General features: G+C 39.6%; 5 protein-coding genes across 10 annotated transcripts; 3 read left to right on the top strand and 2 right to left on the bottom strand.

Annotated features, from left to right (window-relative positions):
- The first annotated feature begins 3014 nt into the window (after nucleotides 1–3014).
- On the top strand, nucleotides 3015–11903 carry sirt6 (sirtuin 6). 5 transcript variants are annotated; one of them, XM_062987942.1, is made up of 8 exons: nucleotides 3015–3150; nucleotides 3955–4082; nucleotides 7109–7291; nucleotides 7944–8003; nucleotides 8599–8694; nucleotides 8790–8870; nucleotides 9881–10004; nucleotides 10516–11903. In XM_062987942.1, the coding sequence occupies exons 1-8, from the start codon at nucleotides 3085–3087 to the stop codon at nucleotides 10906–10908; spliced, it is 1131 nt and encodes a 376-aa protein (XP_062844012.1). In that variant the 5' UTR covers nucleotides 3015–3084; the 3' UTR covers nucleotides 10909–11903. The 5 variants fall into 5 exon arrangements, with proteins under 5 accessions (XP_062844012.1, XP_062844014.1, XP_062844013.1 ...); XM_062987944.1 differs by having other exon boundaries at nucleotides 10500–10837; XM_062987947.1 differs by lacking the exon at nucleotides 3015–3150 and adding an exon at nucleotides 6861–6978 and having other exon boundaries at nucleotides 4026–4082.
- A 12604-nt stretch (nucleotides 11904–24507) lies between these two features.
- rxfp3.2a (relaxin family peptide receptor 3.2a) lies at nucleotides 24508–25719 on the bottom strand. Its single transcript, XM_062987921.1, has one exon. The coding sequence runs from the start codon at nucleotides 25717–25719 to the stop codon at nucleotides 24508–24510; it is 1212 nt and encodes a 403-aa protein (XP_062843991.1).
- A 3673-nt stretch (nucleotides 25720–29392) lies between these two features.
- Nucleotides 29393–40753, bottom strand: creb3l3b (cAMP responsive element binding protein 3-like 3b). The gene is made up of 10 exons (XM_062988049.1): nucleotides 40733–40753; nucleotides 39535–39651; nucleotides 39011–39311; nucleotides 38217–38350; nucleotides 37903–38013; nucleotides 35876–35982; nucleotides 34307–34375; nucleotides 33487–33571; nucleotides 31649–31745; nucleotides 29393–29841 (listed from the first exon to the last, which is right to left on the bottom strand). Exons 1-10 carry the CDS (start codon nucleotides 40751–40753, stop codon nucleotides 29624–29626), a joined length of 1260 nt encoding a protein of 419 aa, XP_062844119.1. The 3' UTR covers nucleotides 29393–29623.
- Nucleotides 40754–43011: 2258 nt separating this feature from the next.
- ralbp1 (ralA binding protein 1) lies at nucleotides 43012–53256 on the top strand. Of its 2 annotated transcripts, XM_062987627.1 has the most exons (10): nucleotides 43012–43100; nucleotides 45271–45579; nucleotides 46157–46594; nucleotides 46849–47198; nucleotides 47688–47849; nucleotides 48176–48307; nucleotides 48420–48530; nucleotides 48744–48865; nucleotides 49270–49390; nucleotides 50175–53256. In XM_062987627.1, exons 2-10 carry the CDS (start codon nucleotides 45330–45332, stop codon nucleotides 50487–50489), a joined length of 2001 nt encoding a protein of 666 aa, XP_062843697.1. In that variant the 5' UTR covers nucleotides 43012–43100; nucleotides 45271–45329; the 3' UTR covers nucleotides 50490–53256. The 2 variants fall into 2 exon arrangements, with proteins under 2 accessions (XP_062843697.1, XP_062843698.1); XM_062987628.1 differs by lacking the exons at nucleotides 43012–43100; nucleotides 45271–45579 and adding an exon at nucleotides 45598–45927.
- A 1631-nt stretch (nucleotides 53257–54887) lies between these two features.
- On the top strand, nucleotides 54888–66196 carry rab31 (RAB31, member RAS oncogene family). The gene is made up of 7 exons (XM_062987813.1): nucleotides 54888–55084; nucleotides 56535–56614; nucleotides 58616–58697; nucleotides 60642–60713; nucleotides 60858–60964; nucleotides 61659–61768; nucleotides 62577–66196. The coding sequence occupies exons 1-7, from the start codon at nucleotides 55049–55051 to the stop codon at nucleotides 62672–62674; spliced, it is 585 nt and encodes a 194-aa protein (XP_062843883.1). The 5' UTR covers nucleotides 54888–55048; the 3' UTR covers nucleotides 62675–66196.
- Nucleotides 66197–71519: the final 5323 nt, after the last annotated feature.

Genomic DNA, 71519 nt, shown 5'->3' on the forward strand with positions numbered 1-71519 from the left:
GTAATCGAACCTTTTGTATTAATTATAAGACAGTTCAGTTAAAATTAAAGGCACCTTTGGAAATTCCATGTTTTGTTATGCAACAACAAATTAAAGCATCTGCTTTGGCAACCAGCTGCCTCACTTTTCTGAGTGTTCTCAACTTCAGGTATTCATACTTATTTTCTTTAGTTTCCCTGTAAGTTCACTTAAAAAATATTTTAAGTTAAATCAACCTTTTTTTTCCAAGTACAATCAAATAGTAATTGTAATTTTGTCCAACTTTAAATAGTGATTTGAGTGAACTAAAAATCTAACTTAGCAAAGCAAGTTGCACAACTGCTTGGGCTCCTGAAGTTGAGAAAACTCAAAAAGATGAGGCAGCCAGTTGCCTTACATTTTCAAGTCAGCTTAAGCTTTAGATTTTTAAGGTTGACTCAACATTTTACTTTACTGAACTGTGTTTTTTTTTTTTTACTAAAACTGTTACTAAATGTTTTTTACAGGCAAAAGTTTTTTACATAACTGAACTGGCAGTTGGTAGCTCAGTGGTTAAGGTACTGGTCTAGTATTCGGTGGGATGCTGATTCAAGCACCACCACCAAGTTGCCACTGTTGGGGCCCTGAGCAAGGCTTTTAAACCTCAATTGCTTGTATTGTATTCAGCCATAATTGTAAGTCTATTTGAGTAAAAACATCTGCAAAATGACAAAAATGTAAATTAATATGTTATGCTCTTAACAAGTAGCTATAAAATAAATTTAAGACAATTTAAGAAAATTGTATTAAAATGTTTATTTGACTTAAGCCATAAACCTGTGCCACTCCAGCAAAAGTATAATTAGCATCAATAAACAAACTAGTTTTCCAGGTAAGCACAGTCAGGATACAAACACGGGAATGGCCAGGAGCGCCCTTGGTAATGACACAATCTGTAATGTTTCAGTAGTACTTCTGGACTGGGACTGCATTGCATATTAATCTGCAATAAAAAACACAAACAATTAATATATTTACATTTAAACAATATAACTATTTAGCTCTCGTTATAATAATCAATTAAGACATGCACAGTAAATCAGCTAAAGTTGAAGTTTGTAAGCAAAATTCCAATAAACTGACAATAAGCATATTAATGTTTAAAAGTCTGCAACTATAGCTAACTATGAATACCATGAATAAAGCCCTACCTAATTTACAGCCGTGTAAATCACATCAAATGAGCCGCTTACCTACAATAATACTGCATCATAGCATCAAGCTAACACATTTAGCCCCAGGCCATTCAAACAAATGGGCATCATAACCCGCTAGCATGTCAGCTAACATCGCTCTCTGTGTACCAAAAATGGTTAAATTGTCACCAACAAGCCCAAATTTGCAAATAGATTACACTCGTACACCTTTATATAAATTAAAAAACTCGCACTCGTCTGCCATACAATATTTGAAATCTTTGGTTGAGAAAATACGTGAAACTAAAATGCTAGTAATTCCCCTTGTTATTCAGTCAGTTTATTGTTTATGCATTTGTTACGTTTTAAACATAACTTGTATTATATTGAATAGCTGAATACCTACCTCAGGGAAGGTCAGGGCAAAATCCAAAACTTCAGCGTCCTCAGCGTCGTCCTCGTCCGTTACAACTCAACTCGGAGAAGTGCGCATGCGCAGTGACAGAACGTAGAGCTGCTGGTGCTTTTCTCTTCTTAGCTTCGTTCAGACAACTCAGATATTTTAGTTGGCTCAACATAATGCATTGAAAAAGCTTACAATTTTGAATTTGTCTAAAATAATGTCTTTTTAGGTTGCCCAAACTCAAAAATTTGAACAAATGTAACAAACTTATTTTTTTTGTTGAACTGACTTATTATATTCTAGATTCTCTGATTATAGTCTAGATTGAAAATAGAAATATTACAATATAAAAAGTCTTAATTTAAAAATGATACATCAGAAAGGCCTTTATTTAGAAATGCCGCATCAAAATTGCTTGATATTAACTGAGTGACATCTGCAGATGGTGTACTATCATTATGAAGTGGAATGGTTTTGTGGAAACTAGAAAATTCCTTTTTATAACAATCTTGATTCAAAAATAATGGAAATTTGACAATATAAAGGCCTTAATTTAAAAATGACACATCAGAATTGCTTGATATTAACTGAGTGACATCTACAGATGGTGTACTATCATAATGAAGTGTATTTGTTGTGTGGAAACTAACAGCTAACACTAGTGACTAAGCTAACAAGTACCAGTGATGTTGATTTAAGATATTAACTCACAGAATGTAAGTTTTAAAACATTTCTTCTCCAGTAATAATTTTGTTTAAGTTATTTTTTGTAAGACAGAAGAGTACAGTGAAATGTGGAAATGTTAATTTGTTATTGTACTATTGTATATGATTGTATGAAAAACCTCTTACTGAAAATAAATTTAAGTTATTTAATAATTTTGTGTTTTTTGTTTCTTTTACAAAAAGCCAGAAACGTGCAATGAGAGGGATAAATGGTGTTTTGTTATTATATAATTGGTTCTGAACAAAAACATCAGACTTCGTTCATTATAATAATAAAAGTACTTTTTATTTGCCTAAGAAGTTTGTAACTTTGTTAACATAAACATGATTAACTAATTAACAGTAGAAAGTAAAAATTACAAAATAATTTAGTTGTTAAAGTATATCAATAATATTTATTTAAATCATGACAGTGCTCATTCCTACATACAAGTAAATTAACTGCTGTTAGTAAGTAAAAACTATCGGTATTGATTTCGGATCGATACCAAATTTTGCACACCACTGTTATCTTATTAGAAACCCAAAATATGGTCACCCTAATAATAATAATAACAATAGTAATGATAATTATGATGATAATAGTTAATAAAGTAAAATGATCTATGAGCGTCGCTAAGTGACGTTTTACGTTGCTGTGCACAGTAGTACGCAAACTCTGTATGACGTAGAACAGAGAACCAACACAACAACCCGGACTGGTGCATGAGAAAGCTCGTTGTGATTTACATTAACGCTCATTTTTCTTTACATTTACATGTATTAATCACAGTGGGAACTTGGAGTTTAAAACGCTTTAACATGTCCGTGAACTATGCTTCTGGATTATCTCCTTACGCGGATAAAGGCGTCTGTGGACTTCCCGAGGTAATGTTTCCCTTGTTGTTAGCTAGCTTTCATCGGACGCGTACCAAATGACGTGGCTTTGTTGATGTAGTGCACTGAGTAGGGGGTAGAAATGTGCAATACACACCGCAGATAGTGCACATGTGTAGGGAATAAGTAGGAATTTGGATTGCAGCCTCATAGTATCTCACTCTTTTAGCAGATAACCGGTTTTGTCTAATTACTACTAGTTTTCTATCGGTAATTGTCAACATTTTTGACAGTATATGAGTACAGAATATTAATTTTCCCTGTAATGTAATATTTACTTATTAGTATTTAATACATGTAAATAAAACGACGTTATTTTGCCTCTGTATTTCTCTTTTCATAGTGGTAGTTTGCAGAAATAGCTAGCTTTAGAACTATGCACAGCCTCACAGCAAGAAGGTCTTGGGTTCGATCCCCAGGTGGGACGGTCCGGGTCCTTTCTGTGTGGAGTTTGCATGTTCTTCCCATGTCTCCAAGAGGCATTCTTGTAAGATGCTCATACTAGATCTCTCGATCTAAAAGAACAGTGGCTCTATGCCAAGGTTCATCCTGATTTCTGAAGTCCTCAGCCCTTGTCACAAATAGTAAGTCCAGTAACACTGCCACTTGCAGAACTGCTATGTGAATCTCAGCAGTGATAGGCGGAATAGTTTGTTTTAATGTTAATCTAGGTGATAAACAGAAATAAAATCATAGGCTACTTTGCTGTATAATTGGCACCTTTTAGAACAGTAATGTAATTGCAAAAGTTTTTAATTGTCTAATTATCTCCTTAATGCTACTCGTCTCTTTCAGGTCTTCGACAAGCCAGAAGAGTTGCGAGATAAAGTGGAGACACTGGCCCAGCTGATCAGAGATTCACAGTACATGGTGGTGCACTCAGGTGCAGGAATCAGCACTTCTGTAGGCATTCCAGACTTCAGGTAACAGCTAAGCTACAATGTTCCCTTCTTTTTTTGAATCAAACCAAGGTGATGCAGAAAGGTCCTAATGTGGGTGCAAATATGACCAATTTCTTTTTACTAATAAGCAAGGGGCAAGCCGTAGCCTAGTGGTTAAGGTACTGGACTAGTAATCAGAAGGATGCTGGTTCAAGCCCCACCACTGCCAGGTTGCTGCTGTTGGGCCCTTGAGCAAGGCCCTTAACCATCAATTGTTCAGACTGTATTCTGTGACTGTAATGTAAGTCGCTTTGGATAAAAGTGTCTGCTAAATGCCAAAAATGTAAACAATTATCATTCAATGGTTAACGGTTAATCTCATCAGCAAAAACCATAAAGGAACTCTTTACCAAGACAAAAGCAACAACACTCCTAAAATTCCTGTCATTAACAAAACCGAAGCAACACATATAAATAAACATACAAAGACAACAGACATAACTTCTCTAAGTCATATAAAAAATAAGTAAATAAAAGACAGATCACAACCTGTCCTGCCATGAACATGGCCCAAAGGGCAGACATGGCGTTAAAAACTAAACACTAACTAACTATGATGTTAGGGAGGTGAGATTGAGACGGTTTGGGCATGTGGGCCTTATTTCTGTTGGTTGGTTAAACTTCTAATAATCAACACATTCTTGATTGTGGAAGCTTTAATTATTGTAGCAGTGATGATGATAATGTAATTAAATAGAGAACAAACAGCAAAACATTCCAAAATTTATGATGCAGGTTTTTATGGTCTGTTTTCCACCCTTCTATACATGTAGAAGTAGAACAGATGCTGAGCTTAACTGTGTGTATTAAAGAACTAAATATGTTTAGCCCCAAGTACCTCGCTAAGAACTTTGGCAGATAATGTAATGCCATTGATAACTCAGTAGATGGAACTAGAGAGCTTGGCATCACCAACCCATGAATATAGTAATTAGAATGGGTGTCCCAATACTTTTGCCCATATGGTGTACAGTATATCTAAATTGAAGGAAATGCATGTGTGTTTGAGGGGGACAGATGTGTACAGATGTACATTAAATCATCTATTTGTATTTTTCCTTGACTGCTCCTGTATGTAGGGGTCACCACGGTGCATCATTCTGGTCCTTATACCTGAGTGGGCACAGTTTTTATTTTTTAAATGTGAGAGGTCCTTCCTGATCCAGGCTTAAATCACAGTTCTAGCTTTAGCGTCAGAGTCTTGTTTTAGTGCTCAATCCAGGCCTCGATGCCCTCTGAATGTGTGAAAGTAGATGAAAATCGGCTTGTATAAGCCTTGTTTGTGTGGAGCAACCAGGAACAGAGGCGTGTGTCTAAAACTAGTAATGGGAAGAGTGGCTGTTTATACAGCCTTCAGTGCTCTATTGTGCAAAGCTGTCAAGCACAGGAGCGATCTTGAAGTGACGTGGGACTGACAGATAAAACACACACACACACACACACACGTACACACACCTGCCAGATCTACACACACGATCCTGCTGCAGCCTGGAAAACAAATGGAAAACAAACACAGCAGATACATAGAGCTCAATAGCAAACTGTAAATAAACATGCACCCAGCTAGATAAAAGGATTCTAAAAAAGCTCCCAAACACACACTGAGAAAAACGTATGTGGACTCTTTTATAACTAGCTGTTCCAGCTATTCCAGCTGCCTCCATACACTAAATCATGCATACAGAAAAACACACGTGGAAAAACACTGGATATAGAATGGGTCATTTGTAGGGCTCTACTAAATTCACTTCGATATCTTGATATTTCGACTAACCGATTGCTAACTGAATTGAAAAATGTTAAATCGCTAAACACATTTACATTTTCAGCATTTAGCAGACACTTTTATTCAAAGCGACTTACAGTACAGTGACAGTATATTGTCTAAGCAATTGAGGGTTAAGGGCTCAGCAGATCCAGGGTTCGAATCTCCAGTGGTATTGTCTGCCGGTCAGTAGTCTAAATACAGACATAATTGGCTGTGCCTACGTGGGGTTGGCGTCCTGTTCGGGGTGTGTTACTGCATTGCAATTCCAGAGAAAATGAACCCACCGTGACCTTGATTACAATAAGGAGGTGGATGGCCGAAGCCCTGTAATGGATTGGTGCCCTGTCCAGGGTATTCCTGCCTTGCGCCCAGCCTTTCACAGTGGAACTGGACCCGCTGCATCACTGTCCAGGATAAAACGATTAATGAAAACACACCTTAAATTTTGAATTTCACAGCAAATTGCATATGCATTAATGACGAAAAGGCCTAATAATTATATAACTCTGGTTTTTCTTTTCGTATATTTCTATCTTTGTTCCTTCCTGCACCAATCTTTCACTCAGCTCAGTCGTTTGACCTAATAACCCTCCTTTATTCACTCTGAGCTGCTCAGATCAAAAAGCCCTCCTGCACTGGTGGCATTTCAGACACAAGAATGATCAAGAGGGGCGCTTGAAAAGAAGAAGCATCTATAAAAAACATCTCTGTTCCTCTCAGTTCTCGCTGCCAAACCTGTCATTGGGGACAAGACTTCTCTTGCTGCCTCCCAACTGGAAATGCATGACCTGGATTTGTACATTTACTAGTTCTGTAGTTGAACCCTTTTAAAAGAAAAAAACAAAACTGTGTCAAACATATCGCCATAAAAAAGACACAAGGAGGTCAGTAAGTTTAAACAGTATTAAAAAACAACAACACTGCTACACCGTATACACATATACCAGAGCAACACAGTCTTTCAAGTCATTACCATGTTACTGTTATTGCAGTGCTTAGAATGGACCTTCACCCAAACATCGTCTGGGGCATTATCATAGGAAATTAAGTGTACAGAGCCAAGGATGAGCTACAGTCTGTAATTGTATACCCACAAAGTGCATCTATGTGGTAGGAGTAGCTTATAAAATAATAAATAAATAAACATGCATGTATGGTGCATGCTCATATAAGGACCTGTGAGGCACACTGACCTATGCATGCGGTGTGTGTGTGTGTGTGTGTGTTTGTGTTCCTGCAGGGGTCCTAAAGGAGTGTGGACGATGGAGGAGAAGGGGGAGTCTCCGCAGTTTGACACCACTTTCGAGGAGGCGAAGCCTAGTCTGACCCACATGGCGCTGCTTCAGTTGCAGAGAGCCGGCTACCTCAAATACCTCATCAGCCAGAACGTAGACGGCCTTCATGTGCGCTCCGGCTTCCCCAGGTAAACATCAACGGCCTTTACAGAAATGAGCTAATCAATCATTTTTGTTTCCTATGAATTACTATGCTGTCTTTTTTCACAAATATTGAAACCCCTGGAAAACATAAAGTTGTAAAGAAGAGGCTTTGATCTGGCAACTCTTGGTTAGGGCGCTCTGTTTGCTCAGCAGGATCCAGGGTTTAAATTCTCAACAGTATTGGCAGCCGGTTGGGCGTCTATATACAGACATGATTGGCGTCCTGTCCCGGGTGTGTTACTGCATTGTGATTCCAAGAAAACTAAAACCACTGCGATCTTGATTATAATAAAGCTGTGGATGGCTGAAGCCCTGTGATGGATTAGTCCCCTGTCCAGGGTATTCCTGCCTTGCTCCCAGCAAATGGTTGATGATCACTGTAACACAGCATGGTCAGTACTTCAGCGTGCTAGAACGAATCCCAGATTCCATTTATAGGCTGACCAGAGATCAGTACCTGAAAGCTCATTCAGCCATATAGGTTTGGGTGTGGAACAAATGTCATGCTGGTTAGTATTATGTGAATATAAAGTATTATTTAGTATTTATATATTAATACAGTTTGGAGTGCTGTATCTGCTTCAGATTGGCACATGCACAGTCAAATCCTGTGTTTTCTCACCCTTCTCTTTTTAGGGATCGTTTATCTGAGCTTCATGGAAACATGTTTGTAGAAGAATGTGAGAAATGTGGCAAGTATGTGTCTTTATATTATCTATATTTCATATGTTTTTCTTTGTCTTTCACCTTCAGTGTCCTTCACTTTAAGAGTCTCTTTCTGCAGACGCTTTTTTCGTGATGTGTAATGTCTCTTTGCATGTCTGTCCTTGTACTGATGTCTCTAACTCTCCCCTGCTAAGTCCGTATGAATTCATGTACGTCTTTGCTAGCTTTTCCTCGGAAGCTGACAGTTGCAGGCCTTGTGCTCGAGGCCGCCAGATAGATTGCCGGGTGTGGGGGTCTGTTAAATTTTGCGTACTATGCATACTATTAAATTAAGCCGTACTATGGATTAGTACCTTGTGGAAGTGTATCCCTGCCTCATGCTGGACCCACTATGACCCTGACCATGATAAAGCACTGGTGAAAATGAAATATTATGTTTGGTTCTTTTATGTAGAATTTTATTGCATTAAATGGCTAAAAAAAATCTTTGGACAGCTGACCATTTCTCTGTAAAGGTTTTCCACCATGTCTTTGGGAATTTGTGCTTATTCAGTCAAGTATTCTTGAGTCCAGGCAAAGTTATGCTGGAACAGAAAGGAGCATTCTTACATTTGTTGTTGTACAGGCAGTACGTGCGTGAGAAAGTCATCGGGGTCATGGGTCTCAAACCCACCGGCCGTTATTGTGAAGAGACCCGTTCCAGAGGACTCCGGGCCTGCAGGTTAGTACGTTCTTACCTGCAGTATGTCTGTGTTCATGTGGGTCTGTGTGTCGGGTGATAACATGCGTCTGATTGGTGTGTTTGCTGCTTTACAGGGGGAAGCTGATCAGCACGATCCTGGACTGGGAGGACTCGCTGCCGGACCGTGACCTGAACCGGGCCAACGAGGCCAGCAGGTAGATTTGTGAGAGTGGGTGTGTGTGTGTTTAATTTTGCATACTGAACTTGGAGTCTTTCTACCGAGTCGTTTGTCATTTTGGGATCTTAGGGATTGCTTGCTATGTAACCACACCCTGATGAGGGGTCCGTCTACTCACAAATTCTGGCTGCTCCTCTGAAAACATAAGGAACTTGATATATAAGTGATATTCATGCCTATAAATGCTTTGAACTGAGAGCTACAAGTATGTGGACTGTTTTCCCGAATGTGTGTGTAATGTTTACAACAGAACGGCGCTGTTTCAGCTACTGAGACAGAGGGCTGCGTTTCAAACCGCACACTATTTACTACACATATGAATCCAAATATTAACCACACTATTGATGTCAAGGTAATTTAGCTAAACATTTACAGTAGTACATTTACAGTAGTACATTTACAGCGTGGTATTTGGAACACAGCAGCTCATCAGATTTTTGTCCAGCCTAATACAATTTAAGGGAAAATGCTGTTTAATTTACCCCTCATACACTATATGGACAAAAGTATTGGGACACCCCCTTCTGATTTTTGAATTAACGTATTTCAGGTGTAATAGATCAAATATGTACGGGAAGTTATGCTTCTAACAGGGCATTTGTGGCCCTGTGCACAAAGAAAGCTCTATAAAGACATGTAGTCTGCACAGAGCCCTGATCTCAGTTCCACTGAACAGCTTTGGAATGAAGTGGAACATCAGCTGAGACTTTCTTGACTTAACATCACCGCCCAGCTATACATATACTATTTTGACTGAATGTGCACACATTTCCACAGACGTACTTCAAAGCCTCGTGAGTCTTTGACTTGTGACTTCAAAGTCTTTGTGACCTGGTAGAGTCTGATTTGTAGGAAAGTGCGTATGTCGTTCTCAAGAGCTTTATTCTAAGCCAGACAGGTCCGTGAAGCGGTATAATCCAGTGATGCCAATGCATTTTTGATCAGTGCAATATGTGTGTGTGTGTGTGTGTGTGCGTGTGCGTGCAGACGAGCCGACCTGGCTCTTACTTTGGGTACGTCTCTGCAAATTAAGCCCAGCGGGGATCTGCCTCTTCTGACCAAACGTACCGGAGGCAAAGTGGTTATAGTCAACCTGCAGTCGACAAAACATGTGAGTTAACACACACACACTTTTATGAAAATGTATGATTAGAATACACCATAGAATTACCAACTCGACTGGTTTGAAGAAGTTTATCAACACGATTACAGCAGTATCACAGCAAAAGGACAAAGCGTTCTCTTTTTATTATGTATTTATACTGTTCTATTCATCTAGGCTTTAGAAGTGCTTCTTCTTCTAGCTGCCAGAATTGGTTATTAGCAGGTTCAGCTCTTTTGCAGTTGGGAGTGTGAGCACATTCCATTCCACATCCACAACATCTGCTTACTCACACTCAGAACAATGCCAGTGATTATCCACTAAGTTACACTAAATATATTCAATAATATGACTATGGGGATTTAGTACATAAGCATTAATTTTCCACCACAACACGCACACACAATGCTGCCATGTAACAGTTGGAAAGATGTCAGTCCACAGCAGGATATAAAACTGATTCATATAATTTTGTTTCTTGTACACTTGTGACGTTACCTGTAGCATTTCATTGTTTCAGGACAAACACGCCCACCTGCGAATCCATGGTTATGTGGACGAGGTCATGAAGCAGCTGATGAAACTCCTGGGCCTGGAGATCCCAGACTGGACCGGGCCGACGCTGTGCGAGCTCTCCGGGGGCGACGCCGACATCCTGCCCTTCGGCGCCTGGAAAAAGGAAGTAAAGATCGAGCTGAAGATCGAGGAGAAGAAAGAACCTGGGCTGAAGAGAAAAACAGCGAAGAAAGAGGATGACGTAAAGAATACGGACCGAGTCAAAACAGAGCAAAAAGAAGAAAATGAAACGACGGACGTTTGTAAGCAGGAGCCTTTAAATGACGTTGCCAATGGTGAAGATGCACAAAAATTATGTGGCGTTAAAAAACCTCGGATTGAGACGTCGTCTCTGTAGAGCCGCCAGGTTTCATGACTGGCAGAGAAAAGACCAGCAATACAAACTCAGGCAGACAAATCCTACAGTACTGTACTTTTCATAAGCAGCCAGTGTGTGGACTTTCGTCCTCAAGTGTGTGTTAATTGTGCAGACAGATTAGTTGTTTTTTATTTGGAGTACAGATCTGAGACACTGAAGCATCAGTCGCTTCTCACTGATCATACGATCAGCTGTGAGTCTAGGTGCCAAGCGTCCGTTTTCAGCTTGAGCTTACAGGCGAGTTGTGTCATTTTTATACTCATGAGAGCGTTCTATGATCCCTAATGCAATATGGATAGGGTGCTGTCAACCCCCCGAATTAAGCAAGTGGATATGAATTCTCATTGGCGTCAAACATTCAGACCTGTACCATTCTTACAGTGTATGCCAGAGCATTTCTCAACTCAATGTTTTTTGTCACCCATCTATAGACAAGGGGGGCAAATAATTTTGAAAAGCAACTTTCATTCACATTGACCAAACAACAAACATTTTTACTTCAAATTTTTATAACAAACAGTCCATACTGGTAGAGCCCTATACATTTTATTTTTCTCAAATTTTGCACAATTACCTTCGGACATTTGGATATTTTGTACTCTTTGTTTACACTAATTTACTTAGGTTAAACCATAAGCAACAGCTATTTCGTCTGATTGCTACGTTTCTTCATCCTGCCCAAAACCACATGTAAACAAGCCACAGATCTGAAGTCATAAGAACTGATTTGAGTTACCACGGTAAGCATTAATAATAAGATACATCAGAAGCTTGTCGAGTCAAGCATGATGGGCTTAGATTTTGTTTTATTTCAGCCCTTCACTTATTTCAGTTGTCCCGCTAAGCCAGACTGTATAGGACAAATAAACACTATATAGTATTTTCCATTTATGATCCCATCACTTTATATTCTACTGTTTTGTACTAACCCGTGCTTGGTAATAAAGAAGGTGAGTGAGTGGTGCTGGAGTGAGGTCAATGTGTCTCATTAAAATCTACAAAACCACAACAATTGAATTTAATCTGGACACCTGACCGTGAGCTTGTTGGACATTCTATTCCAAAAGCATGTCCATCAAAATTATTTAGCTCAGCCTCTATTCCAAAGGGTCTTTCCAAAAGGTTCGCAGACGTTGGAACTGGGCATTGGAGCGATGGAAGGAGGTCGAATAGATGAATCCTGTTTTCTACAAGACAATTTGGACCAGAGGAAGAGATGCTCGCTTGTTTGATGGGCAGAACCTTGCAATGTTCTGATGAACAATTAAAGCTTTCTGACCTTCAAGGTGCTCGTACATGTAGAGTACATAATATACCCAAAAGTCTGATTGACTAGTTGTTTAGACACAGCCATTGCTGATTGATTTTAAAAATCAATTATTTAAAACAAGTGCGACGCTTTTTATGCTGTGCCAGGAGTTTGGGATGGACCATTTAGTAGTTCAGTATGACTGTGTGCAAAGCTAGGTCTATTCAGACTTTAATCTGACCAGTTTGCTCTTGTGGAACTGCAGTGGCCTGCACAAAGCCCTGACCCCAACCCCAATCAACATCTTTGGAACGAAATTGGAATGCTGATGCAAGCCACGACACAAATCCTGTATTATGGAAACCAGTTTCCATCTGACAAGATCATGTTCAGGTGTCCACACTTTTGGCCATACATTTTAATAAATGGCAAAATGTGACAAAAGTAGGCAGTGCTGCATTACTCATTGTGGTCACACATCAGGCTGGGCAGGGCAAGGGTGGCACAAGTAGCAGCGTAGCAGATGTCGGGGTCGGGCATGTGCAGCTAGCAGAGCGTGATTGCTTTGCAGAGGGCGTGATCACTCCCATGTGATGTACATCACAAGTACAACTTTGGTCAGGCAGAGCACTTTCACAACGATGAAGATGAAAGTTCCACTTTTCCAGATCTCTTTCAAAGGCCTGACTCTGTGACCAAAAATATGTGGACAGCTGACCGTGGGCATTAATATGAACATGGCCCGTTTGCAGCTACAACAGCTGCTACTTTACCACCTCTACTCAGAATTTCAGACTGTCTATGTTGGATTTGTGGCCACTAGTCAAAATAACACTTCAGTCAATAATATGGGATTGGTCAGTGATACCGGATATGAAAGGCCTGGCACACAGTTGACATTCCAGTTCATCCCTAAGGTGTTTAAGGAGATGTTCCAGAGCTCTGTGCAGGTCACTCGTGTTCCTCTGTGCTACACTCATCAAACTATATTGAGGCATCTAATTCACTTAGTAGATGTTAATTCAAGTTCCTCAACCTAAACCTAAACCATAATTAAATAATGAATAACTTGCATTGAATATGAAGCTGATCAAGACTGTAGATGAAGATTTTTACACTGTCCTACACATAATGTCCTTATTTAAAGTCACATTCTAGTATCAGCATCTCTTTTAGGTCCCCCCCTTCCAAGACGATAACTTAAGATTATTTGGCATTCTGCGAAGTGCTTCTGTAACAGAACAGACGAAAATTTGCATGCCTTGTTCTGTCTTTAGGGAGAACAATTCATCATCATCATTAAATAATGATTAAAGCCAGTGAACACAAAGCCAATCACATTCTGCCTTGTTCAGCTCCTGCCCCTCCGCTCACAGCACTTCTCCTCAGTTACTAATAATGTCAGTGTGTACATTATCAGCATCACAAAATCTATTAAAACTTTGATACAAAAAACACAAACCTTTAGATTCAGCTTTTTTATGCTAGAAGTTGTTTTGAAATGTAAAATGTTAGATTTGCTCCTTAGCATTGGCTTTTCATGCCCTTCTTACTCTGTAAGACAATAAAAATGTGTCTTCTGAGACAGTCTAAGCAATTGAGGGTTAAGGGCCTTGCTCAAGGCAGTTGTTGCCTAGCGGTTAAGGTACTTGACTAGTAATCAGAAGGTTCAAGCCCCACCACTACCAGGTTGCTGCTGTTGTGCCCCTGAGCAAGGCCCTTAACCATCAGTTGCTCAGACTGTATAATCTCCCAGTACTGTAAGTCGCTTTGGATAAAGGCGTCTGTTAAATGCCAAAAATGTAAATGTAAATATTACGGTTGTGTTTATTACCACTGTATTCATTACAGTTACTCTAGCAGACCAGTGACTGGAGGTGAGAATTAAACCCAGGCCTCCAGGTCCCATGTTGCTGTGTAACACCCACTCCTCCAGCTGCTCCACTGCCATGTCCAATAGTATATGCTCAACTGTTTCTGGTTGGTTACAATGTCTACGCATTCTAGTTGGGTGCCCGCTCTCCCTACATTGGTCGACGTCTGCTCCCTTAATACTCTGTGGTATTAGACAAGACCAACTACAGGTAACTCAACATTTCCACAAGTTCACCATTATCAATCTTACATTCGTCTAGGTTAAACTATCACTTTACATAATTATATTAATAAATAAACTTTATATTAATTATTTACTTTAAGACAATATCACAATCATATAAGAACACCATACAATCCCCAACTTACAATCAACCACACTCACACGGACACGTTTTTAAAACAGAACATTCCCAAAACGGTGCAGACCAAGGACTCCAAGTACCATCAACCCTCAGTGCTCGGGTCCTTTGACTCTCAGCACACCTGCCTGCATGCCTGATGAACACCTGTAAGTACAAATACTCAAATCACACTTCATTTTTATAGAAGTTCACACAGCTAACAAGGTGGTATATGCAATCATCACACTATTCGGACACCCTAAATAATGTTGGATAATCACAGTTTTATTGTTTAACAAGCTACTGATTCTGGTGTTTGTGCACTGCAGCAGTCAAGCAATAGTGTAGCGGTTAAAAAACAAAGATTCATTCATTATCTGTGTCTGTTTTCCTGACTTGTACATGTTTATACATGTTATTAATGATGGAGAGATGATGATAAATGCTGCTCATGATGCTTCGCTCTGATTGACTCTCTATTGAAAGAAAGTTTTCTAGTTACTGTCCAACCTTTGCCTTACGTCGCTTTAATTGCACTTCAGACTATAATGATTTTTTGACAGCCCACCACTCTTGATTGATTGGGTTCATTTAAAGACACCCAAAATCCAGTTTGATGACTGTCATTATTTTTAAATTGAAAACCAAATTGGTTCAACAAAAATAGCACTAGCGCTTAGAAAAGGCTACTAAAGTGAGTACACTTTTACCTTTGGTGATGGAAATCCATTCTCTCATTTATCTTCAGTAACCTCTTTGAGCTCTTTAGGTTTGTGGGGGTCTGGAGTATGCTGGAAACACTGTGCATGAGGCCACAGAAGAAGAGCTGCAGTCCATTCAATGTTTGCAGCTAAAAATGGCTAAAAATATTGTCATTAAATGATCAATCTTAAGTGCTATGTCAGAGATGCATCATTATCCATGAGAAAAGTGTTGTAGATTAAACTTCAGTGTTAGAGAGAAGTTTTTAGTCGTTGGATGTGTCCTTTGCTTACTTTTTTGTGCTGAACGCAGCGGTTGTGTGGGCAAAACTTACAGGGATCCAACATGGATAAGATGCTAAGATGCTTTTTCTGTTCTTTCCACTGACCTATTTGAGCTGCTGCAATACCGATCATCTCAGCTGGGTAGAAAAGTTTATACCAGCGGTAGCTCGGCTCTTGTACCGTGGAGGATGGAGATGTGTGAGCATTTTGAGCTTTATGTGAAGCAGCGGGGGAAATTCTTTGATCCTGAGCATGAAATTCGTTTGCTGGAGAAGAGCTGACCTACACAGAAGGGGTTTGACTCTGGACCCACGTGGTCCGTTTGATGTGGGTCTACATAAGCAAAATGGAAATCTGTTTTGGTCGACAAAGAAGAGGTAGATACAGCGACATTTCTTACAAGTGCACTTGTTCTGCATGTCTTTTACTTTAAAGGTGCAGTTTCAGTATAAAAAAAAGGCTCGTCATTGTTGGTTCCTAATTTTCCAGCTTTGTAAATAAAACATAGCTTTGATAAATTAATATGAAAGTCTTGAAGGGAACCAGATGTGACTCCAGCTTTTTATTATAGGAGGAGCCATAAGAGATCACATTCCTCTTTAGGAGCCAGCACCTCATTCACCTATATGTTAGCTTTGCTAAGGGGCAGTTGTAGCCTAGTGGTTAAGGTCAGTGGTCCAACAGTGGCTTGAACCAACTTTTGGACCCATAAGACTCTTTGTTTTAAATTTAGACTGCAACATTAGTCACAATTTTAAGGCGCAGTTACTTCTGTGAGTATAAATCAAGGTTGGTATTAATCAAATCTGTATGCATCTGTTTGAAATGTAGTAAACACTGAACATTTACATCTTATTATTTAAACAGGCACAATCATTCATGGTCAATGCATATTTCACATGCGCAAACTGTAAAGATGAATGTGGAAAGATGCAGCAAAGGATTGGAATTCAAATGTAATACTTTGTCATAAGGCCAAGCAAGGACTTTGTCTGATTCAGTCTGGTGGTGCCGGGTCGTTATGTATACTAAAGCCCACAGATGGATTCAACGTGTTAGTCAAATTTATCATTTCAATATTCGCCTCAAAGTAAAAAGGACCGGGGACTGATTTCAAGGTGGAGCAGTTTGGATTCTTTTTGTGTGGAGTTAGCATAGTCTTCCTGTGTCTGCGTGGGTTTCTTACGGGTACTCCGGTTTTCTACAATCCACAGACATGCAGTCAGGCCAATTTGAGCTACTAAAACACACGTAACTCCACCCTGTATAGCAGGGGGCTCAAACTTATTTTTACCAAGGGCCACATCTGCATTATGGTGGCCCTCAAAGGGACGATTGTAACGTATCCTGCTGTGATTGCAGTCGGCCTTTTAAGTCTTGGCCAATTCGTTGTTTTTTCTTGGAGGCTAAATTCTGTGTTTGGTGTCAAAATGCCAAATTTATTCTGTATATTTATAATGTATATCTACATTTATATTGTACTCCTTTACCACAGACACGGCCTCATAACACAAGAGACGTACCGTTTTTTCTTCTTGAAGCTAGAGTTCAAGAATATTCACTTTCCCATCTTTCATTAAATTCTCTTCATTTTTCTATTCTTGTACATTTTGCGATTATTTGTAAATATTTCTCAATATCACTTGTTGGAAAATCGCCTCAGTTAAATGCTGATGTGGAAACACTGCCAATCAAATGTCTTTTAAGCTCTCGTGGGCCACAGAAAATGATTTGGCCCATGGGCCTTGCATTTGACACATGTGCTGTATAGAATTAAATGCATTAAGAATCATTAAATAATCCCATCATGGAATGTGAGGCTTCTATGTAAATAATACATCTTAATAAAGCATTATGAAGCATTGTGAATAAAACATCTTAAATAGTCTGTTCTTTTACAGCTTTCAGTGCTTTCATTTCAGGGCTACAAGCTTTATTCAATCAATTATACATCAGATTACATCACCTACGTCAAACTCCTTTTTTATTCCTTTTATTTTACATTCTGAGGTTCTACCAGTTGCCTGCTAAAAAATGTCAACCTTTTTTTTTTTTTTTTAAATAAATATATGTGTATACATCCTTCTGATTACACATTTTAACAATCATCCTCTTATATATAGCACCCATCCTCACAACTGTTTCCAGCACCTTCTTTCATCTCTACATTCATATACGCACATACAATTCCATTCATACTTCCTCAGACGTTCTCATTTCTTCATCTTCTTCCTCATCTCCCCCCTGAGCCACTCAGCGGGGTATTTTTCCCTTGAAACATTGCTATCCTGGGTTTCTTCCAACCGTGCAGTCAAAGGATAAAAGCAAATGTTTTTTTCATTTGTTCCCTGGTCTTAAAAATTACGAGACCAATTTACCAGAGTCGTTATCTCAAATCTTTCATCAAACCTTTAAAAATCTCATTATGGAGATCTGGGCATTTTAAATAAAAAGATGCATCCAATAATAACTGATTGTACACTGTGCTTCTAGATATATAACAACATTTCTTATGTCCTATTAACTACTACTGTCATGTCCGGTAGGTAAACAGCAGACATGACCTACTTACACCTCACTTCAATACCAAACACTGACCCTGATAATTCAACTGCTTTTCTGCTTCTGAAAAGAAACCAGAAAACCTAGTTTTTACTTTCTTTTTATTTGTGCACCTTGCACTTTTTTTTTTAACACTGAATAAGTATAGATATAAACCTTTAGAAAGGAGATGTACGCCATTGGGAAAATTGTGCCTGTTTTACACAATAAGATGCAAATTTTCAATGCTTTGTGGAAAAGTTGAAATGTGTTATTATTAATTCTTTTATTTACAATTATCAGTAATAATTAATGACATTGTTAAAGTTATGAATGTTTGTCATTCTTAGTAGTTTGGCTACTATGCCTGATACGCTGATTAAACAGCTCTGACCTGCCAAGACATGGACTCCACAAGACTTTTAAAGGATTATTGTGGAATTTCTTACAAGGACATCATCAGAAGGTTTTACAACTTCAGTATGCTGTGAGGTTGATCTGGTGCATCTCTTATACTTTCTTCCATGCTCAGATGTCCAGTTTTGATGCCTGCGTGCCCAGTGTAGATGCTTTCAGTGGTGGAAATTGTGGCTGAGCTACTAAAACGTTTGAGAACCGTGCTATAGACCAAACATTGATTGTTTGAAAATACTGATAATTAAATAAACTTCTACATGAACAGGTAGTGGGTAGCATTTTTGCCTCACAGCAAGAAGGTCCTGGGTTTGATTCCCATGTGGAGCGGTTCAGGTCCTTTCTGTGTGGAGTTTGCATGTTCTCCCCGAGTCCTCCAGGAGCTTCGGTTTCCTCCCACAGTCCAAAGGCATGCAGTGAGGTGAACTGGAGATACAAAATTGTCCATGACTGTGTTTGACATTAAACTTGAACTGATGAATCTTGTGTAATGAGTAACTACCTGTCCTGTCATGAATGTAACCAAAGGGTGTAAAACATGATGTTTAAATCCTTATAAATAAATGTATGTGAATGGCCCCTTGTGGAGGCTTTATGTTACATCTTGTAAATCACAGTGGGACCAAATTGTACGGAGAGAAAAAGATGCAAAATGTACAAAAGTATAAAAAACCCTGCAATAGAGAATAAAATCCATGCTTAATCTCACCTGTCCTTAACAAGAATGATAACATTTATTTGAGAGGTGGGGTCCACATTTCAAAACATATAAATAATATTTTATTCGGAAGGATTTATTGTAAGAACATTTATGAATGATGCATAATATTATAATACTGTTTTAACGTACATTTCTAACCATGTAAAACCATTTAAACATTTACATCTTGCCTGTGGAAGCTAAAGACCATAAAATACTCAATACTCAATAACCAGTCAATAAATATATTTCACAGGGTAAAAATGCAGTAAAAAAAAAACATGCAGTTTAAAACCAAACACGTTTGAAGTTTGACCCAGATTTTGTTCCTCACTTTACTCTCGTTTAGCCTAGATTTTTCTTTCTAAAGATGAATTCCTTGAATTTGTAAAGTATTTGGCTGTTCCTGCCCTTTCGTTTATTGCATTAGCATTTAATATCCCAACCAGGTGGCATTTAATGAGACCGCAAACAGGGGACAAAATAGGTCAAATGGTCTGTTATTGCAATCAGTACCAGCGAGTGTGAGTAGGATAGAATATCAACAAACACTTCAACAATTCCGTCACTTACTGGGAAATGTAGAATAACCAGTCCCATGAGATATATACATTTTGTTAATTGGAGACTGAGTAAATAAAGGACAGTTGATGCTGGATTACTGTTTTTGCTAAACACATGTGGCAGTTTCTTTTCTTTTGTACCTTTGGTACTGTTTGCTTTACACGTGGGGAAATTATTTGTAGACATAATAACCCTATTATTTGTAGACATGACAAGAGCTGATATTCACTGTTCATTACTCACTTTCACCAGTATTACAGTAATTTAAGAGCTAACAGACATTGTATGTGGCTGGTGGATTGAGTACCTGGGCTGGTGAAGCTGCACCCAATCACCCAGTTTTCAAGTCTGTCCTTCTGTTTACCAGCAATTTCTATCATCCAGTCCCACTTCAGGGTCCCTCTGGAGTCCCACATTGTTTACTTGTCAAGTTTTATTATTTTTGTCACGTAATTACTATTATTCTCCTTTCTTTTGTTTCCTGGTTAAGTCTCCTGCAGTTGGGTTTATCACTCATTATCTGGGGTACAGGGTCACAGCTGGTGCCTCTCGGTAACGAGACACTCACCACCCCATGACACCCACCACCCTTTTCTCTATAATTGGGACACCAGAGTGATGACACAGTAAGGAAAAACAATATCATTATCTTAAATAATAGGGATCGAGGCTTTTTCTCTGTGCAGATGTTCTGGAAATGTCTGGCTTTCTGAGGTCTGTGAGAAGTGAGCGTTTCAGACAGTCATCCTGATTCTTTTCTAGCAACATACTGTGCTTTTTTTTTATTTATATCTTTAACTTTGCTTGTTACCTTGAATTTATTTTTGTGTACAAGGAGTTATGACTTCAGTTCCATATCTCTCTTTTTTTCCTTAAACAATTCACTCTAGCTTAAGTTAAGAAGCAAATGGTGACACGAGAAGTGAGAGGTCCACTGATCAGCCATAACATTAAAACCACCTCCTTGTTTCTACACTCACTGTCCATTTTATAAGCTCCACCTACCATATAGAAGCACTTTGTAGTTCTACAATTACTGACTGTAGTCCATCTATTTCTCTACATGCTTTTTTAGCCTGCTTTCACCGTGTTCTTCAATGGTCAGGATCCCCACAGGACCACCACAGAGCAGGTATTATTTAGGTGGTGGTATGTTGTGCTGCTGGAGTTTTTAAATACTGTGTCCACTCACTGTCCACTCTATTAGACACTCCTACCTAGTTCGTCCACCTTGTAGATGTAAAGTCAGAGACGATCAATCATCTATGGCTGCTGTTTGAGTTGGTCATCTTCTAGACCTTCATCAGTGGTCACAGGACGCTGCCCATGGGGCGTTGTTGTCTGGATATATTTTTGGTTGGTGGACTGTTCCATCAGCGCTGCTGTGTCTGATCCACTCATACCAGCACATCACACACTAACACACCACCACCATGTCAGTGTCACTGCAGTGCTGAGAATGATCCACCCCCCAAATAATACCTACTCTGTAGTGGTCCTGTGGGGGTTCTGACCATTAAAGAACAGCAAGAAAGGGGGCTAACAAAGTATGCAGAGAAACAGATGGACTACAGTCAGTAATTGTAGAACTACAAAGTGCTTCTATATAGTAAGTGGAGCTGATAAAATGGACAGAGAGTGTAGAAGCAATGTTCACCATTATTGAGCATTAGAATACTTTCTGTATACTTCTTCCTAAAATGAATTTTGATTTAGAATGCCCATTACTGAACAGTTGCCTGCTTATAAAAACAACTAATTAAATGTTTGACGTTTTGCCCTTTTTCCTGCGGGACTGTAAAAATCCAGACAGTATTTTGGTCTTCTGAAGCGAGTCCTGATGACAGGAGGACAGGATCATCATGACAATAGGATGGTAATAAGGCAGATGATTCACTATCGGGTTGATATTTGAGCTCAGTACAGACTCTCCTTCTTTCTTACGAATCGTTATTAGTGGCCAGTCGGCGGAAAGGTCAAAGCTCGGCACGTCTGATAAAGTGTGCTCGGTAATTACTGTTGTATTTTAAAATGTGCTTTTATCTTTAAGCTCTGAGAGTCACGGTGGCAGTGTGTAAGCCACCGAAGTAAATTGCATGTTTTGTAAGGCTGGGAAATTGCTCGTAAGAAAAGCGTGTGTTAACATTTAACCGCCGGCGTGTAAATATGTTAGATGTGCAGATAATCAGAATGGGAGCGCTGTGTTATGGGGAGGTGAGGTGAAGCCCATCTGCAGGATACTTAACCAAGGTAAAACAATACTGTGACTAAGGAGACGTGAATAAAGGAAATATAGTAACTTTTGTCAGAGTTCACCAAACTTCATGTGATCAGCAGGAAAAGGGCAGATGATCGCTCCTCCAGAATCATCCAGAAGGTAAGAACAGACAGGGATAAATCATAAACTGAATGCAGGAGAATTTGCTTGCCACCTACTCCAGCTACTCAATCCACCAGCAGGGGACAACCTCAGCTCTGGGGGAAAAAAACAAATACAGGAAACTCAATAAAGCCAACAGCGGTCATTCACAAAAGGCTAAGACTGCCACGCCCCTTCTGGACATCACTTGCTCTCAGGTGGTTCCTTTGTTACAGTTGTAAGGCAGCTCCCATCCAGGGATTTAGACTTTGTCAAAAGCATTTATATATTAATATATTCATAATTATAAACATTTATTTAGAAAATAATATTTTATTATTATTAGTTTAAAAATTAATTCAGTTTGGGGACCTTACCATGTTATGACGTCTCTATACGCATAAACGTAGGTCATTATTGTTGTTATTAGAATAATTATTATTAATAATAATCATAATAATTATAATGAAATTATAATCAATAATAGTAATAATAGTAACATTAATATCAATAATAATATTAATACTACTACCACCACTACTACTTCTAATTATATTTTTATTTTTAATAATAATAATAATAACAATAATAATAACATCAATATAATTATTAATTAATATAATATGATTAATACTACTAGTATTACTATTACTACTACTACTACTAATAATAATAATAATAATAACAATAATAATAATAACAAATCAATAATAATAATAATAATAGGAATTTCTTAATAACTGTCTCACCCTGTTTAGGGTCTTGGTGAGCATTGAACTATATGTGTTTTCCAGACTATTTTTATTTATTATTGCTTTTATCTGCTCTAGCATTAGAAAGACAAATCAGTCAGACAGTGTGCATGTATTTCAAAAATAGTTTTACTTACATTTCCAAAAAAGTATGTTATTTTGTACATTTCTCTGCTAATACATGAACCATCAACAACCCGACCGAACAAGGATCAGAGTAACACTTAAAATGAATAGACATGATATTATTATATCATATAGTATTTATATTGCATGGACACAGGCAGCGCCTATAACACAGCAAACACATATTTCTTATTCATGCCAACACTTAAAGTAATGGTTCATATGCAAGCTAATTCTCTTGACTGAAATGTTCATTCAGCAGAACTAATTTGATTTCATTTCATACAAGCAAGCATTACATGTCCTATAACCTGTGTGTGTCTGTATTTGGATTATTTACTTTAAACTCACATTGGAGGTGAGTGCATGGATAAGTAGACACCATAGTGAATGGATACCCTGGGTTGGGCCAAATCCAACAAACCATCTTCTTGATATGGCATGAGGCACAGTTATGCTGAAACTATCACTCATTATCAAACCACCTAAACATGCACACGTGTACAGACGGTTATAGTAGGCAGGGATGGAATCAGGATCTCTGAGGCTGTACAGCATCAACATTACCCGCTCCACCATCATGTCACTGACACAAAGTTGTGAATTAGAATCTCATCTGTCGTCAGGCATTTTTATTTTCATCTGATTCTGTGTGTGAGAGCTCATGTATGGGAAATGGATATACAATTTTATTGTAAGTATCAAATCGATAATATTGAATCAGCTGAATGAATGTCCTTTCTTTTCTACCACGTCCTTAAACTATTGTTTGTCCGTTTATAAATAACTGGGCTTATGAATGTGTTAGAAAAGTCTGAAGCTCTCAAGTAAACACAGTCCAAAATGAAACTGCTATCTTAAATCAATACACCTGATGGAAAGAAAACAGGGTTGCCAGATTTTATCTGAGGCTAAACTACACACAATGGAAGATGCCTTGAATGCATTACCATTAAAATAATATATCACTTTGCTGTTAGGTTACCACAATCAGCACAATAGTGATTAACAAACAGAACATTGTTCAATAATAAAACAAGTTGTAGCAATTATTATTGCATGTAGTTAATTCGTTTAATGAATTAGAGCACTCTGGGTTAGATATAAATTGTGGGAACATTTTACATTTAAAATCAATCAATCAATCCTAAAAAACTGTGCTTGGACTGCCTGGTAATACAGGATATTTTAATCTCAACTGGGGGTCATTAAAAAGTATGCAGCTGATCCACTAACCTTTTCTTGGAGGCTGAAAGAAACACACATAAATATTTGAAGAACATAAAATCTCTACAGGCAAAAACTCATGCTTGTGGGGCTAAAATGGTTGAGCCTTGCAAGAATTATTGTCTTATTTTTAAGAATAAGATATTTTAAACACCAAAGAGAATAATTTTCTTGGACTGAATCACCAACACACGTTTCAACACGTAATCAAGATGCTACACGTAAGGACATAAGGTTGCTTCTGAAAGTCTTGTTGTCTGGGGCATCAGGTTTGGCGTCTTGTTTTTAAATCCCTGAAGATTTCATGCATACATTTTCAGGATTGTAGTTTACAACTACTGGACAACATCTCCATGGTCAGTATTGTTCCAGTCATCATTTGCTGAGATAGTCTTATGTACCTTCATGTGTCTCATGTGTATATCTGGACGTAAGCCTCCATCACAGCCCAACTTCCATCTGTACGACGGCCAGACCCACTGCAGCGTCCGACACCTTGGGATTTCTGCGCACCATTTTAGTCAGGGTGTGTAGAGAGGGTGTGGCTTTGAGAAGAAGCTGCTTCAAACTGGCACGGTATTCCTGCCTGATGAGGCAGTAAAGCACCGGATTGAGGCAGCTATTAGTGTGTGCCAGGCACACCGTTATGGGGAAGGCATAGGCCTGGGCATTGTAGAAAGCCTTGCTAAAAGGCACCAGGTCAAACTTAATCAAGACCCCCCAGAGTGTCAGTGCCTGGTTTGGCAGCCAACAAAGGAAGAACGATAAGACGACAATGGTGACCGATCTGGTAACCTTGGATCGACGTTTGTGCCTCCCACGTTCGCTGTCTGACCCAGGGAGTCCGCTGACTCGGCGCTGCAAGACGAATCGCAGCAGCAACAAGTAACAAACGCTTATAATAATCAGCGGTATGACAAAGCCCAGGAGGACCTTTTGTGTTTGATAAAGTCCCAGCAAAAGTTGTGGGTCCCAGCTTCCTAAATCCGAGAAGCGTACAAGGCAGAGTTCATCGTCTGACACCTGCGCTGTGGTGGAGTAGACGGCATGAGGCAGCGTGGCGATGAGAGATACCAGCCAGATGGCCACACTCGCCCACTTCACCTCGGCCGACGCCGTCTTGGGGCTGTGCATGCGCAAAGACGACGTCAACGAGCAGTATCGTGTGACACTCATAGCTGTAAGAAAGAAGACGCTGGCGTACATGTTCATGGTTGTGACCGAGCTGATAATCTTGCACATGACCTTTCCGAACGGCCAGCGGAAGTCCAGCGCTGTATCCACTGCCCAAAACGGCAGCGTTAGGACAAATTGCAAGTCTGTTATGGCCAAACTCATGACAAAACAGTTTATAGATGACTGCTTGAGCCGGTGACGTGACTGAAGCAGGTACAGCGCCAACAAGTTGCCCACCAGCCCCAGAGCGCACACGATGAGGTAGATGAGGGCGATGATTACACGCAGAGCCATGCTCGAGCTGTCCCCGTAAAGCTCCGGCATGGTTTCTTTGGTCAGCAGCTGCAACCAGCAGTAAAGAGAGAGGTTCCGCTGGGTCCCTGCACTACGGTTCCACGGGTCACCGCCGTCATCCAGTCCGAGTTCACAGACTCCAGAGCCGAGTGCAGATAAAGCACCGCTGCTGTTGTGCTGCATTTTAGTCGTTATGCTGATTTACACTGAATATTAATCACGGAGGCAAAGAAACACGCTGTGGAAAAACCAAAACAACCAATTCAGAAGTTTCATCTTTCTCTAGTCTTGCTTTTAATGGGGTTCTTTTATTTCTGCTAACAGAAAAAGCCTCACAAATGAACTTTTAAAAGTCCAATTTAATAAAAGCAGCAAAATAAATAAAGCAAGCAAGGCTGTTGAGTCTTGTTCTTCTTTCTCTCGTCTCCGGCATCTGACTGATCTTGCTCTGCTCTCTTGCTGCACCTTATATACAGTTGAGAGAGAGTAAGAGAGTGAGAGAGAGCATGTGAGTGAGAAAGAGTGAAAGCAGTAGGTTGATGAAGTCAAAGGTTTACGGGGACAGTCTGAATGATTTCTGATTTTTTTCTGTGACTGAATGATAGACACACATGCTGCTTTTAAAATGAAATGTCATGACTTGTCATGTGACACTTTCTTACACCAGTAAAGGGATGCACAGGAGACTAGTAGTGGTAGTTCTACCAGGACTACAAACCCCAAGGGGCGGCAAGGTGGCTCGATGGGTAGCACTGGGGGCGGTCCGGGTTTCCGAGTGGAGTTTGACAGTGTGATCATGTGTCTGTTATTTAATTAAGTTAATTCACTCTTTGTTTGAAGCTGTTTTTTGCATGGTAACTGGTCCAGTTTTCTTTGTCTTGTAAACTAGGCATTATTTCGGGCATCACAATCACTCAGTGCTTTGAAATGCTTGTCTTGTCTTTAGGTCCTGCTGCCTAGTGGAAACCTAGGCATGTACTAATATGTAACTGGTCATTAAAAAGTGTCCTGGTCACTATATTGTTTACACTAATACAGTAAGTAGGGTAACAACAATGAGATTTTAATTCACAACTTTGTGTGGGTGACATGGTGGTGGAGCGGTTAATGTTGATGCTGTACAGCCTCAGAGATCCAGATTCCACCCTGCCTCCAATAACTGTATGTGACTATCTGGAGGGAGCAATTCAACCTGAACTCACTGGTTATAGGACATGTAATGCTTGCTAGTATGAAATGAAATCAATCTGTCTTTTTTTCATTGTAGCATTTCTTTATTTACACAGTGCCAAAAAAAATCTTTCCCCCTTCTGATCCTTTCAGTTATTAAATATTTGTCATTTTTCCCACACATAACCTAAATAATACTAAATAATACAACACCCACATCACCCTTGCTGTGAAGAAATTTTTAGCCTATTCTTATTTGCAAAACTGCTTAAAAGTAAATTTCAGTTATTTAATTAATTGCTCATTGTTTTTAGAAAGACAAGAAAAAAGAACAACGTTAGTAACAAGTGAGTAAATTTAAACGTGATCCTTTGTTAACATTTAATGAACTTTTGTGCCTCTTGTAATTAATTGTCAATATTTCACACCTTCATTCACCGCTGACCTTATCATTATGCAAGCGTAGCGGGTTTCAAATGGCAGAGGAATATCAGAAGGTACGACTTCGCATTCAAAGTGCAATTTTTCTTCACTGATGCTCACCGGCTTTTGTTTTTGCTGTCAATCGCTGTTTAAAGAGCTAACTACAGAGCAGAGTGCATTATTCCGTTCTGAGTGATGATGTGCATGAATGCTAAAGCGAACACTGTCAATCATGCCAACTTAAAAGTATTTGACTCTTTCTGATACCGTTATGTGGCATTTAGCAGATACTTTAATCCAAGGTGACTTACAGTTGCAATTGGACTTGTGTATACAATACAAGCAGTTGAGGGTTAAGGACCTTGCTGAGTGGCAGTGACGGTACAGGACTAGTAACTGGAAGATTGCTGGTTCAAGTCCCACATCTGCAAGGTTGCCATTGTTGGGCCCTTGAGCAAGGCCCTTAACCTTCACTTGCTTGCATTGTACATGGTCTCAACTGAAGTTGCTTTGGATAAATTGCTGCCAAATGCTTAAAATGTAAATGTAATGTCAGTGGGGTCATGGATTTAACTATGTTAATTATCTTTTTTTCAGTAACAATAAGCCATACAAGACATATTCATATTTAGTTGATTTTTTTATTTTAATACAAAATATTGCATTGTTTTGTATTAGATTTACATGTACAAAGGAATACAGGCTAAACAACTTACATACATGCTTAACATGTTGTCAGACTCAACCGTCCGTTCCCGGAAGCACATAATCGGTGTTGATTTGGAGTGTAAAGGCTATTCAGAAAATTCTTCAGTGATGCCCTTCAGAAACACTTAAAAAGTCCCCGTTGAACTCGTCACTTCTGGCAGTGAGAATAAAACATGTTTGATTTCTTTTCATCATAGTCAGATTAAGTGACAGAAATGTGGTCACAATGCCTTTCTAATCAAACCTAATTCAAGTCACTTGGCATTTGTGTAGTTACTGTAAGTGTGCTTAAAAATAATAAATGTGATCTCTCCAGGCCCCTACTTCACTCAGTCTTGCATCAGTAAAAGTGAAGAAGCGTCTTTCTGTCTTTGCCTGACGCTGAAGAACCGTAGATTTCAATGAAAATGATTTCATTCGAGCTTCAGTGGCTGCAGTTCAAGGAAAGAGCACAGATGTTTTTTTCTTATTTGACTGCTTAACCAGCTCATTTTTATTATTTCCCCCAAAGCAACCCATGAGGCGTAAATACCAGACAAAATAAAAACACAGCAGTAAATCTCAAATCACAACAGTGAAACAGCAGCGAATATGAACCGGAATACGAAATCATGAGTTTAATCTTTAACAATGGTCAAGAGTACAAAAGAACATAATTTCCAATTTCCCTTCTCCCTAATCACCAAACCATCCAATCTCATATGAGAGCTCATACATACCATGTTGCCTAATCTGCACTATGAACAGAGTGTGAATTATACAGTAAAAGTTGGTTTGGGGGGTCAGAGTTTCTCAACTACATTTACATTTTTGTCAATTAACATTTACTTTTATCCAAAGCGACTTACAGAACTGTGACAGTATGCAGTCTAAGCAATTAAGGGCTTTGCTCAAGGGCCCAACAGTGGCAACCTGGAATTGGTGGGGCTTGAACCAGTGACCTTTCAATTACTAGTCCAGTAGCTTAACCACTATGCTACAACTGGTTCAGCTAGTTTTAACTGATGTCACAGTCAGACAACTACTGATACATCCCTTTTACCCCCAAAAATGGGGTTGATATTTGGTGTTCCAAACCTACCACCCTTAGCCTACTCTAAACTATGAACTAAAAGCTACATGGCATGAATACAAATCTTTTACCACAACAGTGTTTAACAACTGTGAGAGTCAGTAGTACAGAAAGGAACTGTCAGGGGACTGGACTATATATTATAATGCCATCATTTTTAATGACCAGTAAGGGTCACTTTTCTATGAAGAAGCTACTAAGAGATTGTAATAATACCCAATGTAACAATTGCCATTGGTCTCCTTTCCTTTTTGAACATGTTTCTCCAGTATTTTTCATGGGCATCATTAATTTGCCCTTTTTAGCAGATCTTTTTTTATCTATGACAGAAATCCCTATAGATTTAATACACGAGTCTTAAAAGGCAACTGTGTAAAATGTAAGATTTTATCTATTTTTAAAATGGCTTTGACCACATTGTTGTTACCCTACTTGTAATAGTGTAAACAATATAGTGACCAGGACACTTTTTAATGACCGGTTACATATTAGTGCATGCCTAGGTTTTCACTAGGCAGCAGGACCTAAAAACAAGACCATTTTTAGTAGCATTTCAAAGTACTGAATGATCATGATGCCCAAAATAATGCCTAGTTTAAACTGGGCAAGCAAAAGCAAGTCACTCCTCAGTATCAAACGAATGACACTTCGAATCATCGGTGTCGTCCCGATTGGTCAGGCTGCTTCATATTTCTCCATTAAAAAAAATCTTTCTCACGACCAGCCCAACAATGCAATGTGCCCAGTGATGGGGTCACCATGGTGATGCTCCTTGTTTCCGTGGCTACGGTTGTAACGTAGAGGGTTCATATCTGCATATTCGGGTCTGATGTGGAGCTTGCTGATGACGGTGATTTCTATTGGTCTGTCCATGGAAAAGGCAGGCCGCATGTCATGAACGTCCATCACCGAGCGCAGTGACCGCGACTGAACTGTAAGGGGCAAACGACAACACAAACTGTGTTAGTACTGGATCTCAATAATCAGCATTCAGTCTGCTTAATATTCAGCCAAGTGACTTTTTAATTACATGTAGAGTGAAAATGATAACTATTTCACCTATCAGGTCCAGGTTTAGTGATTTTAATATAAATGTATATAGATATATAAATATATAATGAGCGTGACGAGGAGGAAAGTGAGAAAACTGTTTGAGGCTGAATGCCTTGAGGGACAGGAAGACTAGGAATATAGTCCCCAGTTCAGGATTGACAGTTGAGGATTCATTTACATACCATAAATACATTATTGGGTAAATTACATTTATGCTGCAATAAATGAAATACCATTTTAATAAATATGGCTCAGAGTAATGCCTGTAAGTATAAGGTCATGGCTGTATAATTACAAGTATATTTAATTCCATTTTAATTCACAGTGTGACTGTGTCATTGATTGACAAATTTATTCATTTATTTATTAGGATCATAGCGTCATGTTTTACACACTTTTGGTTACATTTATGACAGGACAGGTAGTTACTGGTACATAGAGTATGACAAGATTCATCAGTTTAAGTCTTTAATGTCAAACACAGTCATGGACAATTTTATATCTCCAGTTCCCCTCACTTGCACGTCTTTGGACTGTGGGAGGAAACCGGAGCACCCAGAGGGAACCCACACAGACATGGGGAGAACATGCAAACTCCACCTAGGGATCCAACCCAGGACCTTCTTGCTGTGTGGCGACAGTGCTACCCACCAAGCCCCCATTGATTGACAGACATCTAGATTTAAGCTTTTAACACAGTTCATAAGTGACATTTCGGTTGCCAGGTTTAACCAAAATACTGCATTTAATGAAGAAAGTTCAGTTACAATGTCTTAAGAAAATGCAGTAATCGATGGCTACCTAAACTCTCTAGTTAAAGCAGCTGTCCACATACTTTTGGCCATGTAGCAAATGTCAAAGCATTTATGACTGTAGAGGTACTACGACTATCAAAATCCTTTTATGGTTTTAAATATAAATGCTGTTTGGCCTTGATGGCTTGGCTGGTGGACTGTTTGGATTCTTAGGACCAAGGGTCAGTCCTTGAGAGGTCAATCACATGTTCTTTCTTAGCCAACACCCAAAAACACCAAGATGGCAGACTGCCTTTTGTAAATTTCACATTGCAAGTGATTAAATGTGTGAGCATTTGTTGCCCTTTAATAGACTGGCACCCTGTCCAGAATGTATTTCTGGCTTGTGCTCAATATTTGTGTCCCACTGGCCCCAAAATTAGGATTCTAAAGTAGTATCTCTTCACTGCTAATGCTAATATGAGCAGTGATTAAACAAAAGCAAAGTAAAAGCTCAAACGCCTGGCAGGAGGGAGGGCAACCCGCAAGAATGAAACGAGCAGCAACCTGTAATGCGTAATTAGAAAAGGAGCGGCAAGATGATTCCCAATTAGCAGAACCACTTTAGAAATAATGTGTAATAATAAGCACAAAGTGTTTAACATTTACTTTAAAAAAATGTCATTTGGAATGCACTGCAAAAGTATGTGGACACTTGACGATAAGTTTGCTGGACATCCCATTCCAAGACCAAAGGCATTATAGAGTAACATGGAGAACATAATAGATTTTCTGCTCTTTTGGAAACTTTTGGAAACTTTTTTCTGTGTAAATGTGCCCATGTAGTGCAAAGAACTTTTGACTCCTCAGAGGACCCGAGTTTCACAGGATGCCACCTTAACTGTACATGATTCTTTTTAAACGTTTCGTTCGATCGGACCAAGGTACATACCTCTAGCTGTGCTAATGTCCGCCGGATCTGCAGCCCTGCTATGAGAAACTGTTTGAAGGCTGGGAAGCAGGATGAGAGAGAATGACAGCACAAGCACCTGAAAATAAGAAAGGTCAAGAAATTCTGTAACATTTTGAAGCTTAATCTCCAAATTTTGCTCTGTGTGGTTATTTTCAGCTCCAGAATTGTTGACACCCTTGGTAAAGATGAGGTAATAAATAATAAGGTATAAAAATTTCTTATTGTGCTCAGATAGCACAACAGTCTAATACTTTAGGACATCACCAGCAAGTTTCAGCTATTGGATGGGTGTTCTTGAGGGTGCTTCCAGCCTGGCCGTGGTCTGTGGGAAGGAAGGGTGGATAAGGTGTAACCTTGTCATTGCAACAAAGAATCTGGGGCACAAGGGTGGCTAGTAAACAAGCAGTCGTTGGCTTCACATGTATCCGAGGGGGCATGTACTAGCTTGTGGACCTGCTTAGCCAGTAAGGATATTGTGCAATCTGCAAAGGTTGCCAGAACTCAAAAGAAAATTAAATATTTCCAAATAAAATATTATTTGGGACAATGCAAAAGAGAAAAAAAAACTAGACGGGTTCATATGGAGATCCGTATCACGCACAGAAAGTCACACACTGATCTCCACTATCCTCGCCAGCAGAGGTCGTAATTGCAGCAGTTATGAGGAATCCCTCCGGCCCTCCCTCCCCCGGACAAGCCAATCCTTATTATTAATTATTATTCTGTGTAGGTGCCAAGCTGGCCGATATCAAAGCTGAGAATCGAAGTCATAAATTTTAAATGTTAGCGAAATGTCTAGCGCGTTGCACCATCCAAGCGCCCAATATTCAGAAAGCTACATACCTGAGAATTATTAATGTTAGGGCAATGATAAAAACTGAAGTGGTATTGAACTTGTATAACACTGTTATGACCACTCGTGGCAATACTATGACATTTGCATGACAGTGTTTTTATTATTATTATTCATTTTCTAGTACTGCTGTTGTTCATCCTACTCAAATGTCAGGCAGGAAATTCACAGTTTAATCATATCTGGATTCATCTGATTTCCCATCATTCATTCTAAACCACGTCTTCATTTTTGCATCTTGAAAACAACATGATAATGAGAGTTTTATTCATGTACTCATTAATAAACCCTGCATCTAGGGCATGATGCCTCTACGGGACATGAACGAAGGAGTGCATACAAATCTGCAGTGCAGTAATCAGCATATGTGAGTGTAAACTACTCCCTGAGCTTTTTATTAGGTACACCTACTATATGTGGTATGTACATTCATTCATTATTTTATAGGCTGCACATACCATACAGATTAACTTTGTGGATATACAGTAACTGACTGTTGCCCATATGTTGCTCGGTACACTTTGTCACCCTTCGATATTTGATTTATCAACTGAAATGGAACCCAACAGGACCCCACTAAGGTGTAGACCAGGAGGGGGAAACAAACACAGCACATGTGGAGAGGGGAGACAGGGTAGGATGATACACACATACAGTGCATGAGCTACTTTAAGGTTAAATGATAAGTGAAACCTTTTTTACCCCATTTACCTCTTTTTGCCACAAGTTTAATCATTCTGAAGCTGTAATTCTGTACTATGTAACCAACAGGAACTGTTTCTTTTTGAAATTGCATTTTCTTGAATTAAACCGGCACATCTGATAAATTAAGGGACAAAGCAGTTTCCTCTACATGTACCTGTTTCATGCACAAAGGTTTCACAAAACCCTGCGAGCGTACTCTCTCAGCCGTCCATGACACTTTCTGAAATAACACAATGAAATAACTAAATTCAGATCTCACCAGGATGCACATGCCAGTCTGAGCAGGCCTGTTTGAGCCTTTCATTATCAGAGCCTGCAGACGCCGCAGCTGCTCCATCAGAGACCTGAGGACGAGAGAAAAGGAAAATGTGGTCTTAGTGGCATCATTTTAGGGAAAGAAAACAGAATAGGACTTTAAAAATGAAATGTTGACGTTCGGGTAGTGCTTTCAACGTGACCAAGTGTCTCAGTAGGCACGATAGGCTGTGCCTGAGGGAGGAAGGTCAAATGGGCTTAATTGAAACTGTACAATTACGACCTCTACTGTCTGGTCAAGGCGCCTGCACTAGTGGTGGGGTTTTCTGAAGTTCAGTTGTATGTATGTATGAAATGTATATTTAATTCCTTTGTATTAACCACTTTAATCTGGTCAGGGTCATGGTGGGTCTGGATAAATACATCCTGGACTTGATGTGCAATACTCTATAATGTGGGGGTGGAATCCATTAATTGTTCCTTTGAAACATGCAAGCTGTTTAGGCCTTGAGAAAGCAAAGTAGCTCCAAACAATGATGCTTCCTCCATCATGCTTAACAGTTGTGCTGTGTTTTTGTCCTAATCTTTGGTGTCAAAGTGTTTTGCATGGAAACATGATGAAAGTCTTATAAGTTTTGTAATTGTTTACTGTTGTGTTTTTGCTGTTATACATTGTGCTCTTTGTGTGATCTTGGCAGAAAATCCACAAAATACAGAATACTTGTTGTTAATGCTTTTGATTGGATCATGGTTCACTGAAATGGATCAGCTGTGATTAATAAATGTGTATGGATTGTAAGAAGAATCATTAGGAAGATCCATACATGTTGGTTTTCTCCAGCTGAATCACTTTCCTCTGCAACTCCACGTTTTGGGCACTGCATGCATTCATTCTAGGAAAGAATTACATAATTATATAATGACAGACAGACAGACAATGGGTGTGTTCGAAAACCTAGGGAGCTGCCTTGCTGTCTTACTGTCTACATAGGCAGCTGACTTAGTAGAGAGGATTCTAATAAGTCAATGACTTATAAGGCCGGTTATTCGAACGCACTACTTAGACAGCGATTCCATCGGGTTTAGCATTTCGCGTTTAGCATTTAGCATCTCGCCATTAAAACCAATAAACTGAGGTAGCACAGCACGCTAACGTCAATAACATCTCCCTTCATGTACCGATAATGGTTACATTTCCTGACAAGCCCGAACTTGCAAATAAAAACACTCGGTACAAGTTTATACAAGTTAAAAATCAGTAATATTTTATTTACGTTTGAAAATAACTCCATTCGTTTCTCCACCCCGTCAGCCATGAATGCTGGGATTGTCTTGATCACTTAAGGCAGCGTTCGATGCTCACTCGTTCTTGAGCCAAAATAACATTGAAATAATAAGATGCCTCAGAAGTGTGGATTTTAAAGCATCTAGGATTTTGAACAGCCTCATTCTCGGGAGCGTGCACAGGATGACGTAAAATGCTGCCTATGTAGAGAGCACACTAGCTTTTCGAACACACCCAATATATATTAGTTTTATAGGGACTGGCTGAATACGGTGATTGAACCTTAATGACTGCAAGCTTTTAGGCCTAATACGACACCTACAAATAGCTCACATCATTATAGCAGACACTCAGGGATTCATTTCTGTTTCTCATTTCATTCACTGTCAGAGCAATCATACAAGAACACACTCACTATAAACATGTGAAACTCCTAACGAGCACCACATATACTGTACGTCTGATTAGCTAGAATAGCGGCGGGAGATTCATCAGTTCATTTATGTAACATAGATAAACCCCTATATCAACAATAAAGCTCATTATGGATCCATAGCATCATTATTCATTGTCTGTTTTACCGCTGCTTTATCCTATTCAGGGGTGCAGTGGGTACAATTCACCGGGCAATAGGTAGAAGACACCCCGGACAGGTCACCAGTCCATCACAGGGCAAACATACACACACACACATACATTCACCCCTAGGGTATCTTCAGTTAGGCTGGCTGCTTGTCTTTGGACTGTGGGAGGAAATTGGAGGAAGAACCCAGACCGTTCCAGCTCAGAATCAAACCCAGGACCTTCTTGCTGTGAGGTGACAGTGCTACCCACCAAGCCACCCTACTCACCCTTTCTTAAATTTTCTTAATACATTTCACCCATTAAATGTGCAGCATGGGGACAATGTCAACATGAAAAACACCACTTACTATAGTAAACAGTCAATCTAATGAGCCATCCGAATGCCCCCTACAGCACTGTTATTTGTCACTCGTACGTATTTCATGGTTTTTCAATTAAACTTCTAGATACAAAGCAAAAGTTTGGAATGTTTAGAATTTTTCAAGCCTTTTTATTTTTGTATGAAGAGATAAAGAGATCTCACCTCCCCTCCAGACTATCAAGGTACTCTTTCTTCTTTTTTCTGCTCTCCTGTGCAGACTGCTTGTTCCGAATCTTTCTGCGAACCTTTTTCAGGATCTTCTCCTCATGCTAATGAAGTAAAAGAGGAAACGTAATTCTGGTGCAATGTTGCAGAAGACGTAAAAACAACGACAAAAAAGTTACATTTAACCCTGATGCTAGCAATTCTCCCAATTACTGAACTTTTGGATGTCAAATATAAGCTTTACTGAAGCTCGCTGGGAAATATTGCTGGGATTTAGGTTTGGAATCTCTAGCAGTGATAGAGACATGATTGACTGTGTCAGAGAAAAGAGGAGGGTGAGGACCTGTGATGGTTTGGCGTCCCGTCAAATGTGTCACTGATGCATTGCATCCCTGATGTAGTTAAGAAAGGGCATGTAGAGCTTTGATCTTCTTTCTTGTTTTACTTTGTACTTTATTTAAAATGAACTTAAACTTTGCTGTCTAGTCATTTTTGACTCTTGGCAACCATCTGATGTCTCTCCAGAAACACGTCTTGTCGTCTGTTTGGGTCTTTAAGCTTTTTAATGGCTTGTTCATAGTATTTCTAATTATATCCGTCCATCTTGTTGCTGGCCGTCCTCTTCCTTTTTTACCTTCAACTCTTCCAAACATAACTGTCCAATAATTTTTTTCCTATAAATTGGTTCATCACATAATGTGTCCAAAATACTGTATAAGAGCAAAAAACCCAAATGGATAAACATTTATTGTGTTGCTTAATTATAGATGAGGAACAATTGCAGCAATCAGTGAAATCTCAGAGCCGCAATACGAGTGTGTGTGTTTATCTGTGTGGCTAATATCATTGATCTAATCAGCGCCACATTTTTGAAGACTGGGATGATCACGTTGTGTCCACTCATCACTGACCTTTCAGTTACAGCCCTTTAAAAACAAATCCAGGCCTGTGTTATTACCTTTAACATTCATTATATTTTAAAAAGGCATTATATTCTCGTTTAGGGTGCACACCAAATTATCACAACATGCTATAGGAACAATTAGTGGGGATTTTCTAACCAAGGTACAGCTGTGTGGACCTGTGAACATGCCCATGTAATTATTACTGTGTGCTTGTGAGAGAATAAAATGTGAAATATTTGTTAATTGCTTGTAACAGTCTGTTGGTGAGTCGTGGCTTGTCCCTCCTTGGACCATTGTCAGTGGGTACTCACCACTGCCTGTAAGCAGCAATCACTGTTTTAGAGATACTTTAACCCAGTCATCTGACTATAACAGTCTGGCCCTTATTGAAGTCACTTAAGGGCAGGAAGGTAATGTTTTGGCTCATTGGTGTATATATTCATGAGTGTTATTTTACCCAGATGGCTTTTACATCAACATATAGAACAATTCAGGTAATATGCATACTAACAGGTATAAAACAATAACAGGTAACAATATTGTTTCAGTGAAGCTGCTTTAACGAGGTCTACAACTTCTGGGTCATAGTGAGAAGTTAAGACTGCAAAAAAACTAATTTTTTACTTCTTAAAGGGATAAACAAAATAGAAATGTACTTCACAGTCTACGCTTTATAACGTCTCATAATGATTTAGTTATTTTTTTAATTTTGTGACTAGCGTTCATCAAGCCACAATAAAACCCTTTAGAAAATGACTTAAACTTGACTTGAGAAGCAGTTTTAAGACTGTAGACTTTAAGGGCTGTGGATGTTTTTTATTTGTTACTTTGTTTCCGTTATTTTGGCCACTGCCTTGATTTTTCTTTTAGCCACAGAATTGCTCCACCTTGGTTAAGCATCTTACAAACTGGATGTATTTAATTCTTCCATGTGCGGGGCTACCACCCTGTAACAATTTTTGGCACCTCATTTTAGTCGTTACAGTATTTAACACTTGATTTTATAGATTTGAGTGTCTATCATTCAAATTGTAGTCCATGTAAACCAATCAGGAATAAATGGGGTCTGAAGCTCAGTTTGGAGCTGCTGACACTAATAGCTTTATTGTGATGTTTTACCTTGGTGAGGGGAAGTTGGCTGGGTAGAGAGACTCCTTCTTTTGCCAAAAGTCTCTTCTCATCATCATTAAGAACGAGCTCCTGTAGTGAGTTCTGAGAGGGGGGCTTGGGCTGTTAAAAAAAAGATTTCCTATTATGTCGTAGTTTGCATCATGGAAATTGGAGGAACCTCAGAGCCTGGAGGTTCATTCATTTTATTTCATTTCATTTCATCCTCATACAAAGCCAGTCTTGCCTGTGTCTGTGATTTTCTTATTCAAATCATTATTTATGTCCACGCATAGTTTTCAGTATTAATTAATGAATATACATACAGGTTCTTTCAGGTTGGAAAGCAGCAGATCCTTCACGCTGAGCTGGTGAGCCACAGGGGAATCTGTAGCCGGTTCAGATGTTCGCACACACTGAGGAATTATGGGCTTGTACGAGAACAGATGGGACTCCAAATCTTCAAAACAGAAACACATGGATTCACATTGATACAAGTCCAACCAAGCACACCCAGCTACCCTGACACCCTCCTATACAAGCTTCAGGTGTTGAAGAGCCACCCTGACCCTCTCCTATAAGAGATTCAGGTGATGAAGAGCTACCCTGACCCTCCATAAGAGCTTTAATTGATGAAAAGATACCCTGACACCTTCCTATAGTCATTTCAGGTGTTGAAGAGCAGTGTTGACACTCTCCTATAAGAGCTTCAGGTGATGAAAAACTACCCTGACACCCTTCTATAAGAGCTTCGGTTTATAAAGAGCTACCATGACACCTCCCCCTTCCCCTATGAGGGGTTTGGTTGATGAAGATTGGGTGTCCAACAGGGGTCCTAAAGACCTTGGTTTGATCTATTCTTCTTTTCTTCCTGTGTCTGCATGAGTTTTGTTGGGGTGCTCCAATTTCCTTTCATCCCAAAAACAGCGGACAATTTAATAGCTACTCTATATTGCACCTATGGGTGAGTAAATGTGTGTTGCCCTGGCTATTTTACTGTAAAGTCTACAGTAAGTGGCTGATTAGCATTTATGCTCATGCTTCTACGTTAAACCCAGCTGGCATGATGTTCATTATCATGCATTACACTTAAAATAATGCTTTAATCAAGATTCCTCACCCACATCAATGGACACCACTGGGTCTGCAGAACCTCGGGCGGATCTGCCATGCTGCGGCTGAACCTGGGCCTGATGATAAGGAGGAGAAAAAGGCTGCTGGTTCTGTGGGAAGAAGAACATATCAAATAGCAGGTTTGGAATAAGTGGAGAACTGTCCAGATGGTCTGACGTTGGGTCTTCGCTAATGCCACTATCGCAGGGTGACGGGGCCCATAGGGGCGAGCTGGAACCTGATGCACTCTCACACACATCTAGCAAGGAGTCCAGGAAATTATTGGCGTCGTCATGGTGGCACAGAAACTGTAGAAACAGCATAACAAGAAGCACTTATACAAAAGTAGGTCAGACTCTGAAGAACACTTCTTTTATTTTATCAGATAGTGAGAATTCGCCGGAGAGCATGCCACCCACGCCATATCCTGACTGACATAAAGGACTTGAGGGTGACATTACAGCTTCTTTTAAGAAAATAGAACTGATGGGCAAACCCAGGAGTTCGACATTACTATTCCACTATACTTACACTTTGATCTGGGAACAGCCAAACTGGGTTTGCATGATCACCCTCAGGCCCTTCAAGGTTTGACTTTCCATCAGCCTGCACAGACAGCAAGTCTAAGAGGTCCAAGCCAGTGGAACTCTGGAAAAGTCAAAGAGGTGTCAGATTAGTGTTTGGATTTGAATCACAACTCGATAAAGCTACCACTGTCAGACCTTTGAGGGAAATTCCCACCTGCTCAGCTTAATTGGAAGTTACTGTGGATGCAAATGTTGGCCAAATACCTAAATTAAAATTCAATTTAAATAAACCATAAACAAACAAAGAACACAATGGCAAGCAAGTTTACAAGTCACTTTCCAATCTGCTTACCAGAGGTTACTATAGTTTATTTACTACAGCAGTAAGTACTCACTGTTCCGATTTCTAAAACTCATTTTAGTTATCTACTGCTTATCCTGCACTCCTAGACCCATGTGATTCATACTGTATTCAAATTGCTTTTACATTGATAAAACTTATCTCACCTGTCTGATATAGAGCATGTATTTATCTACACCAACATTCTCTAAGATTGCAAAACAGCTGAGAGGTAAATCATCAGCAAATTGCTTCAGAAACTCACCATGAAGTGAGTGAAATGACGTGTTGCAAAGACCCTTCCACTTAGAGATGTTGTTTTGAATGTTGGTGTTTACATTTATACTATATGGCCATTCCATTCCAAATCCTGAAATATTAATATGGAATTGCATCCTATTCTTCCTTCTTCTGAAAGGCTTTTAAGATGTTTTGTGACCTTGGAAATGTATGCATATTTAGTCAAAAAGCTTTTTAAAGTCAAGCACTGATGTTGGATGAGGAGGGTTGGCCTATAATCAATGCTTCATAATCAACATTTAGCCAAGTACCAGTCTAAACATGGATGTTTATGCACTGTGAATGAACAAGCAGCCTTAGGACTATAATTTCCTACAGGATACAAAAACAATCACGTCATCTGTCCAGATTTAATCATGTTTTTCCCTGTAAAATGGTTCGATGAGAAATAATGCATTTGATTTCGCAGTTTTTATGATTGTTCCCATTTAAGACAGATCCCTAGTAACAGCTAACTGATTTTCACATTTTTAGCATCTTATGACATCTGTTTACAGTATACAAATGTTCCTTATAAAACACAACCACACAGACACAAACTGTAAAAATAAAAGTACAGTACCTGGTTAGAAAGCAGTGCCATGTTGATGTCTTTTTTGTCCCTCAAGAGTAAAACTGATTTATAAAATCTACTCAGTTAAATTACAGTGTTACTGAGGCTTTTCTTGAGTATTATGGGTCTTGCTGTGTTTTCTTTGGGTCTGTCCAGGTGCTCTGTGCTTAAGGGTAAAGTCTGAATACAAGATAATCATCATGGGAGTGATTTATGGAATTTTGCTTGCTATTGGTTAGATAAACGGTGCATAATTACATCTGTAGGCCTTGCTGTAAACACGGAAATAACCCATTTTTATTGCTGCAGCAATTATATGTCATTTAGAGATGACTGTTTAATCTAACATGGGTAGAGGCAATAAAATATGAGATCATATCTTACTGGAAGAATGTATTTGCTGGAAGTTAATGTATATCAGAAAGTGTTCATATGTTTTGGTTAAGGCTTTACAGTTATGTTTCTGTAACATTTTGCCTCGTTCTACAAAAGTTTAAACAATATCTTGTTATTATGTAGATGCCATTTGTTTACAGTAATGCACTGAGGAACAGGGAGCCTAGCTTGACCCATGGTGAGGTTGCAAAACTTTGTGTCACTGGCTAATAAGTTAAGAATTCCTAAACTTTATACATACATATACAGTGAAAATCCAAATCAGACATGCTAAGAGAGTTCTTTAGTTCACCCCAGACCTGACACCACACATATAGTACATGCATACAAGCAAACAGCCCAAACAGAGCAAACATAACTCATGTTATCGGTTAGCGTTTGGCTTATTGCTACCATGGACTAAGTGCTGTTAAGCAGTATGCATCATTATAACTTTATCTTCTCAGCTGAAAACATGGCACCTATTACATAATTTAGTCATGCTCTATTGTTTACTTTTACAACCTTATAAATAAGTGCTGTTCACATCTCGTTCCTATGCTAAAGTAGGCAAGCTAACTGTTATTAAAACTTGCTTTGTGGAAAACAGCTTCTTGGTTTAGCTGTTTTAATATGTTTCTCTTATAATATAACAGCACATTTAACTAGAGCTACAGGATGTATTATGTACTTTTGTACATGGCATGAACATGACAGTTACACGTTGCCATTGTATTGATAGTTATGAATATAGAGAGAAATGTGTCAATGTAAAGTGGATATTTCCAAGTATGGGAGTGCAGTAAATTAAATTGCTTGAATACTCAAATCTAGACATGATTCTGAATGTGATCTTTTACTCAGAATTCATTCAGCAGTTAGTTTAGAAGATTTAAAACTGACTTAATACTGAATAAATGATTCAGCACTTCCCTCTGCTGGCTGTTCATGTGGTTTGTGATAAATGTCTTTAAACCTGATGTGGGATAAAATTTGCCTTGTTGTAATATATGTAATATATGTGAAGATAAAGAGTGTGGAAGAAATGCTGGGTCCTAATAAAACATTAAAAAAGTAGTCTAAGTGAAGCCCAAACAATAGCTTAATACTTGTCATTCAGCTAGTGCTGTTCTGTACTGCATTGTTTATTATTATTTTCCCTCAAATAACTTTATCAAGGATGTTGGATGAGTTCAAATCCCAGCTCTGCCATGCAGGCACTGGTGGACCCTTGAGCAAGGCCCTTAACCCTCTCTGCTCCAGGGGAGCCGTACGTTGGCTGACCCTGCGCTCTGACCCCAGCTTCCAGGGGACAGTGGTAGTAGCCTAGTGTGTAGGGCTTTGGGCTATTAATGGAAAGGTTGAGAGTTTGAATCCCAGCTCTGCCATGCAGGCACTGTTGGGCCCTTGAGCAAGGCCCTTAACCCTTCTCTGCTCCAGGGGCACCGTACGATGGCTGACACTGCGCTCTGACCTCAGCTTCCAAACAAGCTGGGATAGGAGAAGAAAGATTTCGATTTTCAGCATTTAGCAGACACTTTTATCCAAAGCGACTTACACAATGAGCTAAACACGATGAGCAATTGAGGGTTAAGGGCCTTGCTCAGGGACCCAACAGTGGTAACTTGGTGGTGGCGGGGCTTGAACCGGCAACCTTCTGCTTACTAGTCCAGTACCTTAACCACTGAGCTATCACTGGCAAATAAAGACATTTTACTGTATTCTATTCTTCTTCTAATTCTGGAGCTGACCATAAGTGCACAGAAAAGGCTACTGACCAAACAGGGCTGTATTTGTATATGAATCCATTAACATTTGCTTTAAAATGACTATAATACATGGAGCACAAGTCGAGAAGGTTCTACTCTGGCACATTTTAGCTTCTTGCTACATTTCTGCCTACATTTCCCAGAAGTCAACGCGCTCGCACCAGCGCAAACTGTCACAGTTGGCACGTAAACAAAGTCACAGGAAGCGCCGCTGTGTAACTGAACCAAAGCAGGTTAGTGCTGCAAACCCAATTATTTATACTGTCGCGGTCATTTTATTCTTTATTTTGTCATGTAATGCTTGAGTTTTTAGTTTTTGGTCTTAAAAACTATTAAGACGCATTTAGCGAGTTAACTCCAGTCATTTGAATTGGTCTGTACAGTAGCAGACCTCGCTAACCAACTCTTAGCCTGCTAGCTATCTTTGCTAGCAGTAAGCAGGATGTACACATTTCATGACACAAAGACAAAACTACGATAGGACTGCATTTTATGGTTAAATTAATTAATTAAAATATATGTGCATGTCGTATATTAACAATGTAACAACATAATTTTTACTGCATTTGTACAAAACTGCTCGTCTGTCTCACCTGCTCCGGATGTGCTGCCCATAATAACATTTATAATATATTTTAAATATAACTAATGTTAGTATTAACTACAGTGTAATGTTTAAGCATGGCTGGTATTGATCTGAGTGGTATTGATCTAAATGTTATCCTTTATTTATGCGAGTTATTGTAGTTGATCAGCATATGGCAAATAGATTAACTTTATATTGCTGCATGTCAGTTCAGACATTGTAAAAACTTATTTATTTATTTATGAGGATTTTAACGTAATGTTTTACACACTTTGGTTACATTCATGACAAAAACAGTAGTTACCCATTTCACAAGATTAATCAGTTCACAAGTTTAATGTCAAACACAGTCTTGGACAATTTTGTATCTCCAATTTTGTATCTCTCACTTGCATGTCTTTGGACTGTGGGAGGAAACCGGAGCTCCCGGAGGAAACCCACACAGACACGGGGAGAGCACGCAAACTCCTCACAGAAAGGACCCGGACCGCCCCGCCTGGGGATCGTACCCAGGACCCTCTTGCTGTGAGGCGACAGTGCTACCCACTGAGCCGCCGTGCCGCCCTTGTAAAAACTAACACTGTGTTAATGTCTTTTAGTGGAAGATGATATTTCCGTTTATATATAGATTTTATACATTTTCATATAGGACAAATGTAAAAGTGTAGCTTTAACAGCGTACACTTTAAAATGAGAACAATCCACAGGTTTTGGAGGTGCAGATTCAGTCAACAAAAGTATTTAAAAGTCTGGCATTGATTGATTGATTGATTACTTTAGTAATTCCTGAAAGGAAATTGCAGTGTTACAGCAACAATTCACAATGATCACAAGCATTACACAACGACATGTCGATGTAATACAGGAAAAATAAATGAATGAATAAATTAAAAGTAAGGTAATGTAAAAATAGGATATAATAATCTGAAAAATATAATAATATAAAAAAATAACATTTACATTTTTGGCATTTAGCTGACACTTTTATCCAAAGTGACTTACATTACAGTAACAGTATACAGTCTGAGAAATTGGGGGTTAAGGGCCCTTCCCAAGGGCCCAACAGCAGCAACCTGGCAGTTGTGAGGCTTGAACCAGCGACCTTTTGATTACTAGTCCTGTACCTTAACCACTAGGCTACAGCTTGCCTAGAATATGAGAAGATAAGAATATAAGAACAAAAGGTGCATAATATAAGAGCCTAAAAGGTGCAGTTTATTCACATTATGTGTGCAATTATACACTGTGCAAATAAAACAGTACCCTGTGCAAAACTGCAAATCAAATAGCACCATTTGCAAGGTTGATTGTCTTTCGTGGGTACTATAGGCTCTGCGTCCTCCTCATGCACCAGTGAAAGTCATTATAGATTATAGAGAGTCAGAAATGTTAATAATCATAATGTTGGAATCCTATACTTGATGTTTTCTCCTGTTAGATCTGGGTTTGGCTAAAACACCCAAACTCAATAATTAAGAGGATTGTCCATATACTGTTGACCTTATATTGTGGTCGTTAGATGTTTTAAAACTGTGCTGGTACATGTGTCGTTTATTGACTCACAACATGAGGGTTTCCAAAATAAACCAATTACCCATGACCTTTTTAGTCAGCACAAACAGGCACTCACAGATCTGTTAGTCTTTTGAAACAAAACCTGAATAACATGTTTTCTGATGTCATGTGGAACTTGTGGGAGTTTCCCATGTTTCAAAGGTTAATTCCAAGTCCTAGGTTTCTATAGTTATAGTTTAAAGCTTCCTCAATGTCTGTCATGTGTTTTTCATTACTATCCACATGTACTATCCACTGTTTAGATGCTATGGAGAGGTAACTGACAGCTGGGCAGTGTGCCGAGAGGTGAGAGCAGGGCAGGATGACGGAGTGCTTCCTGCCGCCCAATAGCAGCCCTGCAGAGCAGCGGCGGGGAGCGGAGCATCAGGGCGGTGTAGCTCGAACCCCGAGCTCAGAGGAAATCAGTCCGACTAAATTCCCCGGCCTGTATCGCACAGGGGAACCCTCACCCCCACATGATGGACATCATCATGAGCCACCTGACGCTGCTTCAGATGATGATAAAGAGCACAGCAAGAAGAAAAACAAGTTTAAAAAGAAGGAGAAACGCAGTAAGAGCTTTACGTAAACATACATTGATGTCTTTGATGCAATCAATTAATCTGTTCATTTTTTTTCCACCCACTTGATATCTTTAGCCAGCCAATTGCAAGCAAGCAGAAAGAGACAGACAGTTTGAGGACACACCCACTAGACTCTGGCCATCCGTTGGTGTGTCGTAGTAAAAAAGCAACATCTCTGTTCAGGTCTAAAGTTCTCTAAGGACACAGGCGTGTCTGTAGGAGCTCTGATCGCTGTAATGAATTCAGTTAGCCAGAGTACAGAGATGGAGAACTAAAAAAGATGGAGAGCTAAAAAGAGAGCGAGCGCAGCAGGATCGCAAGGATTGGTGTTAAATCGTGAGCTGACCTCCTTTAAGCAGTTTCTTCATCTCCTCTAACTGTCCTTTATTTATTTTTGGATTGCGAGTAACCTTGAATGTGATTGGTTAGGGACGGGAGAGGCAGGATGGGATGTTTCTCACAGTGTTGTAGTCTACCATGTGGCTCTCTGTTCTCTGTTTGTTTCATCCCTTCTCCTGCCCTAATTCACACACGTTTTCAACGTTTTGTTTTTGTCCGTCTCTAGCTGAAGGCTACGCTGCCTTTCAGGAGGACAGCTCGGCCGACGAAGCAGAGAGCCCGTCCAAGATGAAGCGTTCCAAAGGCATTCACGTGTTTAAGAAGCCCAGCTTCTCCAAGAAGAAGGAGAAGGAATTTAAAGTGAAGGAAAAAGGACCTAAAGAGGAGAAAGCCAAGGATAAGAAGTCCAAGGATCTGACAGCAGCTGACGTCGTCAAGCAGTGGAAGGAAAAGAAAAAGAAGAAGAAGCCCAGCACCGCCGAGCCGGAGCCAGTCACCGTGGAGGCTCCGGCCGCTGTTAGGCCAATTTTTGGTGTGCCGTTACCTGAAGCCGTGAGGAGGACGGCATTGTACGATGGCATCCAGCTACCTGCTGTTTTCAGAGAGTGTATCGACTATATCGAGAGTTATGGCATGAAGTGCGAAGGCATCTACCGCGTCTCTGGTAAGCTGCTACATCATGGACAATATTCCTACAGTAACAGCACTAGGGTTTGGGTTTGTATCTTGCCCATCCCACTTAGGGCGCATTCACATGAGAAGCGGTAAAACCACATTTGTGCTGTTTTTACTATGTGAATTTACTGCATAATTTAAAACTGTGTGGACTGGATCTGAAAATATATTACATCACACCTTACTCAGATAAAACCAATGACTGAAACCCCTCACCCCTCTTTTTTACCTCATTCTGTCCAGGAATGAAGTCAAAAGTGGATGAACTGAAGGCAGCGTACGATCGCGAGGAGTGCCCGTGCCTGGAGGAATATGAACCGCACACAGTGGCCAGTTTGCTGAAGCAGTACCTGCGCGAGCTACCCGACAACCTGCTGGGCCGCGACCTGGCACCACGTTTCGAAGACGCGTGCGGGCGTGCCAGCGAGGCCGAGAAACTGCACGAGTTCCAGAGGCTGCTGACAGAGGTCCCTGAAGGAAGCCGGCTGCTCCTGGCTTGGCTCATCACCCACATGGACCATGTTATCGCCCGAGAATCAGACACCAAGATGAACATCCAGAACATCTCTATTGTGCTCCACCCCACCATGCAGGTGAGACTGGGGTGGACACTCGACACCTGGGTATCACAACAGGAAAGGAGGAATGAGCTTTATACTGTATATTTATTACCATGCACATAGAAATAGAGTTGGTTTCTCCTTGCTGCTTTAACAGTCTTCACTCTTTTGGATAGTCTTAAAAAGAGTTGATATTAACTGATGCGAATGGTTTGCTGTCACTTGTCGATTCAGTTACATACATGCTAGACAGCAAGATATTTTTATTCACCCTTTTTTTGTGCATGTGGTCACTAAAGTGCTAATTAGAATAGAGAACTTCTCTAAAGCATAGAGTTTTCTAGAATGAAGACAAAGAAAGCTAAATGTCTGGGCATTTCTCTAAGCATGTACATTTTTGTGATGTCATTTTCTGACATGCAGCAATGGTAGTCTACTTGGTTTATACCACAGCTCGCTTTCTAATGACAATCAAACCTTTATAGACATTCAGTAACTTAAATTTTTCTTCTTTGAATTCAGATAGGGAACCGTGTACTCTATGTGTTTTTCACCCACGTTCGCGAGCTGTTTGGTGATGTGGTTTTGAAGCCGGTGGTCCGACCCCTGCGCTGGTCCAACGTAGCCACCATGCCAGCTCTGCCTGACACCCAGGAAAGCATTAAGGAGGAAATCCGGAGACAGGTAAATGCCTACACAGTGAATTAAACTTTTCAGTGACTCTGCAGGTGTAGCATTAATACAGTGACGTACAGTAACAGGAAAAAGTAATTGCCCCTTCTTACACCCTTCTATTTTGAATGTTTGTTACAGTTAATAAAAATCACTGCAGTACTATACTGCGTCCAGAATGGGGTGGAGGGAGGAGAGAAATTGTTGTTGTATGAAAATCAATAGAGGGGCAAGAAATCAAACTGGTTTCCAGTCTGTCTTGCACACACTGAGGGCTCTAGATATCTACATGTTTAAAATGTGCTATAATTGAAAATTGTTGGGGGGTTTCATCACAGGAGTTCCTGCTAAACCGCCTGCACAGAGACTTGCAAGCCGGGATTAAGGACCTTTCCAAAGAGGAGCGACTCTGGGAAGTGCAGCGCATCCTTACTGCCCTTAAACGCAAACTCCGTGAGGCAAAGAGGCAGGCAAGTGGTTTCACTCACATGATTGACACTATTATAATGAGAATGAGGTTCTTACCTATACATCCAGCATTTCTACTTCACCTGACTCCTGACCATGTTTTCTCACCTTCAGGAGTGTGAGAGTAAGATAGCACAAGAGATCGCCAGCCTGTCCAAAGAGGACGTATCCAAAGAGGAGATGTCTGAGAACGAAGAGGAGGTCCTGAACATTCTTCTTGCTCAGGTGAGACCAAAACCTGGTGCGCACAACACAAGTATGAAAAACTAAGAATCAGTTCAGCGACATGAATGTAGATTTTAAGTACAGCCAGTAATGGACAGTTAATTACAAGTTAAAACAATCTGTATGTGATCTTATGTACAATAAAATATATAAATGTGAGCTCTGAAATTATAAGCTGTAATAGGTGTGACGTGTTTCTGGTTCTGTCTGCAGGAAAATGAGATCTTGACCGAGCAGGAGGAGTTAATTTGTTTGGAACAGGTCCTGCGCAGGCAGATCGCTACAGAAAAGGAGGAGATTGAACGGCTGCGTGCCGAGATCGCTGACATACAGAGGTCAGGATTCACGGGTTATATTTTAAACCATTGAGTATCATTCTGCATGGACATAATTGGCTATGACTGAGAATGGTGGTTGGGGGGGGGCAAACAGCCTAGATATTGGAAGGCGCACGCTCTTAGTGCTGGTAACAAGCCTGTATAAATAAGTGGGTTGTCTCAGGAAAGGCATCCAGTGTAAAACTGTGCCAAGTCGGATATGCCGATCAGAATGATCCACTGTGGCGACTCCAAAAATATGAGGGCAGCTGAAATAAGGCTACAGTTCACAAAATAATACAATTTCATAAATGATATTTCCGAAGTTAGTGGCACTAACCAAAGATTTGGTGGCACTCACAAAGCCGCAACAAAAGAATAAAATCAAATGCCTAATCAATTTGTCATATGTACCCACCCAGCCGACAGCAAGGCCGGAGTGAGACAGAGGAGTACTCGTCCGACAGTGAGAGTGAGAGCGAGGATGAGGAGGAGCTGCAGATGATTTTAGAGGATCTACAGAAACAGAATGAGGAGCTGGAAGTAAGTTGATTTTTAATGATGAACTATCACATCCAATACTCCAATGGCTCGGAGGGTAGCACTGTTGCCTCACAGCGAGAAGGTCCTGGGTTCGATTCCCAGTTGGGGCGGTCCGGGTCCTTTCTGTGTGGAGTTCCTGTCTCTGTGGGTTTCCTCTTGGAGCTACGGTTTCCTCCCACAGTCCAAAGACGTGCAAGTGAGGTGAATTGGAGATGCAAAATTGTCCATGACTGTGTTTGACATTAAACTTGAACTGATGAATCTTGTGTAACCAGTAATTAGCTGGTCTGTCATGAATGTAACCAAAGTGTAAAACATGACGTTAAAATCCTTATAAATAAATAGTACCGGCCTGTCACATATGAATTGGAATTACAGTAGGGAATTGGAAAAGGCCGGAAAATGAAAAATGCACCCAAAATAGGATTCATGATAAGAAATATGTAGTGATATCTCAGGAAATCCCCTTAAGGAAACCTTATCATGTGAACATGTCTGGAAATTGCAGGGGTTTGTTTAAATAAATACACATGGAATACCATCAGAATAGGAAGGACTTGGGTCAACCTAGCAGGAAGTCAGAAGAGGAAATGAGCATGAGTACTTAGTAGGAAAAAAGAAGTTATGTCATGTTATGTCAAGAAATGGCATGTGTACTAGTTCAAATTTGGCTTTCTTGGTAGAATATATCAAAGGTCTGTATGAAACAATGGCCCATAGGTGTACATATGATTAGATTTCTAATTAATAAACTTTCTAAACCATTTATAATTTCTCATCACAGAACAAAAACACTCATCTGAACCAGGCCATCCATGAGGAGCAGGAGGCCATTCTGGAGCTTCGCGTTCAGCTCCGCCTCCTCCAGAGCCAGAAGCTCCAGCAGGAACTCGCTGCGCCCCCCCCAGCAGAACAGGCCCCGGCCACACAGCCCAGCCCGGAGGAGCGATCCAGAGGAGACGAGTCAAACAAGCGCAGTGCACCTGGAGATACCCCGGTCAGCGCCTCCACAGCTCCGGCTAATGGGAAGCCTGGAAAAGACGCTTTAAAACCCTCACCTAGTAAAACCTACACCGTCAATCAAAATCAACCACTTTAGATCATGACTTGTATTGTGTTTTTACTTAGTGTTGCGACATTGAGGTCAGTGCTAACACACAGGCGTCGTTTATGGTGAACACTGGGATCACCGTTAGGTGTGTTAAGACAAGACGAATCATGAGGAATCAAACAACAAACAGAGAAGCACTTTTATATCGGACAGTGCAGTCACATTCACTAATCTGTGTGATTTACTAATTCAAAATTATTCATTCTATAGTGGGGTATCTGTGGATCAGGACCCATAACAGTAGAAAGAGTTCTGATAATCAGCACAAGTAGCACTAACTAAGTTACACAAAACTTGAAACTCACAAAGTAACAACAAAGGTCCACAGTAATTGTGACTAGTAAACCAGACCCTCCGCAACCCTGACCAGGATAAAGTGGTGGTAAAACGAGAAAGTGAATAAAGGGCTCAAGTTGTTGCCGTCCTTTTGAATTGTGTTTTACATCACCACTATGTACCATGTGTTCACATGCTGTACAAATTGTGAGGAGCTACTGTATCCTCCGATGGTCTAGATCAGGGTTTTTTAAACCCTGGGTAAGGGTCGCAAGCGGAATAAATGGATCGCAGAGAAAAATAATAATAATAAATAAACTTGTACACGAATGCCTTCTTGTGGAGGCTTTATGTTACATCTTGTACAACCTGGTCAACCACAACCCTGGTCTAGATTGCAAAAATACATTGGATAACTTTAACTAGCCTCTTACATTAAAAAAAAAAAATAGTGTGCACTACTTCTAGCTCCACATAAAACATCATTACAGAAAGGGTGAGGAAATTCAGTATGGGTACCTGTGTTATGATATCACATGGTATGGTATGGAGTCACCTGGCCGTGAAACACTATAAACTTCAGGATCACTTAACTGTAAGTCTGAAAAAAGGAAAAAACTGCTCAAAAGGAGTGTTTTTTTTTTTAAAGGGTGTCCTAAGATAAATAAAAATAATACATTTTGACAATAGGAAACTACCTTCATTAAACCAAATCTTTCTTGGAAAGACATAACAACTAGGCTAGGATTTCTTAGGATTTAGGATTTCTTCATGTCTAAGAGTATCAGAAATGTGGTGCAGTGCTAACCACACTGTAACCTACTTCAGGAGAGGTTAAGTCTAAGCAAGCGATCAAATCAGGGTGCTAACCAATCTAAAGCAAGTAAAAATGTCAGCTGACTTGACTTAAAGAAACTATGCATTAAGTAAAAGGCCACCCTGAGTTGCCCAAAATCTCTGCCCACCTCTGCAGTGATTGGTTAGTACGGATTTGTAAATGGGTGTGGGTGAAGCTTTTACCCTCCAGCTTGCCTTTTTTCGTACCGCATGCAGCTGGACGTTTATAATAAATTCTTTCTTTTGAATTCTGTATTGTTGGAAAGCCGGTGCATGATTGGCTTAAGGCATGTGACTGCCACATTAACTTGAAGACTTTAACATTGCACCCCCTCTGGCTGTAGAACAGGTGTATAACTACTGTGTATAATGGAATACCACTAGTTGGTACATCAGGATGTGATTTGGGACTGAGCCTCTGGTGCTGAGCAGCAAAAGTTTTGCCCTTTATTTCGGACTCATTCTAAATGTGAACAGTCAAAATATTAACAACGGAAACATGAATCATAAAACTATATGTACATCGTTTCTTTGTACATTAAGACAATTGCAAAGGAAACAGTGAGGCTAATGTGGCTTTGTGCACCAAAATAAAGTGTTTAGGGAAAGTTGGTTATTTACAGATTATGATTAGGCTACATTGCACTTTTTGACATTTGTTATTTTGAGATCTCACAAACCATTACGAATGTGTTTACTACGTCCCCTGTTTGACAAACAGTCAGGAACCTTCTACACACGGTTGGATCTTATCATTCAAGCCAACAAAATAGATATTTTGTATTCTATCCTGGTCCTTTCTTGTAAACTGAAGGAGTGAGTGATGTGTGCTGTGAAATCATTGTGCCATAGATAAAAGACTACAGACGAAGTTTTAAACTGAAGAAATATAGAAGTTCAGACAAAGAAGTTCAGATGCGCTTATATATTTACTCAAAATATTTGTATTAAAGATGGCATTTATTTGACATATATATATATATAGAGAGAGAGAGTGTTTTGCTGCACTGTAAATGTACAAATGTACAAATTAATGTAATACAAAACCCACTTCCAAAAAGCTTGGTACAGCAGGTAAGATGGCAATAAAATATTTTGACCTGTATTTGATTGAAAACAGTACAACAAGATTGTTTCCTGTATATGCACAAACACTTATTTTAAATTTGATGGCTGGAACACATTCGAAAAATGTTTATTACTGTGTTATGTCACTTTTTTGGCCAGTGCTCTATACACATTTGGTAACTGATGACACCAATCATTGTAGATGTGGACGTGCATTTTTAAAGCAGTGCAGTTTGAAGGAGCAAATGTCATGGGCATTCAATATTAGTCGTACTCTTTTTTTGCACGTAGAATTCTCCAGATTCTAGGAATATTTATTAATATCATGGACTGTAGGTGGTGTTTTTTTCTAAATTTCATGCAATCGTGCATTGAGAAAAAAAGGTTCTTAAATTGTCGAACTATTTGCAAAACCCAAGTGCCGAACCAGATGATGATGGCGTTGCATGGGATGACAAAAGGATTCCAGTCTTATATTCCCTGGTCATTACTTTTCTGCTCTTTATTGCAGGCATTAGTTTAGGACTGATCATATATTTACATAATCAATAAAACTGATATCGTAAAAAAAATATTTCCTGTGCTGTTTTTAATTAAATACTTTTAATTAAATAATTTCTGATTTTATTTCGTTTTAACTTGTCGTCCCAACTTTTTTTAACTGGGGGTGTATTTCTTCTAATAAACAGCTGATCACATTCAATAACTAGCAATACCTTTTAGATGTTGTATGAGTGTTAGTTTAACAGTGATATTCTTTAACACCATACAATCTACAGGATGTGGACAGATTATGTGTTTAATAATAACAAGTTTGTCACTTTAAAGTTATTTGTGATTTAAAAAGAACTCGCTCAATGTATTTGTTAATACAACCTACACAATGTCTCTTCCTCCTGTTTTCTAGATCACTTATATCACACTTATATGAAGTCTGTTTCCTCTTTCTATTTGTGTTGGTTTTTCTTGTACATTCAAGGTTAGCAAATTCCTCTTGAAGTTTGAGATACTGTATCAGTCCAGTCATTTTTTTTTTTTTAGTTCTACTATGATTTATTACAAATGTCATGTATCTACTTAATGATTTTTATGCTTTTTAAATGGGTATTTGAAGCCATTTGTCATTGCCTACAAACCAGTGCTGTAAAACTCAATAAAATATTTAAGAAAGTCAAGTAGAAAATACAATTCCTCAGTGTAGATTTTTGTTTCAGATGATTTTTACTAAGCCCAAAATAAACTTGCAAAAACAACTGCTTTGTTTTAGGGTTGCAGCAGATGTTTCTCCGGGAAACACTGAACACAAGGCAGGAACATCCTCTACAAGGTGCCAGACGGCACTGGGTTGATAAATGCATTAATAATGCAACTATGTTATTCAGCTAAACAGCTATAATAAACAGCTACTCTTCAACAAGACAACTAACAAATGTCTTTATGGTCAGATAATCTTATTCCCTAGCATTCAGCATTTGGCCCTGAACAATAAAAACAACAAATAAAATAGTTCAGTAATGCTATTTCGACAGAATGTGGCGCTATCATGGCATTGGCAACCTATATCTTAGTACACGCATTTGGAAATGTTTACACGTCAACACATGACAAAGACCTTGGTGAGTTACACCTGAACTGAACAGAGGTGGATTATAAATAGGGGTGAGTTTTAAAAACAGGTGTGTTACGGAAAGAGGTGTGTAATGAAAACATCGAGGCTACTAATACAGGCGGATTATGAATAGAGGTGAGTTTTTAAAAAACAGGTGGGTTATGAATTGAGGGGATTTACGAATAGAGGTGGGGTATGAATGCAGGTGGGTTAGGAATAGAGGTGGTTTATAAGTACAGGTGGGTTGTAAATACAGGTGGGTTAAGTATAGAGGTGGATTACGAAAAGAAGTTGGTTATGAAAACAGGTGAGTTAAATAAAAAGTATACTTCTACTCCGCCTTTATGGTCAGATAATCGTATTTCTTTACATTTAGCGTTTAGTCCTAAACAATAACAACAACAAATAAAAAAAAAACAGTGGTCACTTATAAATAAAGTTATTTCTTTATTTTCTTTAATGTGATTTTAACTTTAATTTTTGTAATTGATTGATTGATTTGTTTGTATTTATTTATTTATTTGCAGATTCCAGTTCTACTTACGTAGGGCGCAACAGTGTGGGTCACGTGACGTGAGTGACGGCGCTCCGGCTAGTTTCCGTTAGCAGCCCGTGGTCAGTGAGAGGGCCAGTCGAGTTGATGTGGACAGAATTTTACTTATTTTGAAGCACAGGCCGCTTTAAATCCGGCTGAGGAGAAACAATGACAAACTGAAGGACCTGAAATAATGCTTGCGCTATCGTAGGGGATTTGGAAATGGCCATAAGGGAGCTGAAAGTGTGTCTCCTCGGGGTGAGTGGAAAAACTTCCTCAGCATTCCTGCGTGATTAGAACCGCGGCGAGCGAACAAAACGACGCTGTTTTTATTTCACAGTCGCTTTAAACTCCACACGGCTAGAATTTACTCAGTCTTATAAAAGAAGAGTTTTGTTTTCACATAATAAACACATTGTGCAGCAGGTTGTTAAACAAAAGCCAGTTTTTTATTCTTCCTTCCACAAACCGCCTTGTTGTTTAACGGAAACAAGTTACCGCTGGATGTACCGTGAGGTCACGGTGTTCCGCACAGTTCTTGGACCTTCTCAGCTTCTCGTACATTCAGTTTGACATTAATTATATTTAGGGCAATAAAACAAACTACCTGCGCTAAGAGTGTCTTCATTTTTCTTCTTTACTTATTAAACTTCGTGTAATGTGAGTAAATATTATTGTTGCACCAATGAGATGCATACCCGCCGACAGTAACAGTGTTCCATACAGCGACCTGTCCTCTGTCCTGTGGTTGTATTTTAATCTGACAGGTCGCAGTCAAACAAATCAAGACTTGAATTCGTGTAAACAGGTAAAACATTACCACAATAACTGAAAGAATTATACCAGCTGTGAAACCACATAAATATGTGCGGAATGCAGTGAGTTGACCAAACATTGGCTACATCCAAAAAGCTGTTTTGACTGGAAATCACGTTTACCCACAGTGAACCTAAACATCAGCATTTACATCATCATGTAGTATATAAAACTATACAGTACGCATTAACACCAAAGACTCTGGTACAAAGAGCCTGTTACAAATCACAGCCATCCTAAGCCTGATATCATACACTTGTAAGAAGCATGTCCACTCCTCGACCCCTTAGTTAGGAACATGAACACTTGCTGCTTCATGTAATGACCCAGTTATTCATTTATGTAGCAGCACAACAGTGCAAGAATTAGAGCGACTCCTACTGGATGATTGAGCTGCCAACTCTCTATAGGGATCTGCCACTGGTAGGTGTAAAGAATAGGTCAGTGGCTTCACATGCTTGTAGTCAGACAGTTAGGTGGTCGTGCGGGCGACGGGGATCAACAGATTGCATAAGGGAATTGGATATATCCTAATTAGGGCTGTGTATGTGTGTGGGAAAGGAATTGCAAAAAAAATTAGGAGACTGCACAGAGAGTTGGTGTGATTACTGTAAGAATGTCATCATGAGCATCATTAGCCCAAACTCAGATCCATGATAGTGTTAATCTATTTAAATGTGTGATCCATCCATCTTAATGTAACTATACCAACCCACTTGGGGCCAGTTAAAACTTGTAATCGGTTCCAGATGCTTTTTCCATCAGCATGGTAGTGTTTAAAGCTATTTTGTGGCAAAGTGCTGTTTTGACATGATATTTAACAAGACAGTCTGTGATTTAGGAACATTTGAAATGCTAAACTAATGTTTATCTGCTTTTCTTTTGTACCCAGGACACAGGAGTTGGAAAATCAAGCATTGTTTGCAGATTTGTCCAGGATCATTTTGATCACAACATCAGTCCAACTATTGGGTAAGCGCCTGATTAAAAAGAAAACATTCTATTTAGACAAAATTCTAAATATTGGTAGATTTTGATGGTGCTTGTAATTAAACACAGCTTCTTTTTTATCCAGAAATGTGGTTAAGCCAAACACATTTTCTGCCAAATTCTGAGGAAGTGTGCAATATAGATCAGATGGTTTATGGTTAAAACCTCTAATGATACTACATGTGTTTTCATGCATCCTAATAACTGAATTACTCATGTTTTGGCAGTAATAGGATTATTTGAATAGTCATGTAGGCAGTATACATTAATGTTTTCATCTGATGAAGCCATATTCTAAGTTATCTGAGTTAGACTAGATTTTTGCACAGTAATCAGCTTATTTAACACCATGTAACCTGATAAATTCAGTTCTTTCAAATTGTACAGTGGCTTATATGCAAAAACACTGTTCATACCAGGTAGATACCATTCGACCAAAGACCTTACTTCAGATTCAGGCCAGGGATACCAATATTGTCCTTTACTGTAGATTCAGACTTCTTGATATATATATATGGTGACTTTATTATATTGTGGATTTAGAATGACTATAATCCATTATTACCTATCTACACTCAGTCACCTATGATGACAAAGTGAAACATATTCTTAGTTTTAGAGTTTTTTTTTTTGTTTTTTTTTAATCTCAAACAAAAAAAATAAAAACCTTGTCACAAAAGATTTCAGCCCCTTTGCGGTGGCACTTCAGATCAGGTCAGATGCATCCTGCTGGAGAATAGCATTTATGTTTTTGTAATTGCTCCTAGTCTAGTCGTCTCCAGTCTCCCCCTGTTGGAATCATGCCTTTTAAAACGAATAACTGGTTTGGTTGTGTTAAGTCACTTAACTATTATTTTAAGTTCAACCATAGAGTTTATACCCTCGTAACTTTTGTATGCTCAAATCTATGCCAAGTCTCAGTGGTGTCATTGTACTGGGTGGAGCAGATTGTACAGGGGAATGGAATATATCCAAATGTTAAAAACCAAGGTTTGATCCATGAATGCAAGAACAAAGTTCAGGACCTTCTAAATTGACAGGCAAAGTATTCGATGCGTCATTTAAACTGATTGGTTGGGTGTGGTGGTTCACATTTTTGTTTTTCTGCCATTCCTTCAGATGCTTTTTCTCTGAGCGTGCGTTCTCCTGACAGTTGCAGAACTGTCTGAAAGGAAAGGTTTTGCCAAGTTATACAAATATGTTCTAACTTAAAATCTGCTGACCCCACCTTTGGAGTGCTTCTAAGTTTAATTTATGAATGACAAAACTGGCCGCATCTTGCTCTGGAATGCACGTTGTTCTGGTTGTTTTCATGAGTCAACCCACTATAGCTGAGTTAGAATCTTTTCTCATCTTAGGCTTGTTTATTTAGGCACTTTATAAACCACTGCTTGTTTTAACATACATTACATTCAAATCAACTGGAGGAACACCAGGTTTATAGCTTTATTTTCCAACCCCAAAGTACGTGTACATTGTTGTTGCACAGTTATATATAGTTTTACTGAAGACTACGAACAATATTTCTAAAAAAAGTTCTTAAAAAATATTGTTATTTAGAGTGGAAGATGACAAGTGCCTAAAAAGGTGTAGTGTTATGCTTTAGAGGCACTTAGGTGACGCATCAGTAAAGTAGCATATAAAGTAGCATATGGCAATGTATATAATATAGTATATAGGTCATTTTTTATAGCAATGATATCCATTCAAAATAAAATCGTCAAGGGGTCTGAATACTTTCTAAATTCACTGTGTATATTTATTATTGTTCCATTATAGCAAAAATGCATATAACTCGTCTGCTCTATGTGTACTTTGCGAAACACGCTTGAGTGTAAAAGAACATTGTCATCAGGTGTGACATGTCTGGCTAATCTCAACGATAAAAATGCTTCACATCGTTTAAGGATGTTCCCACTAAACCATTTGTGTCTGTAACTGTTTTCATAATCGCTCATTCTGTTTCTCTTGTTCTTGTGGCAGCGCTTCATTTTTAACAAAGACTGTCCCATGTGGAAATGAGCTTCATAAGTTCCTGATCTGGGACACTGCAGGTCAGGAGCGGGTGAGTGTCTCATCTTTTTTTTTTTTTTTTGAACCAAGCAATCAGCAACTACTTTTAGGGTATGATGGTACCTCCTGGTACATGACTTTTTTACTATATAAACAATACCTGTATATTTGTAATAAATAACCATATCTTATTACTATGATATAACCAAATTCAGTTATTCTGACCCTTCAGATTGTCATCAGGTTTATCCTGTTTGCTTCAGTTCTCCTTGATATGCGTCTAGAAATGTGATCGGACCTAGTTTGGAAAGGCACATCGGGGTCTGTAGGGACTCCCAATTCACTCTGCATTGTCAGAATACAAACCAAGTAATAAAGTCCAGGGAACCGTTTATGGACCTTTGTGTTTAAATTCAGAGCAAGGATATGAACCAATATCTAGAGCTCTAACTCTAATAATGTCCTGCCCACACAGATAACTAAGAGTACTTTGTAAGTCAGATTACTTTGTCATTGTCTGTCTAGACAGCTTATTAGTATATCTTGGAAGCAGAATTGTTGTTTTTCTATGGTTCATGTTGTAAAATATATGACTTTAATATTCTTTACTGTGATGCTAAACTAATGGTTGGTTTATAAAAGTGATGTTGACATAGTGGTCTTGTGTGTTGTAATCTATGCATTCATGCTTCATTGTGAGGCATTGCATGAGGGGGAACGAAGTTTAAAGCCAGTTAAAAGGCTTGGGTAAAAATCATGTGCACGTTTTGTGTGTCTGATGCGTTTCTGTATAAGTGGACTCTATTTTAGTTCTCTCATGACATGACTGGTGAAGATCAGCAGTGCGTTTACAGGAACTGTGTTGTATCATTACACCCACATGCAGAGTCACACTCGTTTCTGCATGTATACGGTTTGATTTCGTCACTGCTTTGGATCATTCATTGTTTAATTCATGGTGTTGGTTAAAAGGTCATTTAAATTCATTTTTAACATCTGATTATTGATTAAAATTAAATAATCACTCACACACAAGCGGTACAGAGGTCAAAAGAGGTGCTCAAATGTGACTTCGTTCGTTCACAATGCACATGTGACTGGTTTTACAATAAATCATCTACTTTGTTTACTACTTTGTTCACTGTTCACACCGCCCTCAAACCAGGAGAGTAGGGACACATGGCACATGTAGGGCACATGGCAGCCGCTACATTTTAGATAGCGTTAACTGTCGCTTTCTGCATACTTGAGCTTAGAGAAGTCTGAAATTGGCTAGCATTGTATTTTTTCCCCAGTTTTCCTCCCAATCTAGTCATATCCAATTACATGATTGCATTACACTTCCTCTCTACTGATGCTGATCTCCCCCTCCGACACGTGCTCAGTAGCCGACTGCATCTTTTCACCTGCACAAGGCGACTTCATATGTGGATCAGCCTTGTGTATGGAGAGACCCACCCTGATCAATGCATTATTCCTCGACTCTTTGCAGGCACCATCAACCAGCCAGCAGAGGTCGTAATTGCATCAGTTATGAGTTCCCTATCCGGCTCCCTCTCTGTATGAACAACAAGCCAATCGTTGTTCATGTAGCCACCCAGCCTGCCGGATGGCAGAGCCGAGTTACGAACCGACGCATATTGATAGGGAAGTCAGAAATTCCGTTCCACCCACGTGTAGGGCAGCTCCTAGCCATGGATAGCTTGAGAGATGACCTGGGCTTAAACTTACAACCTCTGAATGGTTGGCCAAATAATTTTATGTTTCACCCCTCAAGAACCACTATCACAAATATCTACAGTTTTGGTTTTGGTGTGTGTGTGTGTGTGTCTGTGTGTGTGTGTGTTTAGTGACTTACACTAAAAAGGGGTTTAATATCAAGTCATATTTATCATTTTAGTTTGCAACAATCCCAAAAAGCTTTTTTGGACAAACCAAAGTATATTATATAAATATAATAAAAGACAATATTTAATAATGCAGTGTTTTTCCTTAGTTTCACTCTCTGGCCCCGATGTACTACAGAGGCTCTGCTGCTGCCGTCATTGTGTATGACATCACCAAGCTGGTAAGTTCCTCTCCACTATGGCAAGGATCACACTGCAGGAAATCCAAATGACTTGTTAAATCGTTCATTATTTTTTAAATAGCTCTACAGTTAATACTTCTGCTTTAATCCAGTCACCCTAACCACAGTATCGTCTGTCTGTAGGACTCGTTCCACACACTGAAAAAGTGGGTAAAGGAGCTGAAGGAGCACGGCCCAGAGGACATCGTGGTGGCTATAGCAGGAAATAAGAATGACTTAGGTGACATACGGTGAGCAGCTCCAGTCATAACACATACTAACATAAATAGAAATTTCCACATTGGAGCAGTTAGTGTGCTGTTTCCTGCAAGAGAAATCCAAAGGTGTTTTTAAATTAGATTTTGGAGTGTGTCTGTGGGAGTGTGTGCCCATTCAGCCAAAGGCATTTGTAAGGCCGGGCACTGGTGTTGGATGAGAATACCTGGTTCTTCATCTTTAAGGTTTTTAGTAGGTTTGAGGTCAGGGCTCTGTGCGCTCTCTGGGCAGTGGTAGCTCAGTGGTTAAGGTACTTGACTAGTAATCATAAGGTTGCAGGTTCAAGCCCCACCATGGCCAGGTTGCCACTGTTGGGCCCCTGAGCAAGGCCCTTAACCCTCAGTTGCTTGAACTGTATTCAGTGCTAAGTGTAAGTCGTTTTGTATAAAAGCGTCTGCTAAATGCCACAAATGTAAATGCTGTGTGTAAGTTCATTTTCTTGTTTTGATCATGAAATAAGAACTGAAAATTGCAGCCCTCAGTCTTGTGTATTTGATTGTGGCTACTAAAATTGGAAAGCAACCCTGCACCACAGCTGAGGTGCTACTAGAACATTTTTAGCTCTGGATATTGCTTTTACATTTCCTTTGAATGTGCATGGTGCAGAAGACCTACGGGATGAGTAAACAGTCTTTTGTGTGCTCTGATCCAACCGTTCTGTTCTTACAGGGAAGTTCCCACGAGCGATGCCAAGGAGTTTGCCGAGTCGATTGCGGCTATATTCATCGAAACCAGTGCAAGAAATGCTGTGAATGTTGAGGAAATCTTTCAAAGTATTAGTAAGTGTTAAAACTACCATGGAGCGTATACTGTATATATATATAAACCTTTATATTCATTCATATTTTTATAACAGGAACCTTTTTTTTAGAAATGTAGGGACATTAGATACATCACTTTAAAACCAGCTTTTGAAATGGCATATCACTAGGTGTGCTCAAACAATTTGTGAGCATTGAGTCAAATTAGCATGTCAGATCAGTCAGTCATGTCGGACAAGATGGCATTTTAGTATGTGTTTAATAGAGGTGAGTTCAGCGCTCCAGATTCACTAGGGTTACCTTCTTTTTCATCCTGCCTTTGTGCTGAAACAGGAAAGGTCCTTCCTCAAACTGTTGCATCATGTATTATTTTACAGAATTCATTTTAGACACCTGTTGGCAATAGACGTGGCTATATATATATATGGGGTAGAAACGTACATAGTGCAACACCTTGTTGCTGTCTGGTTGAGGTGCTGTCACAAGCATGTTCGTCCAAGCATGTACATAGAAGTCCGCCACTGACTGGTGAAAAGAAGAGACTGATGGCTTCACACTAATTGCAGATGGCTTGTGCTAGTTTGTGTTATTAAAGTCCAGTTCACAACAGGAACTTTGTCCGTGATTTGGCACATGCCACAGTCACAGTTTTTATTTTTTAAATATTTAGCTGTATGCATTGTGTTAACGTCTGTAAATTTTTTTAGAAATCAAGAAAACATGTGGCATGGAACTGCTATTTGCATCATTTGCATAGAACTATAAAACTACTAGCCTGCATTCAGAGCCGATTTTGCAACGTGCATCTTTTTACTTTCTTCTCCAGGTCGGCAGATCCCCCCACTGGAGAACGCAGAAGTGGAGAGCAACGAGTCGTTCAAGATCACACGCCAGCAATCTTCAACATCTAGACGCTGCTGTTAGAGAAGTGTGAAATTTAGCATTTGCTGTTCCTCATAGCTGGATATTTAAGTCTTATATTTAAGTTATATTATATTACTTAAATATTAAAGATATTTAAGTTAGCCATCATAACCTGTAACATGATGTTAGCCTGACTTTAGTACTTCAATTGAAGGGGAAACAAACGTTTTAGCATTTGCAGTTTTAACGATTCAGCATGTTGAGAAGTGAAAAGGAACAAAAATAGATTTACAGTATTTACATGTTTAGTGCAATTCAGTAAAACAGAGTTAGCAGGCTAACTCGAACAATACGTTTGTAAAGAAAAAAGCATTACAAAGCTTAAACGTGTAGAGCCGTCTTGCATTTCTACCAAACTTTCTAAGCGGGATGAATTGTATTAAACACTATGCTCACCATCGCAGTGGCCTTCTACGACTGGTTTAAAAGTATGAAACGTCTTATTAAATGCGTCGTCACAGCCATTACTGCTGATACCAGTTTCGAGGTCGAGTCTCAGCAGTTCTGCTAGTCAGGCCTGGCGCTCAGTAGACACAATTGGTCGTGTCTGAGGAAGTATGGAATTATAGCGAGAGTAATGTGGTTCTCTGCATCGGCCAGTTTAAACATAATACAGTAGAATGTTTTAGGGGTTCAGGTTTTAGTGTGGGCACAAGGGCAAAACAGATGAGTAATGCAACATTTATTAATTTAGTGTCGGCTAGACCTGAGAATCTTAACAGCCATATATTTACAATATGCAGTAGGAGGACAAGACCAGGAGCTTTTGGAATTGATTTTAGAGATGCCTTTTTGTTCAGATGGGTTAAAAATTAGTGGTCTAATTGTTTACATGTTTTGTTTACTGTATTTATTTCCTCTCAGCTGCCAAAATTTGAGGACTCGAAACATTCCAAAAAGTGTCTGACTCGGAAATCGTCTACCCCATCGTTACTTAACATAGTGTTTCATATCAGAGTTGGTGTAAACACGTTCTCTACGCATACAAAAGACGAACAACATCAATGCAATACTGACAACACTGTCAGCAAGAAGGTCCTGGGTTCGATCCCCAGGTGGGGCGGTCCGGGTCCTTTCTGTGTGGAGTTTGCATGTTCTCCCCGTGTCTGCGTGGGTTTCCTCCGGATGCTCCGGTTTCCTCCCACAGTCCAAAGACATGCAGGTGAGGTGAATTGGAGACACTAAATTGTCCATGACTGTGTTTGATATAACCTTGTGAACTGATGAATCTTGTGTAATGAGTAATTATCGTTCCTGTCATGAATGTAACCAAAGAGTGTAAAACATGACGTTACAATTCTAATAAACAAACAAACAGCCCCCCCCCTCCCCCACCACCATATAAGAAATCAATTACACTTGATTACCCCCTCACAGGTAAAGTCTTTCATGAATTCCTATAAAGAAACATATTGACCCCCACTTTGACCTTTTAAAGATGGAACCTTTTATTCAGCCATGATAATAACCATAGCAGCTGACATTAAGAATTGAATTAAGAATCGAGTTGCTGTATTAGGTTTGTTAGGATTGTCTGAAGTGGATTGTTAAAGATGGAGCAGTCATGCTTCTAGTTGTTGCCCTTAAGGCATACAGTCAGTATTTATTTCTTAATTATAAAGTATTAAGTATTAAATAGTAACAATTTGCCAAACGCTATTTCCTGCCATACTTTATTTAAAGTGCCAGACATTAGCACATGATCATTTCCAGCTTCATAGTCATGAAGCTTTTAACATTTAGCTTTTAACAGCTAACCCGTGGTTTCTTGACGTCAGCGTCTTTATAGGGCTCAGTTTCTCCCAGTTCTCAATCCCTACTGAGTCTTTCCTGTCATGGGACAGCTACCATTCCAGGAGGTTAAACAGTTCGTGTCCTCAGTTTAAATATGTTAAAAAGATCATTGAAACTTCTGGGGGAAGAAAACGAATCAAAATTCCTTCAAACTGAGGAAGATTTTGTTCTAAAATAATAAATATAAAAGCCCTGAAATATTTTCTGAACAAATTGTACCTCATTTATTTGAACATTATATCTGAGCCTAAAGTGGCTTAAAAGTGCCTTTTCATTGGTGAATAAATGGCAAGTGACTTAGCACTTTCACAATCAAAGTGGAGAAAAATCATGCTCCGTATTTTAGGGCTCACCACCAAACCTGATGTGGCCCAGGTTTTAATGTTAAATTCTTTTACTTGCGCAACCCTTCTTATTGTTTATTATTAAAAATACACACAATAAGACAAACTGGCTTTAAATATCTCCTATCAGGGAAACAACCCCTTACTCTATTTTACTTTCACACTTAGTAAAGTCTCAGGATCTCCAAATTGTGTAGTTTTCAGTTTGCATACATCATGCATCAGATCACCATGATTGGTGCACCAATTTTGTTTATCAGCTCACAGACTCCTGTTACTTTGATGGCTGTTGTGAAAGGAGCACCTTTTGGATTGTTGTGGTACTGTCAGGGAGCACATGCTCGGTTGGCAGTATACGTATAGGATTTGTATTTCGTGTAACATGAGTGTACTATTTAGATTATATAGTGTCATTTTTACCAAGTTATAGGTATTCAAAATGTTGCCACTAATTTATATAGGATGTTTAACTATCAAAAAACTGTTTGCTTATTTTGACTAATTTGTTAAGTGTGTTTAAATTGTGGTACTGTAAGGAATGAAGTTATTGCTTAATCTTAATTTTTTAGAAATATTATGTGCATGCCAACAGCAAGTGCCTTATAAATATTTACACAATGTAAAAGTTGATTTAGCTTTTAATATGTAGACATGTAAGCATTTAGGGACCTGGGAAGGAGGCATGTCTATCCCTTTTCAGATGGTGATTTCTTTAAAGTAACATTAACAATGATGTTTCAGTGTTGTTATGAGTTAAATGTGGATATTTCGTTGTCCGTCCAAGTTAATAAAAGCACTTTTCCTTTTTGAAGAATATATCACAGGACCAACCACAAGGGGGCAGTATGAGCACAAGTGATGTGTTATTATAAAGCTGCATTGTGTTCATGGCAAAAACAGTGTGTTGTATTGCAAGGACTTTACTATTCTGGCACTATAGTACTCCACATGGCCTAAACCTACATCTGGTTTGTACTGAAGAGCCGAGTAAACTAAACAAGGTTTGTCAAAACAGCTGTACAGTAAAATGGAGAAGTCTAGCAGCAACAGCCACACAGCTGCAAAGTGCTCGACCAAACAAGCTTACAGGGACTGCAGGGACCACTGAGTGTTGTATTCTGAAAGAAAGTACATCCACAGTCGTAGTGGTGTAAGTGCTGTTGGTGTTTGAAGCATGCAGCTTGCTAAATGCAATATAGGGTGTATCCAAAACATGCAGGATTATAAAGGATGTTTTTGCTTTTTATATGCCTGTGCATTGTTTACCAATACTGCCAATAATCTTTACTTATTAATGCTCGTACTCTTTAGATAAATTATTTATCTGAATGCAACTCTAACAGTCTGTAATAAGCAGTTTTTAAATAAATGTGTATTTGTATTATTTCTTGTATTTTGTCTTTTACTTTATTTTTTTTGTTTTCACCTGTTAAGTGTTTTTGTTTTCAATTTTTTTGTAACTATCTGTGAAGTTAATGGAATAACCCGATGTACCATGAAGGCACACAAGTGTATTTTTTTAGTTTTATCCAGCAGTGCATGTAATAATAATACTATTATTGTTGTTATTATTAGAGTGGCTCGGTGGGTATCACTGTGGCCTCACAGCAAGAAGGTCCTAGGTTCGATCCCCAGGTGGAGTGGTCCGGGTCCTTTCTGTGTGAAGTTTGCATGTACTCCCCGTGTCTGTGTGGGTTTCCTCTGGGAGCTCCAGTTTCCTCCCACAGTCCAAAGACGTGCAAGTGAGGTGAACTGGAGATACAAAATTGTCCATGACTGTGTTTGACTTTAAACTTGAACTGATGAATCTTGTGTAACCAGAAACTACGTGTCCTGTCATGAATGTAAACAAAAGGCTTTCCACAAGATTTTGGAGTGTATTTAGTCAAAAGAGCATTTGTGTTCTTTTGTGCAGTTAGAAATCCTTCACACCAAACTTGTCAAACCCTGTATTAATGGTTTTTGCTTTACACACATGAGCAAATTCATTCTGGAACAGAAAAGTTTATTTTAATAGCTTGCCGTTTCAACTTCAGTGGTACTTTAAGGCATTTCATTTATTCTGAGCTGCGGAAAATTCTGCCTCCGACGCTGGCATCTGTTTCTTGCAGCCTACATATTATTTATAATGATTCATGGTTATTTTCAAGGTCCAAAATATGTCTTGTATCTTTTTTTATAATGTTTTTATTCATGCTGCGCTCAAGGGAACCACACATAGCCCACACATAGCGATGAGTAAAAACCTAGTTATAGTTTTACACTTCTGTGCCATCTGTATATGATCGCGATCTGAGATGTGGAGTCTGTTTTCCGCTGCGCTGATGTTTAATGGAGTTGCTCAAACGGCTTGTATAGCAATGTGTTGAGCTGGCAAATGAAATGAGCTGTATGCAACTTGTGGCTCTCAGGGCAGTTTTAGCCTAGTGGTTAGGGTACTGGACTAGTAATTAAAAGGTCGCTGGTTCAAGCCCCACCACTGCCAGGTTGCCACTGTTGGGCAAGGTCCTTAACTCTCAGTTGCTTAGATAATAAACTGTCAAAGTACTTGGATAAAAGCGTCAATGTCTCTCAGGGTGTGCTTTGTACCAGTTTTGGGGTGTGTTCGAAAACTAAGCTGCCTACTGCCTACCTCGAGAGGATTCTAATAAGACATCGAACTTATAAGGCAGATTATTTAGACACACAACGTAGACGGCAATTACGTCACCACAGTTTTCATTTACTAAGTTAACACAGTTAACCCCAAGCCATTCAAACCAATGGGCTGAGGAAGCACAACCCAGCACGCCAGCTAACATCTCCCTCTGTGTACCGAAAACGGTTAAACTGCCACAGGCAAGCCCAAATTTGTCTATAAATGACACTTGTACACCTTTATACAAATTAAAAATCAATGAGAATTTATTTACATTTAAAAAGAACTCTTTGTGAGAAAAGTTGTGCTGCACTGAATGCTGGGATTGCCTTTATCGCTAAGGAAGCAGCAGATTATCGCTTAGAATTAAAGCACCTCAGTAGGCAGCATTTTAAGGCATCTAAGAATTCAAACAGCCTTCTTCTCTGGATTGAGATTGCATTGAGGATGGGTTTGAAGCTCAGTGGAAGCTCAGTCCTGGCAGTTTGACCCCCTTCCCTGGAGAAATAAGGTTTTTGTTGGGTGTAGATTACTCATCTATGAGGATCAACACTCTCTCTGACCTACAGGCATTTGTCCTGTCTCGAGCCTTACATGCAATACCTGAGGAGACTCGGCGTAATATTAAGCAGGTTCGTGTGCCCATATGTGTGTGTGACAGGTCAGCCAGGGGGAATATTATGGTGCATCTCCGGTTCCTCCCATCCGCCCACCGCTCGCCTGGACTTCTAGATGTAAGGAAGGAAAAACTGGACAGGAACCTGTTGCCAAATGTCAGAAGTATGTGTAGCCCACATCACCATGGGAACTGTCTGGCAAGAGACAACATTCACATGTAGGTAGGTGCAAGAGAGTCTTTAGATGAAGGAGTTTTTAAAGCCTTTGATTTAGGCGGCCCTTAATCACTATTAAAAATAAGGTGTAAATTTAAGACAAGATGTAACACGATGTAACAACGGTGTAATGATGAAGAGGTTGCACGGCAACTGGGTTCCGCCCTGGTGATGTACTGATGAATGCACATAAATCATGTTAGTTCTGGGTGGCACTGTGGCACAGCTGGTAGTTAGTGCTGCACAGCAATGTGGGTCTTTTGGACCTGAATTTGTTCCACGATTCTGGTCACTGTAATGGGTTTTGCATTGTGTCTCCATGTGTCTGGTTTAACTGAGTAGTGAGACCTCTCGGAAACATGCAGAAGGTAGATCAGCTGGTCTTAATTGCCCCTGTCCTAGTCTGTAAGATCTTTGGATCTAGTCTGTCACTTACTCATTTACTACCAAGGCCACTTTAGAGCTGCCGATCCAGCTTCTGCATGTTTTTGGGGAGGTGAAAATGAAGTGGAATACCTGGAGACAGTCCACACAGACATGTGACCAAAAGTATTTGAACACCTGACCATGAGCTTGTCAGACATCCCCTTTCAAAAACAGATAGTAATTAAATTAAGTGGCCTCTATTTGATCTTTTTTTCTCTTCCGAAAAGGCTTCTCACAAGACTGGGAAGTATGTCCTGTGGGAATTTGTGCTCATTCAGTCATAAGGCCATTTGTATGTCTGGGCGATGAAAGCATTGATGTGTTGGTCAAGAAAGCATCAATTGCTGTTCCAGTTCATTCCAAAGCTGTTCATTGAGGCTGAGGTCAGGGCTCTGTGTAGAACACTGGAGTTTCTTTAAACCAAGCTTTTTCCCACCAGGACAGTTGAGGGCAGTTGTAGCCTAAATGACCCCGACCAGGATGAAGCAGTGGTAAAACTGCTACGAAAAGCCGCTCAGGTGGTGCAGCGGTAAAACACACACTGGTACACCAGAGCTGGGATCTTGACTACATCGTATAGAGTCTCAGCTCTGCCTGCCGTCTGGGCTGAGCAGCCACATGAACAACGATTGGCCTGTTGTTCAGATAGGGGTGGGATATTAAGCCAGACAAGGGACTCTCTCTCTATAACTAATGCAACTGCGACCTCTGCTGGCTGATTGATGGCGCCTGCACAGAGACGGGAAAAGAGTGCTGTCAGGGTGTGTCTCTCTGCACACAGTGCCGATCCGCATTGCACTCGTCAAAGTGTAGGTAAAAAAATGCATACGGCCGCTGCCCAGATGTCGGAGGGGGCGTGGGTTAGCTTCATTCTCCTCAATCAGAGCGGGGATTGGCATTGGTGGAAAGGAAGCATGACACAATCGGGCAATTGGACGCGCTAAAAGGGAGAAAAAGAATAAACAAAAAATATATTAAAAAGTGTGGTGCTAAAACACCTGAAATAAAAAATTAGGAGGCGTGTGCACATACTGTACTTTTGGCTGTGTATTATGAAGTAAAGTACAGCCGCGTCATTTGCTCTGTTGGGTCCTCAAATATTTTCTGACACATTTTAGATTAATGCAGTGTGGCACAGTGCTGCAGGATGTGGTCCTCCTTCTGAACAGCTCCTGAAACTCAGGTTTGATTTTAACCTTCTGTTACTGTCTGTGAGAAGTTTGAATGTGTCGCCACCTTCTAAAGAGTCACTACTTTAAAGTCACTACTTAAATTGCAACAGTAAGTCGTACATTTCAATTGCACAATTTTTTCTCCTCATTTGATTTTGAGACATGCGAGTTTTTGTCTAAATTATTATTAGATGTAAAATGTAAATATAAATGAAATTTTCGGGAGTTATAAAAATGGTAATGCTGGTTAATTAAATTCACAGTTTGTTCTACTTTCCGAAGGGTGACACACAGCCTCGGTCATTCCTCCTTTTTATATGGACAGAAATGGCTAAAAGCCAGTCACAAAACAGTGGACACCTGTCAAAGTGAGAGCCGTATTGCGTCATTTCAGACAGATGAAAAAGGAAATAACTGTAGGCTAGTAAAGAAACGCCAGGCAGTAATCATTCATTGTGTTACTCAGCCAGGTTTTGTGCATGACCAAATGACGGCTTTTGTATAACTAACAGCTGCTTTTCATTCTCGTGCCGGATAACTCTCCGCGCAAGTGGCTTTCCTGAGGGCTGAATATAGAAACAAGCCCCGGTAGAATAATAAATGACTATTTGTACCGACCATTAGCTGTTCTCAGGCACTTCCGATTAACCCTGTACGGATTAATTACCTTACCATTACGGAGTTCCTACTAATTGAAGATGCTCTGTCAAACCTTTAAACAGGAGCGGATGTTTGACTTCACAATTCAGCACAAGTATTATAAAAAAAATGTTGGCTATTAAAATATTTCATATGGCGCTTAGGTGGCACGGCGGCAAAACACACAGCACACCAGAGATGACATCTCGAACTCCTCGGTTCAAATCTCAGCCCTGTAACCGGCAGGTAGGGTGACGGAGCTGGGGGATAATGGGATCAGGGTGTGACTCTCCATGCTCAAAAGCTGATCCACATATGAACTCGCCTCATGCAGATGAAAAGACGCAGTCGACTGCACACGAATCGGAGGGGGCGTGTTTTAGTCACGGCTCTGCTCGGTCAGGAGTGGAGGTCAACATCAGTAGAGAGGAAGCATAATGCAATCAGGTAAATGGATATGACTAGATTGATACACTATATCAGCAGAAATATGTGGACACCTGACTGTGACTTTCAAGTCAAGTCAAATCTTTTTGTATAGCTGTCTGCTGGGCGCCCCCTAGCAGGCACAATTGGCTAGTGCCTGTGGCAGACAAAATTGGTTTTTCAGTCTGCTGGGTGGTAAAGACCGGACTAAGGGGTGTGGTTAATAATGCTGTGTAAGGACCTTGGTTGCCCAGGGGTGCCTGTACAGAAAATGGAGGAGTGTAGAGATCGGGGCATGGCTGTCCTTACGCGAAGCCGACCTCACGTACAAATCCACCGAAGTATGGGTGAATAAGAAGGGACTGGTGGCCTGCACACACATTGGGGGCCTCCTTGGATCCCCAGCAGCGCATTGGCTACGCTAAATTGGGGGGGAAAAAAGGGGTAAAATGCAATTTTAAAAAATACATTTTGGTTAACAGATCTTACAAAATGGTTTGTAGCCACCCTGAGAAACACCACCACTACGTCCACATCTAAATGTAGTACCATCAACCGACTTGGTGTGAACCT

This window comes from Trichomycterus rosablanca, chromosome 25, assembly GCF_030014385.1.
Source record: "Trichomycterus rosablanca isolate fTriRos1 chromosome 25, fTriRos1.hap1, whole genome shotgun sequence".
Classification (NCBI taxonomy): domain Eukaryota; kingdom Metazoa; phylum Chordata; class Actinopteri; order Siluriformes; family Trichomycteridae; genus Trichomycterus; species Trichomycterus rosablanca.

Bases quoted from the DNA above. Each gene is read 5' to 3' on its own strand.
- sirt6 (XM_062987942.1), top strand. From the start codon at position 3,085: ATGTCCGTGAACTATGCTTCTGGATTATCTCCTTACGCGGATAAAGGC. The intron at 8,004-8,598 runs GTATGTGTCTTT...GTTGTTGTACAG, and splicing joins GAATGTGAGAAATGTGGCAA to GCAGTACGTGCGTGAGAAAG. The intron at 10,005-10,515 runs GTGAGTTAACAC...TCATTGTTTCAG, and splicing joins ACCTGCAGTCGACAAAACAT to GACAAACACGCCCACCTGCG.
- rxfp3.2a (XM_062987921.1), bottom strand. From the start codon at position 25,719: ATGCAGCACAACAGCAGCGGTGCTTTATCTGCACTCGGCTCTGGAGTC.
- creb3l3b (XM_062988049.1), bottom strand. From the start codon at position 40,753: ATGGCACTGCTTTCTAACCAG. The intron at 39,652-40,732 runs GTACTGTACTTT...TGACTTTTCCAG, and splicing joins TGGCACTGCTTTCTAACCAG to AGTTCCACTGGCTTGGACCT. The intron at 35,983-37,902 runs GTAAAACATCAC...TTACTTCATTAG, and splicing joins GCCAACTTCCCCTCACCAAG to CATGAGGAGAAGATCCTGAA.
- ralbp1 (XM_062987627.1), top strand. From the start codon at position 45,330: ATGACGGAGTGCTTCCTGCCGCCCAATAGCAGCCCTGCAGAGCAGCGG. The intron at 47,850-48,175 runs GTAAATGCCTAC...GTTTCATCACAG, and splicing joins AGGAGGAAATCCGGAGACAG to GAGTTCCTGCTAAACCGCCT. The intron at 49,391-50,174 runs GTAAGTTGATTT...TTCTCATCACAG, and splicing joins AACAGAATGAGGAGCTGGAA to AACAAAAACACTCATCTGAA.
- rab31 (XM_062987813.1), top strand. From the start codon at position 55,049: ATGGCCATAAGGGAGCTGAAAGTGTGTCTCCTCGGG. The intron at 55,085-56,534 runs GTGAGTGGAAAA...TTTTGTACCCAG, and splicing joins TGAAAGTGTGTCTCCTCGGG to GACACAGGAGTTGGAAAATC. The intron at 56,615-58,615 runs GTAAGCGCCTGA...TTCTTGTGGCAG, and splicing joins AACATCAGTCCAACTATTGG to CGCTTCATTTTTAACAAAGA.